Source organism: Rhamphochromis longiceps, linkage group LG10 (assembly GCF_057381845.1).
Source record: "Rhamphochromis longiceps isolate RC_006_pf linkage group LG10, R_longiceps_female_GT1.1, whole genome shotgun sequence".
Taxonomy (NCBI): domain Eukaryota; kingdom Metazoa; phylum Chordata; class Actinopteri; order Cichliformes; family Cichlidae; genus Rhamphochromis; species Rhamphochromis longiceps.
The window spans coordinates 36,328,984-36,395,168 of record NC_140566.1 but is presented as its reverse complement, the minus strand read 5'-3'; the positions used below and the strand labels follow the sequence as shown (position 1 = coordinate 36,395,168).

General features: G+C 44.0%; 2 protein-coding genes and 1 long non-coding RNA gene across 4 annotated transcripts; 1 reads left to right on the top strand and 2 right to left on the bottom strand.

The window, feature by feature from the left end:
- Positions 1–12,416: 12,416 nt before the first annotated feature.
- LOC146661423 (platelet-derived growth factor receptor beta-like) lies at positions 12,417–59,872 on the top strand. 2 transcript variants are annotated; one of them, XM_085421471.1, is made up of 28 exons: positions 12,524–12,556; positions 15,212–15,314; positions 15,776–15,841; positions 15,915–16,009; positions 16,102–16,297; positions 26,218–26,478; positions 26,614–26,744; positions 26,837–26,918; positions 27,003–27,077; positions 27,188–27,371; positions 27,786–27,901; positions 28,121–28,232; positions 28,390–28,492; positions 28,595–28,703; positions 31,686–31,780; positions 31,926–32,058; positions 32,761–32,862; positions 39,727–39,831; positions 40,839–40,941; positions 41,013–41,134; positions 41,283–41,398; positions 56,079–56,201; positions 56,290–56,401; positions 56,987–57,086; positions 57,169–57,274; positions 57,350–57,455; positions 59,273–59,405; positions 59,495–59,872. In XM_085421471.1, exons 3-28 carry the CDS (start codon positions 15,787–15,789, stop codon positions 59,595–59,597), a joined length of 3,078 nt encoding a protein of 1,025 aa, XP_085277597.1. In that variant the 5' UTR covers positions 12,524–12,556; positions 15,212–15,314; positions 15,776–15,786; the 3' UTR covers positions 59,598–59,872. The 2 variants fall into 2 exon arrangements, with proteins under 2 accessions (XP_085277596.1, XP_085277597.1); XM_085421470.1 differs by lacking the exon at positions 15,212–15,314 and having other exon boundaries at positions 12,417–12,556.
- Positions 23,413–24,799, bottom strand: LOC146661425 (nesprin-2-like). The gene is made up of 3 exons (XM_085421584.1): positions 24,531–24,799; positions 23,658–23,840; positions 23,413–23,580 (listed from the first exon to the last, which is right to left on the bottom strand). Exons 1-3 carry the CDS (start codon positions 24,585–24,587, stop codon positions 23,413–23,415), a joined length of 408 nt encoding a protein of 135 aa, XP_085277710.1. The 5' UTR covers positions 24,588–24,799.
- Positions 46,884–50,050, bottom strand: LOC146661424 (uncharacterized). Its single transcript, XR_014913611.1, has 3 exons — positions 49,544–50,050; positions 49,344–49,454; positions 46,884–48,617 (listed from the first exon to the last, which is right to left on the bottom strand). It is a non-coding gene; the product is annotated as an uncharacterized LOC146661424 (long non-coding RNA).
- Positions 59,873–66,185: the final 6,313 nt, after the last annotated feature.

The following is a 66,185-nucleotide window of genomic DNA, read 5'->3' as shown; positions in this document are numbered from 1 at the left end:
GTCTCCCGTCAGTGTTATGTTCACCCCGCCCTTTCTCGTTATGGTTATCTGTGTCAGCTGTGTTCCCCGTGTGTTCCCACTTTCCTCGTTAACCCTCTGTGTATTTCTGTCTGCGTCTCCCTCTGTTCGGCGTCGCGTTCTCCCTCATGCTGTGTGTGGTTCTCCCCGTGTCTTCTGGTATATGTTACAATTAGCTTTTCCCAGTGTAGTTTAGTTTTGTATTGCTTTGGTATCACTGCTTTTGTTTGTCACCTGTCAGCAATAAAGCTGCATTTTGAGTTTATCCCCTGAGTCCGTGAGTTTGCATTTTGGGTCCTCATCCTGCCTGCCACACAGCGACCATGACACATGGGAATTTACATCATAAAGTCAAGAGATGCCAATGGCAGCCCTGAGGACATCGGGATAGTCCTTGAAGGCCAGAGAGTCTGGCAGGATTTGGATAACTATACCCTAGCAGCTGCAATGCTGTTTGGACTAATGTACACTTTGAACCTCACTTACCCACTGGAAAAGTATACCTTCGAGGTATTATAGAAACTGGTTATGGAGCTCAAAAGGAACAGCCTTTCAAAGAAGGCCCAGGTTTTCAGGACCAGACTGTACGATTGAACAGTTTTCCAGTTATGATGTGGGAACAACATGTTTACCTCTTCGAATATGTACCATCCTTTCTTTTAAGCCAGCACTGGTAAAGTTGCAGTACATAGTGAAACTTATTTTTCTGGCACTTTTCAACTTGGGTCCTTTATTACTGCAGTTTTCACTTTTCAAGCCATGGCTCTTTAAAAAAAAAAAATCAAACTTTGAATGTCCATTTTTCTCAATGGAAATGGTGCCTTGCACCAATTTCACCAGTTTGCAATTTTTTTCCCAAGGTGCACCACTACAAACAGATTGCATCATCTAGTATTAGTGATTGTGATGTTTAGTAATAGAAGCAAGCCAATACTAATCAGTTTAGGTCTCTTGGTTGTGCGCCTGTGGGTTATAATGTTATTTTAAGTCTCTTCTTTGTGTCATTTTAATAATTACACCCCTGTTGCCATATTACCTTATGGCTCTTACATTTAAAAAACTATTTTTTACATAAGCGCAATGTCATAAGGCCCCACAATGTTGAATTCAGGTTACAGCAGATAACTTTGAGGAATGTTGTGGAATGTTTTTCAAGAGATGCATTGTACAAATATGACTCATGTATATTTTGGAAGCCTGAATTGAAAGTCCATTGTTACAAATGTGTAGTATTTTCAAAAATACAGGTCATTGTTCAAAATGTTTTGCTTATTTCTTTGATTGAAGAGAAAGTGTACAGTACATACAGTAAGATCCGCCTTAATTTAGTTTTATTTATTAGCTGCAGAACTGCATTTGTGGCTGGTCAAAACTAATTACTGACATGGTCCTTAAAATCCACCAAGGCAGGAAGAAGTGCCTCAGCGAGCTGAGAAAGGGGCCTCACATTGACACATTGTCAGAGATTTACAGTTAACAAACAGTCAGGTGAATAAACAACAATGAGACACTTGTGTAGGTTAACTTGCTGCACGGGTGAAAAGCTCAGAGCAAATCACACCGAACTGCAGTATTCGTTTATTTTTATAGGTTACATCGTCAATATGCAAATATAATCACATTTCCTGTCACACAGGTCCTGATGTCTGTCTGCATGCAATCTGTGTGTGTGTGTGTCACAGAGTATGTGTGTTGCAGGTCAATTTCTAAGAATAATATAATGCAAGTCAACTTCTGCGGATATGTATTTCTGTACTGATCTCTTGTCAGCGTCACAGGGTCAGCTTCCTGTTTCAACAGGAAGCTGTGTCTGGTGAAATATGTATAACATAACATTTGAAGCATAATCAAATAAAACAATAAAAATTCCTTAACACATACTTTTTAAGAAGTCAAATCAGTCGATTGAAGTCCAGAGGCAGGAGAATCCCCACAGTCCTCAGGATATCAGCACCCTTTTCGAAGTTCATTGTCATACAGAGTCCCCCATAGTCTCCAGATCGGAACTCAGTCAAATCCAACCAGTAGCAGTTCCCAGTCTAGAGCTTAGCCAGCCACACTCAATATTAGATTCTAGCTCAGGGCCCGGCCATTTAATATTAGCCCCTAGTTTGGAGTTTAGCCACCAACAGCTAGGAACACATTTGTGTATAGATGTTAGCCAGCCACAATCAACACTGCGTTCCAGTCCAGAGCTCATCCAGAAAAGGCCAACAGAATCTTCCAACACTGAGTCTAGCCAAACCACTACCAGCAAGGGAAAGGAAGATGGAAAGTAGGAAAGATCAGATTCAGCGGGAAGTTGATACATTAGTGAAAGACAGAAGACAACTGAGGAAACAATGGAGGGGGGCCTATGAGACAGAAAGGGAGGGACTCATTGCCCTGCAGGAGGAAATAAAGCAACAACTTACAAAGCTCCAAAGAGCAGAACACCTCAGACGACAACGTAAGAAGAAAGAACGGACAAGGACCCTTTTCTACAGCAACCCATACAACTTTTGTTAAGAGTCTATTTGCTGAAGAGAAGAGTGGGTGCCTCAAAATGCCCATAAAAGACATGGAAGATCAACTGAGGAAAACTTACTCTGATGATTAGAGGCATGAGCCAGTCACCATTCCGAGTGATATGCTGCCTATCCAGGCACCTGAACACCAAATGGACATAAGACCACATACATGGAGTGAAGTGGAGAAGGTAGTGAAGCAGGCAAGAGCAGCATCGGCCCAAGGACCTAATGGCATCTCATATAGGCTCTATAAAAACACCCCACAAGTTCTCAAATACCCGTGGAAGCTGATTCAATTCAATTCAATTTTATTTATATAGCGCCAAATCACAACATAAGTCGCCTCAAGGCGCTTCATAGATACAGAGAAAAACCCAACAATCATATGACCCCCTATGAGCAAGCACTTTGGCAACAGTGGGAAGGAAAAACTCCCTTTTAACAGGAAGAAACCTCCGGCAGAACCAGGCTAAGGGAGGGGCGGCCATCTGCTGCGATTGGTTGGGGTGAGAGAAGGAAGACAGGATAAAAGACATGCTGTGGAAGAGAGACAGAGATTAATAACAGATATGATTCAATGCAGAGAAGTGTGTTAATACATAGTGAGTGAGAAAGGTGACTGGAAAGGAAAAACTCAATGCATCATGGGAATCCCTCGGCAGCCTACGTCTATTGCAGCATAACTAAGGGAGGATTCAGGGTCACCTGGTCCAGCCCTAACTATATGCTTTAGCAAAAAGGAAAGTTTTAAGTCTAATCTTGAAAGTAGAGATAGTGTCTGTTAGGGAAAATATTCTAAAACACTTCTTCAGTAAAGACTCAGAGAAGAGAAACACACAGAACTTCTTGCTAGCAAGGGCAGCCTCCAGACTGAGACTCGCGCTAAGAAACTGCCCCGGTCTTTATTTATACTTCTGTGTGTGTGTGTGTGTGTGTGTGTGTGTGTGTTCTGCTGATCAAAGGGTCATATAACATGAAAGCACAAAAGGTACATCCTTGGTCAGGAAGAGGGTAATCTCCCCCTCACCCTAGATGGTTCACCCTAGATAACACAGTGAAGAAGTCCAGCAGTTCATCTAGACAAAAAGGCACTTAGACTAAAACAGACATAGCTATGTTAAAACAATAAAACAATAAAACAAGGTGCGACCTCTCTCATGCTCCCAGGACGTGGGGTTAACATCCTAGAATGTTACAGACCTCCTAGGATGACACATTCTTTCAATATGTCACCAACTATATACTTCTACACACAAATGTTTACATGCAGCATTCTACCATATGCAAACTTATATCACTAAAAGATTATACTGACTACTAAATACAATTTTCCATTGACAGTGTCTGTCTCCCGAATCCAAACTGGAAGCTGGTTCCACAGAAGAGGGGCCTGAAAACTGAAGGCTCTCCCTCCCATTCTACTTTTAAATACTCTAGGAACAACAAGTAGGCCTGCAGAGCAAGAGCGAAGTGCTCTAATAGGGTGATATGGTACTACAAGGTCATTAAGATAAGATGGGGCCTGATTATTTAAGACCATGTATGTGAAGGTAGCGTGGCAGAAAGGAGCGATTCCAAAGGCTTGGCGGAGAGCAGGAGGTATTCTGATCCCTAAGGACAAGAACTCCTCATCCATCAGCCAGTTTCGTCAGATCAGTCTGCTGAACGTAGAAGGAAAGAGCTTCTTCAGTGTCTTGGCCCAAAGGCTATCTACCTTCCTGCAAAGAAACAACTATGTTGACATTTCCAAAAGTTGATTCTGTTCATCTGGACGTAGCTTTATGTGTCACAAACAAGGATGCAGTGGACTCAAGAGCAGACTCAATTGCTCGAACGATGTACAATTTATTGAAAGGAAAAGGAACTTAAACAAGACTGGGTCTAACAGAAATCATTCGCAGGAACTGAGGGAGGCCTGAGGGCGGAGAAACGGACGTAGAACACAGGGAGAACACGGGCGGGAACTTCTGCAAACACAGGAGAAGGGTTTTACTGAATGGGAAACAATTAAAGGGCAGAGGTTAGTGGTACTAGTGGAGAGTCTTGGGCTTACTTGAAAACACCGGCTATTAGGCGGGGAAGGGGTTGCCGTGGGAGCATTCCAGGGATGGTTGAGAGTGTGGGGAGGCTGGTCCAGGTTCCAAGGTGTCCAGGGAGGTTGAAGTACGGGCTGGAGGGCAGGCTGAGGAGAAGATGAGTGTGTGGTCCTCGGGTTCTGGGCAGACGGGAGAACGGGACGGAAACAGAACCAGCACTGCTGGTGTGTACGACGGGTGATGAATCTGGAGAATACAGGAGACGAAGGACACATTAACCCACGATCCAGGCACACAGAGTCTGAGCACAGAGGAGGCCAAGTTTACCACGGGTGGTAGCAGGACGAACTGGCAAGGAGTAGCAGGCAGTGCTGGCTTAAAAACCCTCTAGGTGGAGCCCCGGAAATTGGAAGCAGGTGATGAGCTGGCCAACTCCACCCCAGGGGACGGACAACAGGAACCTGGACCACACCCAACCAGACACTCCCACAGCATATGACACCACCCCCACCTCAAGGGTCACCACCCGGCAACCGCCCGGACTGGGCCCTGCGAAGGGAGGAGCGAAAGTCAGAGATCAGGGATGGGTCCAGGATGAGCGACCAGGGAACCCAAGAACGCTCCTCGGGGCCATAACCCTCCCAGTCCACTAGTTACTGGGCACCACGACCGCAGTGGCGCACGTCAACGTTCCGCCGGACCGAGTAGGCCGGGTGACCGTCCACGAGCCCGGCGGGGGGTGGGGGAACGGATGGCTGGCACAGAGGATTGCTACGGACCGGCTTGACCCGAGAGACGTGAAACGTTGGGTGGACGCGCCAGGAAGCTGGGAGCCTGAGTCGGACTGCCGAGGGACTGACGACAGCAGCGATCTCGTAGGGGCCAATGTAACGGGGAGCCAACTTCCAAGAAAGTGACCGTAAGGGAATGTCCTTAGCACAGAGCCAAACCCGTTGTCCAGGGTGATAAGTTGGGGCAACAGAGCGGCGGCGATCCGCATAGTCCCGTTGACGGTCGACAGTCGTGAGGAGTGCCCGTCGAACCCTCTGCCACACCCGCCGGCAGCGTCGAAGGTGGTGCTGGACAGAAGGAACGGCCAGTTCCGTCTCATTCTCCGGGAACAACGGTGGCTGATAACCTAGTGAGGCTTCAAAGGGTGACAAGCCTGTCGCCGAGGACGTGAGAGAATTATGGGCGTATTCCACCCAAGGCAACTGAGACGACCAGGTAGCCGGGTTCTGTGACGTTACACAGCGAAGAGCGGATTCCAATTCCTGGTTCAGACGTTCAGTCTGACCATTGGATTGTGGATGAAAACCGGAACTCAAGTTAGCCTTGGCACCCAGGGCCGAACAAAAGGCTCTCCACACTTGGGAGACAAACTGGGGCCCCCTGTCAGAAACAATTTCTAAGGGTATGCCATGAAGTCGGAACACATGGTCTGTAAGGATCTGGGTGGTCTCGGTAGCCGTTGGTAGCTTTTCTAGGGCTATGAAATGGGCCGCTTTGGAGAACCGGTCGACTATGGACAGGATCACCGTCTTCCCTGAGGAAGCTGGGAGGCCGGTAACAAAATCCAATGCAATATGAGACCAAGGCCTATGTGGGTACTCAGTGGTTGGAGTAAGCCAGACGGGTGCCTATTGGAGGTCTTATTACGGGCACAAATGGAACAGGCTGCCACATAAGCCTTTACATCCTTGTCCATGGAATGCCACCAGAAATACCTCTTCAATAGCGCTGTGGTTCTACTCACTCCCAGGTGGCAAGTAAACCTTGCTGTGTGGATCCAGTGGATCACAGCCGACCGGGCGGCAGAGGGCACAAAACGCTGACCGGGTGGGCCAGTTCCCGGATCGGTTTCACCTCGTAGACCCTGGCGTATGGCCTCCTCCACATCCCAGGTGAGGGAGCCAATTCTGCAGGTGGAAGGGAGAATGAGCTCAGGGCCCCGGGGCTCTGAGTCCGAGGAGTACTGGCGGGACAGAGCATCAGGTTTGAGATTCCTGGAACCTGGGCGATAGGAAATGTCAAAGTTAAATCGGGTAAAGAAGAGAGACCACCGAGCCTGGGGGGAGTTCAGTCTTTTTGCTGATTTGAGATAAGTTCGATTCTTGTGATCTGTCCAAATAATAAACGGGTGTTCCGTTCCCTCCAGCCAGTGGCACCACTCCTCCAAAGCTAATTTAATGGCTAGGAGCTCCCTATCCCCTACGTCATAATTTTGTTCGGCAGGAGAAAGGCGTCGAGAAAAATAGGCGCAGGGTTGGAGCTTGCCATGTGGACCAGACCATTGTGACAGCACAGCCCCCACCCCCACACTTGAAGCGTCAACCTCCACTATGAACTGCTTACTCGTGTCAGGATGGATCAGAATGGGAGCTGATGTAAAGAGCTGTTTGAGCATGGTGAAGGCTGAGTGAGCCTCGGGGGACCAAACGAAGGGGACCTTTGAGGAAGTGAGGCGAGAGAGGGGTGCAGCCACCCGGCTGTAGTTCCTAACAAAGCGCCTGTAAAAATTTGCGAAACCAAGGAACTGTTGTAGCTGTCTGCGTGAATCAGGGACGGACCACTCCACCACTGCCTTGATCTTTACAGGGTCCGTCTTCACCTGCCCTCCCGCCAGTAGGTAGCCCAGAAATGAGACAGACGAGGCATGGAAGTCACACTTCTCGGCCTTTACATAGAGACGGTTCTCCAATAGTCGCTGCAGCACGCTCCGGACATGCACCTGATGTTCTTCGAGAGATCGTGAAAAAATCTAAATGTCATCCAGGTAAACAAACACGAAAACATTCAGGAAATCCCTGAGCACGTCATTCACAAGTGCTTGGAAGACTGCAGGGGCATTGGTGAGGCCAAATGGCATCACCAGGTATTCAAAATGCCCCAGAGGAGTGTTGAAAGCAGTCTTCCATTCGTCGCCCTCCCTTATGCGGACGAGGTGGTATGCATTTCTCAAGTCCAGCTTGGAGAAGATAGTAGCACCGTGGAGGGGTTCGAAAGCTGAATTGATCAAAGGCAGGGGGTACTTGTTCTTAATCGTGATCGCATTAAGTCCTCTGTAATCGATGCATGGCCGGAGTGACTTATCCTTCTTAGAAACAAAAAAGAAACCGGCGGCCACTGGCGAGGAGGAAGGACGAATGAGACTGGCTGCTAACGAGTCCTGGATGTACTTCTCCATAGCCCCCCTTTCGGGACGGGACAGGTTATAAAGACGGCTGGAGGGCATAGGAGCACCAGGAAGGAGATCAATGGCACAATCATAAGGTCGATGAGGGGGCAGCGACTGAGCTCTGTCTTTACTAAACACCTCTTGTAGATCATGATATTCAGGAGGGACAGCGGTAAGGTCGGGGGGGGAAACAACCGATGGAGGAGAAACAGAAGCCTCCGAGGGCAAGGCTAATTTAAGGCAGTTGGCGAGACAAAATAGACTCCAACTGGCTACTCTTTTCCCTGTCCAGTCAATGTGTGGATTGTGCTTCTGCAACCACGGAAAACTGAGGATTACTGGCGCGTCAAGGGAAGAAGTGGTAAAGAGTGTTATGTTTTCCTGATGATTGCCTGACGTGACTAATTTGACAGGTGCGGTCTGGTGAGTGATCATAGCGAATACCTCATTATTTAAAGCAGAGGCTGGGATCGGAGGCTCGAGCTGAGTGAGGGGCAAGTTCAAAGATTTAGCAACCGCAGTGTCTATTAAATTTTGCTCTGACCCTGAGTCAACGAGAGCGTGAAAAGAATGAGCCTTAGTACCAGTTATTAAAGAAACTAACAGCAGAAAACGGGGTTTATCTCCTTTGAAAACACTGCCCACCCGTAACCCCGGACTTACCGGCGGGCCACGCCTTTTGGCCGGACTGGGCAGACAGCGATGCGATGGCCGCTTCCTCCGCAGTAGAAGCACTCTCCGGCTCGGAAACGCCGTTCCCGCTCCTCAGGAGTGAGCCGAGAGTGGCCGATTTGCATAGGCTCTGGGGAAGGAGAGCGGGGACGGGCGGATGTTGTTACCGGAAGTGGTGGGGGTAACGCGGAAGTGTTCGCGGGCCGAAACAGAGACGGAGAGGGCTTGGAACGCCTCTCAGCGTCTCTTTCCCTCAGTCGATTATCAATCCTGAGAGCGAGAGAGGCAAGCGCTTCGAACGTGGCCGGCTCGTCGTGTACAGCTAGCTGATCTTTCATCTGTTCGGTAAGGAATGGTAGGAAAATACCCCGCAGCGTGGCGTCTGGCCAACCCGCTTCTACAGCAGCGGTGCGGAACTCGATCGAATATTCCGCAACGCTGCATTTTCCCTGACGGAGTCCCAACAGCCTCTTAGCTGCAGTACCCTCAGAAATCGGGTGAGCGAATGTAGACTTGAATTCCTTGAGAAATTCCTCATAGGAGCATGAGGCAATCGGGTGAGAAGACAGAAACGCCTCATCCCACGCGAGCGCCTTACCCCTAAGCAACCCTACAAAATGGGAAATCTTGGCAGCATCATTTGGGAAAGCGTGTGGCGTGCGACTGATGAACAACGACCACTGAAAAAGGAAACCCCCACACTGCCCCAACTCTCCGTGGAAAGGCTCCGGTGGAGGGGAGGAAATGCCCCGATAAGCCGATTCTATCGCGGGGTGCGCAACGGTGGGTGCAGGCGACGGTCCCGGCTGACTGGGGAAAACGGGCGGATTCGGCTCCCTGATTTCTGAAAACCTGGTGAGTAACTCCTCCTGCTTCTCACTAATAGCGTTACACTGGTACATTAGGGACGTCAATGTCTGTTCATGCCGTCCTAACACCGCGCCCGGTTTATTTATGGCGGCGCGAATTGGGTCCGCTGAGTCCATTATTGGACAGTTCGTTCTGTCACAAACAAGGATGCAGTGGACTCAAGAGCAGATTCAATTGCTCGAACCATGTACAATTTATTGAAAGGAAAAGGAACTTAAACAAGACTGGGTCTAACAGAAATCATTCGCAGGAACTGAGGGAGGCCCGAGGGCGGAGAAACGGACGTAGAACACAGGGAGATCATGGGCGGGAACTTCTGCAAACACAGGAGAAGGGTTTTACTGAATAGGAAACAATTAAAGGGCAGAGGTTAGTGGTACTAGTGGAGAGTCTTGGGCTTACTCTAAAACACCGGCTATTAGGGGGGGAAGGGGTTGCCGTGGGAGCATTCCAGGGATGGTTGAGAGTGTGGGGAGGCTGGTCCAGGTTCCAAGGTGTCCAGGGAGGTTGAAGTACGGGCTGGAGGGCAGGCTGAGGAGAAGATGAGTGTGTGGTCCTCGGGTTCTGGGCAGACGGGAGAACGGGACGGAAACAGAACCAGCACTGCTGGTGTGTACGACGGGTGATGAATCTGGAGAATACAGGAGACGGAGGACACATTAACCCACGATCCAGGCACACAGAGTCTGAGCACAGAGGAGGCTAAGTTTACCACGGGTGGTAGCAGGACGAACTGGCAAGGAGTAGCAGGCAGTGCTGGCTTAAAAACCCTCTAGATGGAGCCCCGGAAATTGGAAGCAGGTGATGAGCTGGCCAACTCCACCCCAGGGGATGGACAACAGGAACCTGGACCACACCCGACCAGACACTCCCACAGCATATGACATTATGTGGGAGAAACGTTTCATCACTCATCGAAGTGACTTCTTCAGTCTCAGCTGACTGCAGGTTTCCCTAAATCTTATAAACAGTACATTTGCATAATGACTGAAACCAGCCCACTGAGGGAACAATGGGCTGGGAGGTCAGTTCCTTAATCATAATTATGCAAATTCTCATGACCATTGATCAACAACCATGAGTACCATTCACAGAGAGGTGGGGAACGGCTGCAATCACAGCATTGTAAGATGGCGAAAGATGTACCCTTAGGCCCCCTTATCGATTCAGAGATGGTCTTTCCCTTTTTCACGTAAATGGCCTCCTTGACTCCACGCTCAAACCAGCGTTCCTCCCTGTCCAGGATGTGAACATCCTCATCATTGAAAGAGTGTCCACTGGCCTGTAGGTGTAAATAGACCGCAGAGTCGTGGCCTGATGAGGTGGCTCTTCTGTGTTGTGCCATCCGCTTCACCAGAGGTTGTTTGGTTTCCCCGATGTATAAATCCTGGCAATCCTCCTGGCACTTAACAGCGTAAACTATGTTACTCTGTTTGTGTCAGGGGACCCGATCCTTGGGGTGGACCAATTTTTGGGGCAGCGTGTTTTTGGGGTTTAAAAGCAACAGAGACCCGGTGTTTAGAAAAAATGCCTCTCAACTGCTCTGATACTCCTGACACATATGGGATCACTACAGGTTTTCGCTTGGGCAGCGGTTGTCTTTCTCTCCTGGATCGGCTGGAGCTTTCTTTAGGAGCCTTTCCCGCTTTACCAAAAGTCCAGCTGGGATAACCACGTTTACTCAGGGCCTTCTTGATGTGCTGTTCTTCTGCCTCCCTGTCCGCTGTGTCAGTGGGGATCGTGTTCGCTCTGTGTTGTAGTGTCCTGACATCTAAAAGCTGACGGTACACGTCCCCCATTACTGATGGAAATCTCACAGTCTAAGAAGGCTAACCTGCCACTTTTCATATCCTCCCTGGTGAAGTTGATGTGTCGGTCCACCGAGTTAATGTGATCCGTGAAATGTGGAACGTCCTGAGATTTGATTTTCACCCAGGTGTCATCCACATATCTGAACCAATGGCTTGGCGGTGTTCTAGGGTAGGATAGCAAAGCCCTCTTTCCCACTTCTTCCATGTACAAATTGGCCACGATGGGTGAAACTGGGGAGCCCATGGCACACCCATGTTTCTGCCTGTAGAACTGACCCTTGTATGTGAAGTAGGTGGAATTAAGACACAGTTTAAACACACTTGGTCGATGCTGAGAGCAGTCCTGTTGCTGAGGTTGGTGTCATCCTGTAATCTCTTACGGACTACCTCCAACGCCTCTGTGACTGGGATGCAAGTGAAGAGAGATGTAACGTCGTACGAGACCATGGTTTCATCTGCCTCCATAATTACAACTCTCACCTTCTCAACAAAATCCAGGGTGTTCTGGATGTGGTGTTCAGAGCTGCCCACCAGCGCACCCTGTGCGTGCTGCCCTTCCTCTTCACGTTCCTCCTGTAGGAAAACAATAGAGGCAGCCATTAAACACTGACCCCCGTGGGCACACACACGATCTGCACTTCCTAAACACACACACTGACTTGGGAGTCTAACGTAATGATCCCGCGCCGGTGGGAGCTCCAACACTCCTAAATAGCTCCCCCGACGAGCCCTGATCAACAACAGGGGGTGTTGCAGGAGCTTCGGATGTGGCCAGTCCGCCAGCAGAGCCACACTCACCAGGCCTGAAGTAGCCTGCAGAAACACATACACACACCCGCAAACAGGGAGAAGAGGGACAGCAATACCAAATATACATACAATACAAGACAAGTCCAAAACTGCTCAGGGACCCTGGGTCACTCAGACCCAGGACCCTGACAATTATTACTGATCAGTCAGTAAGCTGACTCTCTCACATAGCACTCTGTTTAATAAAGTCTACTACAAAACAACACACACACACACACACACACACACACACACACACACACACACACACACACACACACACACAAGCAGTAAGTCTGACTGTAAAACAGAAAACTGACTTTTTTGTATGTGTGTTTCAGTATGTGTGTGTGTGAGTGTGTGTGTGTGTGTGTTGCACTCGGTTCATTTCCTGTCAAAGAAGGGGGGAGGGCAGAGAGACAGATTGAAAACAGATGCTCTTTCTCTCTCTCGCTCTCTCTCTATGTGCGTCTGTGTCTCTCACCCGTTTTCTTCCCTCAGTACTGCAGACTCTCTCTCTCTCCACTCTGGCCCTATGTCTCCCTCTCTCACTGTGAATCAGTCTGTTGGTTTCCATTCGTCGTTCGTCTGGAATGAACTGAAGAGAAGAAGAGGAGACACAAACAGTGAAAAGAAGAAGAAGAAGAGAAGGAAAAGGAGCAGCTTCAGAAGGTTTGAACCAACTCTACTCTCTTTTCTTTCTCTGAATCCTGATTAGATTCCACACAGTATTGCTATGTACAAGTACTACATGTACTAGAAATACTGAAATGCTGCTGTGAGTAAATACTGCAAGTAAATACTTTAACTACTCTAAGTAGTGCTCCGAGTAAAAGCTGTGAGTACATAGTGTGAGTACTGCGAATAAGTACTCTGAGTACTGAGAGTAAAGACTGTGAGCACTGGGAGTACGTACTGCGAGTAAGTCCTGTGTGCAATACCTTCACTGCATTGGTGCACATAGCAGTGGGTCAGGTGAATCTCAGCTGAGTATCGGCACCTGAATGTGGTATTCCTCCTGCAGTTTGTTGCTGAACAGATCAGTGATGGAGGGAAGCTTGTGCAGCAATCATGAGGCTGAAGGCCAGTGAGGGGGCGGAACTTCCAGCGTGTCTTGTCCTTGGACAAGACACTTCACCCGTTGCCTACTGGTGGTGGTCAGAGGGCCCGGTGGTGCCAGTGTCCGGCAGCCTCGCCTCTGTCAGTGCGCCCCAGGGCACCTGTGGCTACAATGTACCTTGCCATCACCAGTGTGTGAATGGGTGGATGACTGAATGTATAAAGTGCTTTGGGGTCCTTAGGGACTATGTAAAGTGCTATACAAATACAGGCCATTTACCATTCTATAAAGGTATTTTACTGCCAGTGAAACTGGGGTTAAACTGACAGATTAAAATCAGATAAATAAAACTGGGCTCAGTAAGAGACGTTCCTCCTGAACTCTGACATCTCCTCACAGTGGGAGCTCTGATTGGGCAGCAGGTTCCTCTTCATGTCTCAGCTTCAGAACATCTTCAAAAATTGAGCAACCACAGAACCACAGCTGATCCTCCCTCTAATTAAACCTCACATCTTCAAACCTGTGTCTCAGGCAGCTGACAATGACATACAAGCGTCATTTTATATGATGGATTATGCAGAAAAAAATAGAATTGAGCAGAAAGGCCTATTGCTTTATTACATATTCAGGTTGTGTACCATGTTTTTAACAAGTAATTAAGTAATAAAGTAACTAATTACTTTTGAAAATAAGTAATCAGTAAAGTAACTGGATTAATTTCTTGGAGAAGTAATCACTAATAGTAACTAATTATTATTTTCAAGTAACGTAACCAACACCATTGGCGATAGTGGAAAGGAAAAACTCCCTTTTAACAGTGAGAAACCTCTGACAGAACCAGGCTCAGGGAGAGCCTGCTGTGTGTCACCACAGAGTCAGAATATTCATATGTTCTCTTCTTCATCATGAAGAATTGAAGTGAATAAGACGCTGAAGAGAGGCATATATGAGTGTAAACATATTTTGAACCTTCTCGTAGGATGTTTCCATTTGTAGGTTTGGTGTATTTGCTCAGTTTGCGTGTTTTTAACTGGTTTGGTGAACTAATTCTCATTTTCATTAGATTTACTGTTTTTATGAGTTTGAACTTGTTTCAAAACATTTTAAAAGCACAGACTGAAGAATTATTGATGAAAGTCTAATCTATGAAAATCAACTTTTCAGATCCAACAGCCCTACCTGATCATCCAGTTTGGTTCCTTACATGTTTGGTGTTTGTAATACTTTAAGTGTCAGAAATATTCTGATCAAACTTATTGTGTGGTAATAACATCATACACGAGCATATATCCGGTTATTTTTTCTGTGCATTATCTGAACTGTGGTTGGTTGCTGTTGGGCCTCACCTGCTTCTCGTTAGATTTCTGTTTTTATGTTTGCCATGCTGATCATTCAAATGCATCGACTTGACCAACAATAAATCTTGTGGTTTGCAGTTTGATCAGTTTAATTGTGTTACAGTGTGTGTGTGCTGTGTGCTACAGGTCTGAGGTGACCGATCACAGCGTTAGTATGGAGCAGTGACAGGCAGGTGGCACACCTGTAGAGTAGGTGAGTGTGACAGGATATGAAATGATTACATGTAGAATATTCAGTGTTGATGAACAGGTGTATGATTACCTATCTGGAATACTACTTAAATAGATCACCATAGTCAGATTCGCTGTCTCCTACTTTGCCGATCGATGTCTTGTAGCTGCTCATATTTCTGATCAGAGCTGCTTAAAGGTGATTTTTACTGAGCACGAACTAGACAAAAATCCAAAAACACAGTTGGAAGAACGTCGGCCGATGAACATGTTGGTGATTCGATCTGAGATCAGCTTTGTGCTGCACAGTCAGTTTGAACCAAACACACACAGCAGTCACAACACACACACGGCAGGCTGGAAAAACAATGGTGTGATCTTTTAACTTAGCAGCTGTAAAAGAGTGTCTTCTGTTGGTCAGTAACCTGATCACAAGATCAGTACTTCAAAGCAAATTTTACTCAAGCACACATTTGAGGCATTCCTCTCTCTTCAGCCTTAAGAGAGTTAATAAAAAGCCCTTTAAAACTTCCATTGGTGACATCACAAGAGAGACTGAAGCCACCAATCTGGACGCTCAAATTTGACACTCTGTGACAGTGGAGGTAGGGATGAAGAGGAAGACTCGGCAGCTGACTGGTGACATCACCTGCTGAGCATTAGTCAGGGCACAGAGCTTCAGAGCTGTGATTGGCTAAACCCTGAGATGAGGCTTGCTCTCCTCTCTGCTGCCCACAGGAAATACCTCGCTGTTTATTTTCTTCTTCGGTGGTCAGCTGGCATTCCTCATTCTCTCTCCATCAACCAGGGCTCTGTTTGGCTGAAGTCCCTAGGGATGACTGTGAGTGGCTGCTTTGTGTGAAAACACATGCACACACACACAGGAATGTGTTCACGTCTGTTTGAAGCATCAGTCACCTCGACAGATTTAACAGACGCCGACTGAATGCAGGGAATGAAAAAAGTCCAGACTGCTACGGTTTAAATAAACTTGTTAAACTTTAATGAAGCTTCTTAGACGCCTCCCTTCAAAGTAACTTCGTTGAGTTTATTATTTCTGCAGTCTCCAGCTGCCACTGACATGCAGTAAACACATCTCTCTGGAATATAGAGCAGTAATAGCAGACAATCATTACTACAGTATTTGTACACAGCCTGCAGCATCCAACACTTATTGCATTCAACTATTTGCATTTTTTTAAAGCTTCCACCAAATATCAGAGCTTCACAGGAAGTCCATTTTGTGTTTTAATGATGTTAGACTTTTATTTTGAAACCTCTCCTCCACCTGTCACTGCTCAGGGTTGGCAGCCATGATGGCATCCATCAGGGGAACAGGAAATATCAGCCTGTTGGGGTTTCTCTTGGGTGAGTAATAACGTAAAAGCATCAGTAGGATTTTAGAGGTGACACCTGAATGTCTACCTGTCTCTGTGTGTAGGTGTATTCCTGGTTCATCCTGAAGGGGCGGTTTCTCTGGAGCTGCTGCCATCCGCCTCTGAAGTTCTGGTCCCCTCTAACTCCAATTACACAGTGGTCAGTAACACTTGTCTGTCTCTACACCTACCTGTCTCTGTCTTCAGATGTCTTCCAGTACCTCTCTCTCAGGTATCTTTTCTTCTCCTCAGGAGTGTTTGGGGTGGAGTGAGGTGAAGTGGCATTTTCCTCAGGACCCGCCAGTAGAAGGGGTCCTCTTGGACAATCGAGGCTCCATGAGCATCCTGCATCTCTTTAACATCACATGGAGGAATTCTGGGAGATACACCTGTGAGGAGCCATCATCTGATCAGAGCAGAAATGTTGATGTCTTTATACCTGGACAAGGTAACCATCTTCCAACGTGTGTTCCTCCTGTTGTTTGTGTCAGAAAAATAAAGGTGCCAACTGGAACCAAAAGTGGTTCTTTAGCCTGATGCCATAGAAGAACCTTTTTTGGTGCCACAAAGAACCGCTCAAACAATGGTTCTTTGAAGAACCATTTCTTTCAGTGGTTCATTGAAGAACCTTTAAAGGTGCCCCAAAGAACCATCAAGAAATGGTTCTTTAGGGCACCTTTAATGGTTTTTCAAAGGACCATTTTAAAAAAGGTCCTTCAAATGGCCCTTGGTAGTACCTACGGCCATTTATCATCCACAGCGTTTTTTAATATTAGGCCATTTTCACTGTGTTGAATAGAATATAGCCAAACCTCCCAACCCTTTTTTTTTTCTTTAGAATTGCCGTCTCCGTTTATTCGATTAGCTTAAGGTGGCTAAGCTAAAAACCAACATCCACATGAGTACCAAAAGCCATAAATCGCCCCATTGAAACCCATTATAAACGCTATTTTTCACTGCACAATTATTACCATTAACGTAGTGGCGATGGCTTAAGTTTCATTTTTGTTCTGTAGTCAGGACCTTAGAATTGTAATTTTTTTATTTGGCCACCGGGTGGCGCCCTTGCTTCACATTTGACCCCTGCTGGAAAACAGCGGGCTTCTTGGACAGACCTGCGGGAAATGAAGCCTCATTTCCGGCGTGCAGCAGCGGCTTCGCCCGCTGATCGGGCGGGACCATTTTCGGCCCCTAGGACCGTATGAGGGTGCTTTTTTTTTTTTAGTCAACAGGAAATGACGTATTTGTTGTCACGTGGTATCGGATGTGTGTGCTGCAAAAATGAGTCCCCGGTGATCGTGCCCCGGTAATCGTCGCGACTTACCCCGGCAAGAATGCACTTATTTCGGCCTAGAGGAGGAGCATTTGCCGCCTGGAGACCATTTTCTGGTCCTGAAAAAAAAAAAAAAGGCGATCGAAATGACTGTTGGTGCCAATCTTTAGTCCATCTAAAGGCCTAATTATAATAACAATTGAATATTACCTCAAATGTTTTTTTTGGAAAATATTCAAGTTTTATGTTTTTTGGGGCAAAAAAAGCAGTGCGCTCATGTGACGAAACCGGGATATAAAGGGTTAAAATCCGCGAAATGTAATTAAAACTTGACATGAATATTTCAAGGAGAAGTAGGTCTAAAAGATTGGCTAATTTAAAGTGGAATAAAATATTATTTTATAAATTTTTTATAGCACTTTTTTGGGCGTGGTCGATTGGGACCGATAGTGTGCGCATTTTATGAAATGCGCTCCTGCAAAAAAAATAAAAGGCGATCGAAATGACTGTTGGTGCCAATCTTTGGTCCATCCAAAGGCCTAATTAAAAGTACAATAAAATATAACTTTCAAATGTATTTTATGGAAAATATTTAATTTTTTCATTTTTTTCGCCAAAAACGGCTGTGCGCTCATATGACAAAACCGGGATATAAAGGGTTAAAATCCGCGAAATGTAATTAAAACTTGACATGAATATTTCAAGGAGAAGTAGGTCTAAAAGATTGGCTAATTTAAAGTGGAATAAAATATTAATGTATAATCTTTTTATAGCACTTTTTATGGCGTGGTCAATTTTTGGCTCTAGGACCTCATAAGGGGTACGTTTTTTAGGTACTACCAAGGGTTAAAAAAGCATTTTAAAGAACCTTTTTAAATCTTTAAAAATAAAATGTATCATAAATTGAATTTGAGTAGGGTAAAATAAATACGACCTTCCTTTGATATCAAACATCCTTGAAAGAGTAGTTGTCAAACAGCTAACAGATCATCTGCAGAGGTTTATTTGAAGAGTTTCAGTCAGGTTTCAGAGCTCATCACAGCACAGAAACAGCTTTAGTGAAGGTTACAAATGATCTTCTTATGGCCTCTGACAGTGGACTCATCTCTGTGCTTGTCCTGCTAGACCTCAGTGCAGCGTTCGATACTGTCGACCATAATATCCTATTAGAGCGATTAGAACAGGGGTCACCAACACGGTGCCCGCGGGCACCAGGTCGCCCACAAGGACCACATGAGTCGCCCGCGGGCCTGTTCTAAAAATAGCTCACCATAACAACTTACCAGTAAGCTGCATCTATTTTTATTTTTTCTTGCTATTTTTTTTAAATCACAATTGCATTGGTGTTAATTTGTTAGAGATAATATATAAAAAAAATGTTTATTATTAAATATTAGATCATGATCTAATATTTAGTGCTAGCTGGTCTCCACGGAAACAGTTGCCGTGAAGACCAGCAAAGGCAAAGGTGAGGAGATGAGGAAAACATGGCGGAAAAAAGGAAGAAAACATATCATTTTCACAGTGAATGGGAGGAAGAGTTCTTTTTTACCACTGTGAAAGATTCATGCGTGTGTCTCATTTGCGGGGCAACTGTGGCAACGGCAAAGCGGCACAACGTGGAGAGACATTTCCGAATGTGTCACACAAGCTACCATGCTAACTACCCAAAGGGCAGAACACTGCGAGCGGAAAAGGCCCGCGAATTAAAGGCAGGTTTGAGCAAACAGCAGTCTTTTTTCACGAGACCGGTGAAAAACTCTCAAAAAGCAACCGAAGCCTCATTTAGAGCTACACATTTCATGATTAAGAAAAAGAAGGCATTTTTAGACGGGGAGTATTTCAAAGAAGCAATGATGATAATTGCAAAAACTGTGCTTAAAGACGAGAAATATGGAAACGATGTAATCTCCACTCTCTCTGATGTCCAGCTGGGGGCAACTACAATTGTTAGAAGAGTGTCGGCTATGTCCGGGAACTTGGCCGATCAGTTGGATCAGGATCTGGCAAAGTGCAGTTGGTTTAGCATCCAGTGTGACGAGTCCGTCGACAGCAGCAGTACAGCACAGCTGATGGTCTTTATCCGGATGGTATTTGATGGTTTCTCCACAAAAGAAGAACTTCTGACACTACTGCCGCTAAAGACAACTACGAAGGGAGTTGACATCTATAACGCGGTGAAGGAGTTTTTCGCGAAGAAAAAGGTACCGTTGGAAAAGCTGGTATCAGTGACTACCGACGGGGCTCCTGCTATGATCGGCCGACATACGGGATTCATCGCTCACTGTAAAGGTGACACAGAGTTCCCAAACTTCATGCATTACCACTGCATCATTCACCAGCAGGCGTTATGCGCAAAGGTGATCGGCTTCGAGCACGTCATGACTCCCGTCGTGAAGATCATAAACAGCATCCGCTCCAGAGCTAAACAGCACAGAACATTCAAGGTGCTATTGGAGGAGCTGTCAGCTGAATATGGTGACCTGCTACTACATACGAAAATCCGATGGCTCAGCAGGGGACGGATTTTGCTTCGTTTTTTGTCACTTTTGGGTGAAATCAAGGAGTTCATGCAATCCAAAGGGGAAGACACATCTCTGCTGGAGGACACTGAGTGGACACTTGACCTTGCGTTTTTAACAGACATTACTGGGAAACTGAACCATTTGAACTGTGAGCTGCAAGGCAAAGTTAAGACTGTTGCTGACATGATAAGTGCTTTAAATGGAAATAAAGCCCAGATGAACATTTTCTCTGTGCATTTACAGAGAAAAAAGGTGCTGCACTTTCCCTCTGTGCAGATGGTGCTGAAAGACAATGCTTCTGCATCTGAGACTTTTGACAAAGTTGCAGAAAAGTACACTCAAGTCATAAACCGACTTGGTCAAGAGTTTGAGAACAGGTTTTGTGACCTTGATCAGCTTGAGCCATGTGTCTCATTTGTTTCCAATCCTTTCATGAATGTGGACACAACATGCATTGCTGAGCAACTAAGTTCACTGTTCAGCTTGGATGCTGGACAGGTGGAAATCGAAATGGTAAAACTGCAAAATGACGTCCACCTCAAAGCCTATCTGGGTGCACCAAACTTTTGGTGCCTTGTTGACACAGAAAAGTACAGTGGTGTGTGCACAGCAGCTATGAAGGTTGCCAGCCTGTTTGGTTCAACCTATCTTTGTGAATCAGCCTTTTCTGACATGAACTTCATCAAGAACAAACACAGAACACGCCTCTCCGATGCACATCTGCAAGACTCACTCAGAGTTGCAGTGTCAAGTTATACCCCAGATTACAACACACTGGTGAACAGCATGCAATGCCAGGTTTCCCACTAACAGACAAAGAAAGCCATATTAGATGTTCTCAGTGGCAACATTACAGTGTCATGTCAAAGTTGAATTTAATTATTGAAAAACAAATGTGTTTGTTAAGTGTAACATGTGACAATTTGCTTTAAAATGCTGCCAATTTGGTGAAAAGTTCTGTAAAATTTGAAAGTTGATTTTTTGTATGTTACATACATACAAAAATAATGTATGTAACAGTGCATGATTTGTTAAAATTTGTTAGTGGTAAGTGAAAATGTTGTAGAAGTGATCACTTCAAAATGTAAATACTTGCAGAGATATATAGAAATAAAGCGTTGCATATTGATATTTATGTTTCCTACTTGCATTCTTTATAATTATGGTGAAAAATAATTAACATAATTAGTGTCCGTACATAGATGAATATCATTAATTATTAATGATAACACATAATTAAGTTAAACTGAGGAAATTTGTTATTTGAGAAGTGTGTGTCAAACTGGTAGCCCTTCACATTAATCGGTACCCAAGAAGTAGCTCTCACTTTCAAAAAGGTTGGTGACCCCTGGATTAGAACATGCTGTAGGTATTACAGGTACTGTGCTGCAGTGGTTTGTATCATATCTATCTAATAGACTCCAATTTGTGCATGTAAATGGAGAGTCCTCTTCACACACTGAGGTTAATTATGGAGTTCCACAGGGTTCAGTGCTAGGACCAATTCTGTTTACATTATACATGCTTCCCTTAGGCAGCATCATTAGAAGACATAGCATACATTTACACTGCTATGCAGATGACACCCAGCTCTATCTGTCCATGAAGCCAGATAACACACACCAATGAGTTAAACTGCAGGAATGTCTTAAAGACATAAAGACCTGGATGGCCGCTAACTTTCTGCTTCTTAATTCAGATCAAACTGAGGTTATTGTACTCGGCCCTGAAAAGCTTAGAAATATGGTATCACTCTGGATGGCATTACCTTGGCCTCCAGTAATGCTGTGAGGAACCTTGGAGTCATTTTTGACCAGGACATGTCCTTCAACGCACATATTAAACAAATATGTAAGACTGCTTTCTTCCATTTGTGCAACATCTCTAAAGTTAGAAATATCCTGTCTCAGAGTGACGCTGAAAAACTAGTTCATGCATTTATTACTTCCAGGCTGGACGACTGCAATTCATTATTATCAGGATGTCAAAAAAACTAGCTGAAAAGACTTCAGCTAATCCAAAATGCTACAGCAAGAGAAGAGACAGGGACTAGAAAGACGGAGCATTTTTCTCCTTTTTTGGCTTCCCTTCATTGGCTTCCTGTTAAATCCAGAATTGAATTCAAAATCCTGCTCATCACATACAAGGTCTTGAATAATCAGGCCCCATCTTATCTTAATGACCTTGTAGTACCATATCATTATGAGTATTTAAAAGTAGAATGGGAGGCAGAGCCTTCAGTTTTCAGGCCCCTCTTCTGTGGAACCAGCTTCCAGTTTGGATTCAGGAGACAGATACTATCTGTCACGGGTTGCTCTGAGGATCCACTCGCAGGACTCCGGAGTGCGTTGTAACAGAGACAGTTTATTCACAAAAATCTTCACCAAGTGTATTTACAGGCAGTGCGAGGACAGTGCTATATACAAGATGTGCGAGGACGGGTTCCAGGGCTCCAGGGAAAACAAGGGGATCACACACACGCTCACGCCAACCTCTCTCCGCTAGTGACCAGCCACCTCTTACACGCTCCACACGGGGAAACACGGGGACGGGTCCGGGGAATCTAGAACAGAGAGACAAGTGTTACTTTCTGAGGCGGAAGTGTGGGAAACTAGGGCTCGACGTGTACTGACAGGAGTCTTCACAACAATCCAGCGTTGAACAGCTGATCTCCTCCTTCTGATATACCAGCTGGTCTGATGAGGCCCAGGTGTGCATGATCCGGGAGGGCGTGGGCCGAGGGCGTGAACCCGCCATGAGTTCCGCCCCGGCAAAACAGGGGAGGGGGAGAGAGATTGCTGATCAGTGCCTTGCCGACCCCGCAGGTCGTGACACTATCTCTACTTTCAAGATTAGGCTTCAAACTTTCCTTTTTGCTAAAGCATATAGTTAGGGCTGGACCAGGTGACCCTGAATCCTCCCTTAGTTATGCTGCAATAGACGTAGGCTGCCGGGGATTCCCATGATGCATTGAGTTTTTCCTTTCCAGTCACCTTTCTCACTCACTATGTGTTAACAGACCTCTCTGCATTGAATCATATCTGTTATTAACCTCTGTCTCTCTTCCACAGCATGTCTTTATCCTGTCTTCCTTCTCTCACCCCAACCAATCACAGCAGATGGCCCCGCCCCTCCCTGAGCCTGGTTCTGCAGGAGGTTTCTTCCTGTTAAAAGGGAGTTTTTCCTTCCCACTGTCGCCAAAGTGCTTGCTCATAGGGGGTCATATGATTGTTGGGTTTTTCTCTGTATCTATGAAGCGCCTTGAGGTGACTGTTGTTGTGATTTGGCGCTATATAAATAAAATTGAATTGAATTGAGCATAGACATATATTAATGGTTTATTGCCATTTCGCAGCATACCAAAAGACAAAAAGACATTTTAACCCTCAGCACAACATCACTACTAATAGATGTCACATATTAGTTATTTAAACAGTAATAATTAAATATATTTGCCATACTATAAATAAATATATATAAATACTACATCTATAGATAACAACAACAATTAATACATTTATTGTTTAATTAATAAAACATCAGAAAGTGATAAAAACACATTAGAAATAGCAATAGCTTCATAACAGACCAATAAATCAACACATTTTCATCAGCAGATGTTTGCATGTTCAGTAAAAATATTTCAACAACAAGTTTTTGATTAAAATTATCAATGAACTTACTTTCTGTAAGGTAAGTTTTATGTTGGACTCATGGTTCTTTGTTAGTCCAGTTTAGGACAATGTCTCTGACGTATGTATCATATCAAATATATGTCATATCAAAACAACCCCACACCTGCAGTTGTTTCAGTTTTTCACAGGTGTTTCCTGTCAGCTGGTCAACCTCACTCAGGGGGACATCCATATTAGCCAACCAAATGACAAGCTCCTCCCTTTGTGCTTCAAATCCCTCCCACTCTGAGACAAGGAGCTGAGAGAGAGAGAAAAGAGTCAATTATAAAGAAGAGAGAAAAGTGAAACCCTCCTCAGTAGGTCTGACTCGCATACCTGCAGTCGACCTGCGATGGACTCCAGTTTGGCGTTCACTTCATTCCAGCGGCGGCCACACTCCCTCGCCAATGCCAGTAGCCGAGTCTGCAGCGTGCCCTGGAAGAGCCGAGTTAATGTTTGACTCCTCCTGGTCAGGCTCTCCAGCTGGATGAGCCGAGGTCTCCCCTCTCGCCGCTGCCTCTGAACACAGAAACACAAATTGCATTTTTGCTATTCTTTTCCAGGCTTGATCATGTGGAGGTATTTGGAAAACTGTTTTGGCTAGAGGACGACTGTTGTCTTGCAGAAAGTTAAATCAAATGTATGCGATACACAATCAATTCACAAGAACGCATTGTAAAAGAAAGTCCCATTCTTGCCTGATTTCAACTGAATTCTTCATCAAAACGGAGACAGAATTAAAACGAGTGTTTGCAGCAAATGTGAGCACAAAGCCTCACTTTGTACAAGCCTGCTATTACAGTTCTCCTCTATGCAGACAACGTTCCTGTTTTCAAGGCACAACTTGGATCTGCTGTACAAATCTTATGGATACACACTAAATGAAACAGTAGTGTGCACGACTCCAGATTCTGATCCCTCATCCTAATAGGGTTCCAAATGGCTCACAAAAACCCACATAGCAAATGCTGAGGCTTCAAAATACAAAGTCCATAAACCAATGACTGACATGGGTTTTATCATAAGGGTGATAAATATACAGATTTCAGTCTGTCTTAGAGATTTGATGTTCATTTACCTGCAGATGCACTATACGTGTGTGCTCTGTGGTTTTCCACAACGTTTTGCACATCACTATTTAATACAGGAAGTAGGTGAACTAAAACAAGTCATCTTTCTTTGTGAGAGGACCATATTAATGAAACAAACCTCAATGACATCATAGGGATCCCTAAAGATGCTCCTGCTGCTTCTCTTCCTCCTCATCCTAAGCTTCCTTCTCCTTGTCCTCGACTTCCATCCAATTGTAATTCAATCTAATTGTTTTTCTCTCCCTCCTCTTCCTCATTTTGTTGGAGCTGTGAACAGAATTAGTGTGAATCTGGATTAATTTGTGCAAACAAGAAAAATCTACAGCTTTTTGGTCAGAGGTGCTCTTGTGATTTAAGCTGGGAAGATTTATGTGTTGATGCTACCTGCTTCATCTCTACGACTGGCTGCTGAGTGATATTTACACCCTGGCTGGATTACAAACTTTAACCCCGTGCTCAACTTTGGCCCAGCATTGATACCTCTTGTTAGTATAATGACCTCTTCTTGGCTTAATGTATGATGGTGGATAAATGAAATATGCAAAGAAAATTTAACTATATTACAAAAGGACATCTATCTTGGAAACATCAAATGACTGGAGCATAACTTGTCAACTAGTCCGAAAATAAGTTATACAGGAACAGTCAAAGACGCACCTTCATGCTCTTCCAGAATTCAAAGTACAGGTTCATGTGAGTATTTAATGTACGGCTCAGCTCTACTGAATTTCAGAGTTTCTAGAGCAGACACAGAGCTCATGTCAAAACAGGCTTCAGGCGCCATTTTAGTGACTTTAACAATATTATAAATTTTAATATCGGTCTAGCTGACATTACGTTATGTACGCAGCACGCAATTGAACCACATATTTTAGAAGCCAAAGTGTTCTAACGTCACTCTCTCGACCTGTCATTTGGCTCGAAACACATATTCACAAATTGCTCAGTGATAAACATATAGTCAGATCATTTACCTAAGCAGTGTGCTTTGTCAAAACTAAGTAACTGTGTTGGTAATGAACACATAAGTATGTTCATTACATTGACATTCTGTTGTGCAATTGTTATTTACTTGTATTTTATAATTTGACTTACACACTTACATACTGTTGGGTGGTTTGGAAAGTTTACAATAACTAGTATTATCATTATGCTATATTTTCTAATATATATAATAATCTCAAAAGTAATGCCTTAAAGCCAAAAATAGTAATACTTTATTAAAATGTAAAACTAAAGTACAGTATTTGAATGTGTGTATTGTGCCTACTGTTTGTTAACTCACCACATTCATAAATGTCTTAATAATAAATTCCATATTCTATTACCACATTATTTGTGATCAGTGGGTTTGCGGGGTTAGGGGTGTTGGGGGTAGGGTCTTTAGGCTTTGGCCCCCACCCCTGCCACCAGTATATTTTTAAGTATTTCTAACTTTTATTTGAATATTCAGTTTCCTACCATCTGCTCTTAAAGGGTAATCACCAGGTAACCCGCCCTCCCCCTTCGCACACACATGCACACAAACAAAACACACAGTATAATTCACAGCCTCATTATAGTAAATAAATATTTATGCCATTTTACACCATCAAACTTAGATAGCTAAGGATGAAGAACCTTTTGTTCTTTAAAGAACCATTTGTAATAGCTGAAGAACCATCTACAAAATAATAAGGTTCTTTGACGTATGATGGTTCTTTAAAGAACCATGAAGACATCTGAAGAACCATTTAAGAACCATAATTTTTCTAAGAGTACCTGCATTCCTCGTGATGTTCCGTGTTTACCTGTTCCCCCCTCAGGTCCTGATGAATGGTTTGTCCCATTGGATCTGGGTGTGGTGATGAAGGAGGGAGAGGAAGGCACAATTCCCTGCATGGTGTCCAACCCGAACCTCAATGTCTCGCTGTACGAGCGCCCCAGCAGGAGGCTGGTAAGCGGGATGACATATGAGCCGGGGCGTGGCTTCACGGGTCACCTCAATGACACATCATACATGTGCATCGCCACAAACGGAGCTGAGGAGAAGGAGTCGCAGACGTACTACGTCTTCAGCATTATAGGTTTGTGTCTGTCTACCTTCTGATAATGTTTAGTTCACATTTATGCTGAAAGGTTGCCATTCATTCATAAACAAGTCATATTCCTACCTGTCTCCCCTGCTACCTGTATCATTTTTGTGCACCTGCGTATTTCAGTCCCAAAGGTAATGGAAGTGGACCTGACGGTGTCCAGCAGTGTGCTGAAGCAGGGCGAGGTCCTCACAGTAAACTGCACAGTTAGAGACACAGAGATGGTGTTCTTCTCCTGGGGCTTCCCCCGCAGACAGGTACCTGTCTGCCTTCCTGTCTGCTTACCCACCTGTACCTGTCTGTACCTGTCTGTCTGGTGTCACCTAACTATGATGATTTTTCTTTGCAGGAAATTGAGCCGCTGACGGACTTCTTGCCCAATCAGATCCGCTCCTTTGTTAACATCACTGCAGCAACAGTGGCAGATTCAGGTAGGGCGCTCGGTGGCTCAGGTAAAGGTGTGCAGCTTGCTGAGAAACTGTGCTGAGGGAAATAATGCCGTACTGTTCCTGCAGGTGTTTATAGCTGCACGGTGCAGGAGACAACACAGGGACAAACTGTGGTGAAAAATATCACAATAACAGTGCTGGGTCAGCAAACACACACACTCACACACACACACACACACACACACACACTCACACACACACACATAGAACAGACACACACATGTAAAGTGTGTTTCTCCATGTCTCTGCAGACCGAGGTTATGTTTACCTGTGGCCCTTAGGTGAGACCAATGTGTCATCTCTCCTCCATCACACGCTGGAATTAAGTGTAGATATTGACGCCCACCCCGCCCCCACCATCATCTGGACGAGACAGAACCAATCTGTTGCCACAGAAACCACTACTATCAACACCACACACCTGTCAGACAGCCGGTAGGTCAGAGGTCAGACCTCAGATGAGGAGAATCAGAATCTTTATTGTCATTGTGTTTGCAAACAACAAAAATTGTAAGCAAACCCATTCAGCACAAGTGAAAAAAGGGCACTTTAAAAGGAAAGAAGTTTATGTGTGCAATACATTTTAAACAAATAAACAAATAAATAAATAAATATAGTATGTACAAGACTTTATATAAGAATGAACAAGTGAGAATACGGTTGCCGCACAGTGCTTCAGACCTTAGAATATTGCACAGTTAAAAAGAAAAAAGAAAAGAAAATATTGCATAGTTGAGGGTTGTGTTTTCGCAGTGATTTATCCCCCGAGTGTATTTATTAATGCAACAGCCCTGGCATATGTGCTAATGGTTGCTAAAATGAGGAGGAGCTAAATGTTTGATTGATTAGGTATGTGAGCACACTGACGCTGGTGCGCGTGCAGATGGATCAGACAGGAAGTTACACCGCAACTATTTCCAATGATGACGACATCAGAGAGGCTACATTCAACCTGGAGGTACAAGGTGAGCCACATGGCCACCAGGTGTGTATGCCACATCATGTGACATCATGCTGTCATTTACAGACCTTTTGTGTGCATGCTCAGTAACGAGTGTATTGTGTGAGCTGAGGAGTAACATTATCACATGACCTCAGGCTCCGCCTCCTAGCAGACATCTGTGTATGCATTTAAACAGAGGGCACATTTTACTTTTTAATAACACGTGTGTGTGTGTGTGTAGCTCCACCCAGGATCACATCCCTGTCAGAGGTCAGGAGTAACGCTGTGCTGTGTGTGAGTGAGGGAGCTCCACCCCCCTCTGTTACCTGGTACACCTGTTCCAGCTCACACAGGTAAACACGCACGCACACACACACACACACACACACACGCGCACGCGCACACACACACACACACACACACACACACACACACACACACACACACACACACACATAGTGTAACAGTATTGGTGTTACCATGGTGATCCTGTCCTTTAACCTACTGCAGATGCAATCATTTGAATGGCGAGTGGAGGAGCCAATCAAAAGACTCAGAGGGCATGACGCTACAGGAGAACATTACTATGGTGGCAGAGAGAGGTGTCACCCAGGTAACCACTGACATCAAGAGAGTGATGTCATCAGAAGGGAGGGGAAACAGTAACATATTAAGTTGACCGGTGGCTCTGTGTGTGTTTGTTCTACCTGTGCAGGTACACAGCATGCTGACCCTCCAGACTCTCAGCTCTCTGTCGGCCTTTCGCTGTGAAGCCACAAACTCGGTGGGCAGACAAGCGAAGGACCTGCGAGTCATCTCCAGCTGTACGTATCCATGCTGCAGGCGTTTGAGCTCAGGCGGGTTCTCTGAGGAACTGAGGCAGAACGTTCATTCAAACACTGTCTTCAGATGTCTGCTTTAAAACATCGTCCACATCCTGAGCACACAAACAGCTGCTGACAGAGGAGAAAGAGCTCCTCAGAGCTCCTGTCCATCACAGAGGTCACAGGAGTGGCTGAATGCATGAAGGAAGAGATGAAAAGTGAAATGTGACTAGAGAAGTGGAGACAAGCTCATGCTGTGACTTAGACTAACACACCATAACTCATCTGGTCAGCATGTGAACATCGGGATCTCCTGCCAGATGTTCAGTACTTTGAATAAAGGTGCTGCAGATACATGGAGGAGATGATCAGAAGCTGAAGTTTCACTGAGTTTGGTACAAAGACTCAAACATCTCAGGAGGAGCTCAGAGAGACAAAGAAGAATTTATTTCTAAAGAAAATCTACTGAAGAAGAACTGAGGCCTCAACAAAGAGAGCAGCACTGGTTAGGAAAACCCTCAGAGGACGATGATCAGTGCTGGATGTGACAGAGTCAAATCTTCTGCTAAAAAGAGGAACCTGAAATATTACTTGGCTTGGCTCTCTTACTTGGCTCTCGGTGAAGGCGGTCGCACTTTTCTCCTCTCCTCCTTCCCCTTATCTTCCCTGCTTAGCCTCTTGTGTCCTGTCTTGTCTCGCGTGCACTACTTTTCCCTTGAACAGTCTCTCACTGTCGTTCTCTAAAACCTAACAGAGAATTATGGATTTGATCAACTGGTCTCTGAACGCTATTGACACCCTCTTCTCAACGAGAAGTCTGGGCTCGGGAGAGCCCGAGTGCCCTGGAGGGACTTTCCCTGCCGGATACACGATGGATGGGTGGCAAACCTGGAGGATCTTGTGCCTGGCGGGACTGTCTATCGAGGACGCTGAGGATATTTACCTATTCGGAACCATGATAACAGGGTTCTTGCTGATCGGAGCTGGCTTGGCCCTGACTTATCGGAGAAATAAGAGAGCGGAACCAGCTGTTCAAACCCCCCCTAAGCTGACCGCTGGAATTGAAGCGATGGGACGAGGCGCGGCCTCCCACGCCGAACGCAGCATGGTTAACACCTTGGAGACGCTTACAGCTGCCGTGAAGACTCAAACTAACACCATTGAGCGTATGATGGGATACATCAGAGAGGGGCCTGCTCACAATAACACCCTTGAGCGAAAGTTGGATAACATCGCAGAACGGCTCACTGCAGCTGTGGGGTCTCAGAACCAAAAGAATGACAACACCATGGAACAGAAGCTTGATACCATCATGGGGAGGCTCGCAGCGCTCCAACGGGAAATCGAGGCCCCAGTGTCAGAGTGCTAAATTCGCTGCTCGCATAAAGGAGAAATCAACAATATTCTACATTTGGACACCACGGCGCCAGCTGCTCAGGCCCAAGGCTGGAGCCCACCAAAACAACTCCCTGATAACGACTGTGTGATGACTATTCTTCCCATCCCATGAAGGACACCTGGATCGGCTGGAGGACTGTTTACTTAGCCTGATACAGCAAAGGACACTGTCTCAGCTGAACTATGGACACGCACACACATACACTTACACTGATAAGCACGCACTCATCCCCCTCCCTTCCAAACGCCTTCGATGCTTGTTCCTGCGGGGGAAGGCAGCGGGTCTGCGTGCCGCGCTGAAATGGTAGCATGGTGCAGGACGACTGCTGTGTTCCTTCGAATCACCCCCCACCCCCCTATCCATCCCCTGTGGCTTGTCATGTGCTCTGATGTTGTGATGTGGACATTAATGTGCTCTCTGTGCAGAGGAGTTTTTTTTTTTTTGTTTCCTGTTCTCATGCTGTCCTCCCATAGGTTGCCCAGCGTGTGAAGAGGTCTCTTTTTTTTCCTCTTGTACTTTTCCCAATGTTGTGTAATTTTTTCAGTGTTATTCTCCCAACGCTGCCGATCTCCGACTGTATTCCCTTGTGTTGTCTTGTTGTTGTGTGTGTAAGTCGGGGGGGGTCCTATTCCTCTGTGGGGCAACCTGCATATGGCCAATAAAGCATTCATTCATTCATTCATTCATTCATTAAAGAGCCAGGAGAACCTGTCACTGTCTGAGCTGGCAGACCGTGGCGGGGTTAGAGGGTGGACCCAATTGCAGACACATGGAGTGGAGGTGAATGTTTAACAAAAAGCAAGCCGTAATTGTTGGCGGGAAAAAATCAAAAAAACAAACAAACCCAGAGGCAAACAGGGAACTGACAAATACAAAGAAAAGCCTGAAACTTGGAAATGCAGGTGGAGATACACAGGGGACGATGAACAGACGATCTGACTGGTAGCAACGGAGAATACACACATGAGGAAACAGGGAACAGGAAGGGAACACAGCTGTAACTAATCGAAGAAGATGAGACATGGAGAAAGCAAAACAGAAACCGGCACCCGACACAGACTGTCAAAGTAAAACAGGAGGCACACGAAAGTAGAAACAGGGATGACAAGAGGGAACAAAAGTGAGGTACAGGAACATCTAAGCACTAGAAATCATTAATAACCAGAAACAATATCAATAATCGCAAACATAAACACGGAGTCACTAGACTCCGCATCATGACAGAACCGGCACCCTCCCCTCACCCCCACCGGTCCTTGAGCCTTGTTCTGCTGGAGGTTTCTGTCTCTTCTTTAGCTTCTTTACCTTACAATATAAAACGCCTTGAGGCAGTTGTGGTGATTTGGCGCTATATAAATAAAATTGCTTTCAATAAGAGAAGCTCTATTTAGGATAAACCCACAAGAAAAGATGATCAGTACTGGGTGAGAGGGATAAAGTCAAGCCTCCTGCTAAAAAAAGTTAATATTAAAACAAAATAATAATTAATCCTACAGTTTTTGGCAGGTTTTGTTTGTTTTTTTTGTTGTTTAGGGTAAATTATTGTGTTTATTTCTAACATTTCTTATGTTATCTGTGTTCAGCTCTCCTGTCTCAGGTGGTGGTCTTAGCAGTAGTCCTGGTGTTGGTCATCATTGCTGTCATCTTCCTCATCATCCTCATCATCTTATGGAGGAAAGTTAGTATTCAGATGAAATAAACGTCTAGCTGAACAGTAGTACTAGCTCCATTACTGTTGCATGGACCGTCAAATATTTGCTGCATGTTCATGTAACTTCATGAATCCACCAAAGTATTTGGTTCCGTTTTATTTCTGTGTGTAGAAACCTCATTATGAAGTTCGTTGGAAGGTGATCGAGTCTGTGAGTCCTGATGGACAGCAGTACACCTACCTCGACCCCACCCAGCTGCCCTACAGCCCAACCTGGGAAATAGACAGAGACCATGTAGTTCTTGGTAAGACTGCAAAACCATATTTTATGTAACAATGAGATTAATTCATCAATGTCTCTCCCTCATTGTGCCTTACACGGCACGAGTCTTTGTGTCCTGGGTTTTGTCTTTGGCTCCAAACAGGTATAAACCTGTTTTTGCCTTCAAACACTTCTGGATTGTTTTCACATAATTTTCAGTGTGATTATTGATCTGCTATCTATGGAGCTCTGTCTCAGCAATTTGACTCTCAGTGACCCTCATCCTACCTCCACTAGGTGTGAAGATTGATGATTGTGCAGCTGAGGATTCTGGGCCATTCATGAAGGCGTTTCCTGATTGTAAACAGAAATTTCCCCTGGGAGATTGTGTTTCAGATGTTTTTCAGATCTTCCTCATGCTGCAGAATATATTCAATGTTCCAATGAGCACTTGGAACAAACTGCAAATCTTTGATTTCATCAAGAAAGTCATCAAGAAACTCAACCAACCACGATACTGTCCAATCACACCTGAGCCTGAGAAAAAATGGGACAACTGTGTATAAAAACTCAATTCCTTATCAGATTCTTTTATATCAAAGCTGAAATTCACATTTGGACTGAATCGTTCCACATCTAAAGACTATGTTACTGACCTTTAAGCTTTGGAGTAAGTTGCAGTTTGAAGTAAGATGAGAAAGTCATTCTATCATCGCAGAAACCCCATCTGCCTCTCTGTCTTCAGGACAGGTGCTGGGTTCAGGGGCTTTCGGACGTGTTGTTGAGGCAACCATCTCTGGTCTGATTAATTCTCATTCTACAAAGGCGGCCGTGAAGATGGTCAAACGTACGTAGCTGTCTGTCTGTCTTTCAGTCTCTCTGACTGTCTGTCTGTCAGTGGTTTGTATCATGTCTATCTAACAGACTCCAATTTGTGCATGTAAATGGAGAGTCTTCTTCACACACTTCACACAAGTTTAATTATGGAGTTGCACAGGGTTCAGTGCTAGGACCAATTCTGTTTACATTATACATGCTTCCCTTAGGCAGCATCATTAGAAGACATAGCATACATTTTCACTGCTATGCAGATGACACCCAGCTCTATCTGTCCATGAAGCCAGATGACACACACCAATGAGTTAAACTGCAGGAATGTCTTAAAGACATAAAGACCTGGATGGCCGCTAACTTTCTGCTTCTTAATTCAGATCAAACTGAACTTATTGTACTCGGCCCTGAAGATCTTAGAAATATGGTATCTAACCAGATTCTTACTCTGGATAGTAATGGATTGCATTTATAAAGCGCTTTTCTAGACACTCAAAGTGCTTTACAATTCCACTAGTCAGTCACTCTCACATTCACACACTGGTGGAGGCAAACCACAGTTATAGCCACAGCTGCCCTGGGGCAGACTGACAGAAGCGAGGCTGTCATCGGCCCCACCAGCCAACACCAGTAGGGTGAAGTGTCTTGCCCAAGGACACAATGACCAGGACAGACAAAGCTGGGGATCCAACTGGCAACCTTCCGGTTACAAGATGCGCTTCCCAACCCCCTGAACCACGGTTACCCCGTGGATGGCATTACCTTGGCCTCCAGTAAACTGTGAGGAACCTTGGAGTCATTTTTGACCAGGACATGTCCTTCAATGCACATATTAAACAAATATGTAAGACTGCTTTCTTCCATTTGTGCAACATCTCTAAAGTTAGAAATATCCTGTCTCAGAGTGACGCTGAAAAACTAGGCTGGACTACTGAAATTCATTATTATCAGGATGGCCTAAAAACTCCCTGAAAAGCCTTCAGTTAATCCAAAATGTTGCAGCAAGAGTCCTGACAGGGACTAGAAAGAGAGAGCAGATTTCTCCTGTTTTGGCTTCCTGTTAAATCCAGAATTCAAAATCCTGCTCCTCACATACAAGGTCTTAAATAATCAGGCCCCATCTTATCTTAATGACCTTGTAGTACCATATCACCCTATTAGAGCACTTCACTCTCGCTCTGCAGGCCTACTTGTTGTTCCTAGAGTATTTAAAAGTAGAATGGGAGGCAGAGCCTTCAGTTTTCAGGCCCCTCTTCTGTGGAACCAGCTTCCAGTTTGGATTCAAGAAACAGACACTATCTCTACTTTTAAGATTAGGCTTCAAACTTTCCTTTTTGCTAAAGCATATAGTTAGGGCTGGACCAGGTGACCCTGAATCCTCCCTTAGTTATGCTGCAATAGACATAGGCTGCTGGGGGATTCCCATGATGCACTGGGTGTTTCTTCTTCACTCACTAATAGACCTCTCTGCATTGAATCATATCTGTTATTAACCTCTGTCTCTCTTCCACAGCATGTCTTTTATCCTGTCTTCCTTCTCTCACCCCAACCAATCACAGCCCTCCCTGAGCCTGGTTCTGCAGGAGGTTTCTTCCTGTTAAAAGGGAGTTTTTCCTCCCCACTGTTGCCAAAGTGCTTGCTCATAGGGGGTCATATGATTGTTGGGGTTTTCTCTGTATGTATTATTGTAGGGTGTAAATTACAATATAAAGTGCCTTGAGACAACTGTTGTTGTGATTGGTGCTGTATAAATACAACTGAATTGAACTAAATTGATTGAAACATTAATTAAAGGCAGGACTTCTTTGACCAGTTTTATAGGAATGGGGTCTAAAAGACACATTGATGGTTTGGAAGAAATATTTACAAAGTTAACTCAGAAAGATCAATTGGAGAAAAGACTCTAAATGAGTATCAATGGTACTGAAAGTAGCTGTAGATAATGTTACATCTGTGAGATGATTATGAGTCATTTTTTCTCTAATGGTTAAAATCGTATTTGCGAAGAAGTTCATGAAGTCATTACTAGTTAACGTTAAAGGGAGGGTTGGCTCAACGGTGCTCTGACTTTTTGTCAGCCTGGCTACAGAGCTGAAGAGAAACCTGGGGTTGTTCTTATTTTCTTCAATCAGTGATGAATAGTAAGATGTTCTGGCTTTGCGGAGGGCTTTCTTATAAAGCAGCAAACTATTTCTCCAGGCTAAATGATGAGCTTCTAAATTTGTGACATGCCATTTTCTCTCCAGCTTACGAGTCATCTGCTTTAGGCTACGTGTTTGAGAATTATACCACGGAGTCAGGTACTTCTGATTTAAGGCCTTAGTTTTCACAGGAGCTACAGTATCCAGAGTCGTACGTAGTGAGGAGGTAAAATTATCCTCCTAAGACCCGAACTCTTCCACAGCATGCATTTTTAATTTCTCTTTGATATTTGGGCTGATTGGGACCCGATGAATGTAAAAACAAAGAATCACCAGATTTTTTTTTTACCTAATTTTTGTTTCTAAGAAAAATCAGAGCCACATATGAGGATATTTGTTTAAAATTTCGATAGAACAGTAGCAGTATAATGTCCTCGTAAGTGGATATCAGGCAGTTTTAGAGCAAAATTGAGTATTTTGGTCTAAATAACCCAAAATGTGATGTCCACATATGTGGAAGCCAGGTCCTAGGAGGTTAATAGCAAGATGATCGACCTCTGTTGGAGTAGCGTTCAGGTAGCTGCTCTGCTCTGTGTTGGTACAGGGCATTGAAGATGATAACAGTGGGTGTGTGGAGGTAAACACAGACGACACGAGAGCTCTCGATTAACACTGCTGGTTTATTACTCATCACCACACAACTGAATACTTTTCCCTCCAAAACACAGCAACAACACTTCCTGAGAACTGGGTGTGAGTGGAGCCCTCCAGTGGTCCGCCACAGGTGGATTATATTCTTAAACTTAGTTACAGCACTTTCAGAAAGTCATCTACTGTGATGAAGTCAACTCTCCGCTGCTGTGTAATCAATTATTGTAAATGTAAATGTTATCAGGAAATGTTTAGGGTAAGGAAATGATAAGGACACACTGATGGAAAGTCTCTGGACCCTGCTGTTCAAAGATGGACCAGTCTGTGAGATCAAGACAGTCCTATAGTTGGAGAAGAACATCATCTGCTTCATGTCACCATACACATGGTTGACTGTCCTATCCCCCTGGTAGAATCCTGAACAAGTTGGTGGAATTTCAATCCAAAGTAAAGTCGAGGCTTAGGCCGAGGCTGATGTCTGTTAGTTCCTGATGACTGAAAGTGATCAGTGAGTTGCAGGAAGGAGCAAAGAAAAGGCATGAAAAACCCAAAAAGGTGCACAGTAGTTGGGAGCGCTGTGCTGCTGCATACCTATGTGCTACCGTATGTGCTGCCACCTTGAGGGGGTTTAATACTTTGGCCAGATTTCTAGAAATGAGAGCTGCTCCATCCAAAGTATCCCCTAAGAAGACCAGGTTTCCGCCAGAAACTTTCCCAATTATCTATGAAGCCCGCATCGTTTTTTTGACACCACTCAGACAGCCAGCAATTTAAGGAGAACATGCGGCTAAACATGTCACTCCTGGTCTGATTGGGGAGGGGACCAGAGAAAAATACAGAGTCCCACATTGTTTTGGCAAAGTTACACACCGATTCAATATTGATTTTAGTGACCTCCGATTGACATAACCTGGGTGTCATTACAGCCAGTGTGAAAATATAGTTAGGGCTGGACCAGGTGACCCTGAATCCTCCCTTAGTTATGCTGTAATAGACGTAGGCTGCTGGGGGATTCCCATGATGCATTGAGTTTTTCCTTTCCAGTCACCTTTCTCACTCACTATGTGTTAACAGACCTCTCTGCATTGAATCATATCTGTTATTAACCTCTGTCTCTCTTCCACAGCATGTCTTTATCCTGTCTTCCTTCTCTCACCCCAACCGGTCGCAGCAGATGGCCCCGCCCCTCCCTGAGCCTGGTTCTGCCGGAGGTTTCTTCCTGTTAAAAGGGAGTTTTTCCTTCCCACTGTCGCCAAAGTGCTGCTCATAGGGGGTCATATGATTGTTGGGTTTTTCTCTGTATCTATGAAGCACCTTGAGGCAACTTTTGTTGTGATTTGGCGCTATATAAATAAAATTAAATTGAATTGAATTGAATTGAAAAGCAGTTTCACCAACAGGTTCCTTCAACAGAATTCAGCATTAATGAATCAATGGTAAAGAAGTGGAAGAAGAGCAGTTTTTGGCTTGCACCACATTCCAAACGTGCTTCGTCTCTTTGCCATTACTGTCACCCGGCAGAATTTGCAGATGATATTGCTTGCAGCCGCTGCAATGCTTTCCACCAAAACAGGCGCAGCTTGATGACACACATGTGCTATTGCGGTAGAGCGGTATAGTTAAAATTCCTACTGTTGGCCAGATTTATATAGTTTCTACCGTATACCATTTAAACCGCCCACCCCTATTTATACCTATATGTAGCACTTATGTGGGTTTATATACAGTACCAATGGATAATAACCAAGGTGATTAGTAATATCGGCTAGTATCAGAAGAGTAAGAATGACTCTTAGAGCTCTGGTACAGAGAAATGAATGACAGAGAAACCAGACAAAGCACAGTTGTGTGGCTTAAAGGAAATTTTAGTGATTTAAGCCTTTTTTTAAAAAGATGTTTTTTTAAACAACACAGAATTACAACACATTTTAACAAAGATTTGAAGTATATAAAATTTCCCCCAAAGTAGCAAAAAAATAAATTAAATTAAATTAAATTGTGCACAAGTAAAGAATGAGTCTTTTAGGTCCAAATGGTACCAGTGGGGCCCATGACAAATGGATGTATTGCAACAAAGTTCTGTCCAATGAGAAGTGTGTGCGTGTGTTTGTCTGTCCTACCGCATTACTTGTACAGTGCAGGATTGCAGTCCATCAATGTGCAAAAGAGTGTGCGCACATATGTGTATTGTCCACTAGAATCTCAGGTTGGCTCCAATGAACACTGGAATACTCCGGGATTTGGAATCGCTGAACTGGTCCTTGGATTCGTCCCAAATAAATAAGTATATCACTCCTTTTAAGAAATGGAATAATATGCAAAAAATTATCAGAAACTGAACAAAGTGCATATAATCAATTTCAATAACATGTAAACAGGTGACTTCAGTCTACGAATAGGAATATTAACATAGATGTGCTTCACGTACCATAGGCCTAATAGTACAAGTGGAAATACACTAAAAATTATCTCCACATATCCATTACTGAGCATAGTAAAATAACCGATTGACATCAAAACAGTATAAGGAAGGTGTCGCTCTGTCCTCTATGACAGCAAACACAAAACTGTACTTCATGAACAATATCAGTTTAAATGGTTTTTAACTTGTTAGAGCTTACCGATAAAAATGTTTTAGCCCACCTGCTCTGATCGGCTGTAGAAGCAAGACACTAAAACTTGGGAGCTGGTACTAAAGAGGGACAAGAGCTACCTAGAGCTTTACCGATTGGCTTACACGAGAGGAGTGGAATAAAACAATAGGCTCTCATCAGAGCTCATCAACACTTGGAAAAAAAAAACCTCTTGTTTAACCAAAACACATATATAAATCTGCGTCCCTTTTAGGTTTACATAAATATATTGATTTTGTTTCACTGTCATTAAAGAAGGACTATAAGAGCAGAAATAATGAACATGAAATTAGATGATTTTAGAAACTGGGTTACACCTATTTCTATATTTATCTATCAATATCTCTGTTTCTACACTAATTTTATATGAGTGCTTGTTGGTTATTGTATATTTGCTACTATGACAACTCAGTTTACCTCTGGGATTAATAGTTTTTCAGATTCTGATTCTGAGTTATAATTTTACTGAATTTACATTTACCCTTAGCCAGCAGTTTTACATTTCCCTCAATGTCGCCTGCTCTTGCCCCTGGAAGACAATTGACTATGATTGCCGGTGTCTGTAGCTTCACATGTCTGAGAACAGAATCATCAATTACCAGAGTTTGACCCCCAGCGGGTGTGTCGCCGAGTGGGGAAAAATGGTTAGACACATGAACAGGTTGGTGGTGTACCTGGACCTTTTGTTTAAGACAATGCTTCCTCCTCACCGTCACCCAGCCGCCCTCTTTCCCCAGCTGCTTGGGGTCTGCCGGGGAATAGCTAGCGGGGCCTATGCTATCTTTGGCTGCCCCAGCTACAGGGGCCTGGCTAGCTGCGGGTGAATGAAGGGTGCGAAGCTGAGTCTCCAATTCAGTAATCCTGGCCTCCAGAGCTGCAAATATGCTGCATTTGTTACAAGTATCATTACTGCTAAAGGACGCAGAAGAGTAACTAAACATCTGACACAATGAGCAGGAAAGTGCAGGAGGGACACGTGAAGAGGCCATGCTGCTAGCGAGTGCGTTATAAGCTAAGCTAAGCTAGCAAAACAGTAAAGACACAGTGAGTGAATACTTTGGCTATAAATTAGGTAGTGAGTACACAGAGACTGTGCTTTGGATGAAGTAAGTGAAGATTATGCTGTGAAATAAAATGTTATCTGTAAGTGTTTAATTAAATTGGCTGCACAGGTGAGCTACACAAATGGAACAGGAAATGATACTCTACCACAGAGAGAACCAACACCAAATGACAGCACCACATACTGTCTAGCTGTGTGTCTGTGACACTCTTACTGTCTGTCTGTCTCTTGTCTGTTTGTATGTCTGACAAACTCTTCCTGACTGTTTTTTTTTTTGTCTGTCTGTCTGAATGTATCTGTTTGTCTGTAGGTCTGTCTCTCTGTCTTTCTGTTGGTTGGGCTATCTACCCGTCTGTCTGACTGTCTGACTGACTGACTCTGTCTTTCTGCAGCGAGAAGTGATGCAGTTCAGTCTCTGATGTCAGAGTTGAAGGTTTTGGTTCATCTCGGTCCTCACCTGAATGTTGTCAACCTGCTGGGAGCCTGCACGAGAGGAGGTCTCAGTTTACTCCTGATATAATCTTTGTTTAATCCCAAAGTGTTCTTCATATAACCCTAATATCATTCTTAAACAAATCCAGACATATCTCCAAAGGTTGATTTTGTTCATCTGGACGCAGCGTTTTCAGTGGGAGAAACAATTCGTCACTCATCCAAGTGACTTCTTCAGTCTCAGCTGACTGCAGGTTTCCCCAATCTTATAAACAGTACATTTGCATAATGACTGAAACCAGCCCACTGAAGAACCTGGCCTCCCAGCCCATTGTTCCTTCAGTGGTTTCACTGGTTTCAGTCATTTTGCAAATGTACTGTTTATAAGATTTGGGAAACCTGCAGTCAGCTGAGACTGAAGAAGTCACTTGGATGAGTGACGAAACGTTTCTGAAACTGAAAATGCTACACCTCTGTCAGTGCGCCCCAGGGCAGCTCTGGCTACGATGTAGCTTGCCATCACCAGTGTGTGAATGGGTGAATGGCTGAATGTAGTGTAAAGTTCTTTGGGGTCCCTAGGGACCAAATAAAGCGCTATACAAATACAGGCCATTTACCATTTACCATTTTATGTCCAGATGAACAGAATCAACTTTTGGAGATTTACTTACCTGGATGATTGAGCATGCATTAAGACATAATCCAGACATAATTCCAAGCAAATACAGAATTAATCCTCTTCTAATCCTCATTTATTTCTAGACTATTCTTTTCCCGAGTATTCACAAACTAATGTCTATCCTACAGTAAGTAATTTTATTTTTATTTATTTACAAGTTTCCAACTTAACCATGACTGATTATGACCAACACTAATGAGTGAACAGGTGAGGCACACCGACTGTACATAGCGGAGATTAAACAGAGCTGTTCTTGTTATCTGCAGTATCCTGGGATTATAATTTATGGAGATACTTGACTTAGTTCTAACCCAAGTCTTAGTCCTAAACCATCTCCAATGCTGTCCATACTCAAACTGATGCTAACTTAATCCTGACATGTCACCTGTGCAGGTCCCGTCTATCTGATCACTGAGTTCTGTTGTCATGGAGACCTGGTGAACTACCTGCAGAGGAACAAACATACCTTTCTACATGGAGACACACAGACCAAGAGGTCTGTCACACACCCACAGCCACACACACATGTAGATTCTGTCCAGTGCTGACTCACCGGCTCATTCACAGTGACAATGATGGAGGTTACATAGACATGAACAAAGAGGAGAGCGCTCAGTACGTTGCCATGAAGGAGCTCAGCTACGCCGACATCGAACCCGCCGTATACGAGACACCGTACACGCCTGCAGGTGATGGCTGCACACAGTTATGGCCATAAATATGTGGACACACCACACTCCTACCTGCAGAGTCAAGTCACTGAACATCCATATTAAGAAGCTGTTCCATGGACAAGTATGGGATATCTCTGGTTTAACTGGTGTTGTTCTACTTCAGACCAGCAGGAGGCATCATCGCTGCTCCTCAGTGACAGTCCTCTCCTCAGCCTCAATGATCTCATCAGCTTCTCTTACCAGATTGTTCAGGCTATGGACTTCCTATCATCTAGAAAGGTACTAACACTCATAAACGCAAATTGTTCAGTATGTACCTGTCACATGACCATAGGTGATGGGGCCTGATGATTTAAGATGTTGAATGTGAGGAGCAGGATTTTGAATTCTGAATATAACAGGGAGCCATTGCAGCGGAGTGAAGAGTTCGTGGCATGCTCCACAATGCTGGTGGCTTTGTGGATGCAGTGAGTACAATTAGTGTCTGATTACTAGCTAAGTCAGTCAGAGGTCAATAAAGTCAATATTGAATCAGTGTGTAACTTTGCCAAAACAATTGTGGGACTCTGTAGATTTCTCTGGTCCCCTCCCCAATTGGACAAGGAGTGGCATGTTTAGCCGCATCTTCTCCTTAAATTGCTGGCTGTCTGAGTGGTGTCAAAAACAATGTGGGCTTCACCCAGGAGTGCAGAGGTAGGTTGAGTATCCAAAATTGTGCTCAAGTAAGAGTAGCATTACTTTAAAATATTGTTACTCAAGTAAAAGTGAAAAGTAGTCATTCAAAAAATTACTCAAGTAAGAGTAAAGAGGCTACACTGACGCTAGGTAGTGTGACGATCCAGCGAGGAAGCAGCATCTCCTGCCGTCTTAAGTAGTCTGCCAGGAATAATGCTTGTGATGAGAAGCTAGAGCAGAATCAGTGTGAATGAGCCAATCGTGTGCATTAAGGGTGGGTTCAGAGGTGGGGAAGCAAAGTCCAGTTCCGCCCTGGTGGGAGACAAAAACACACCACACTCTCTCCAGATGCTGAGAACTATGACAATAAATACACAAATTTTAGTATTTTCCAAAAGAATATATTTAAAAACATTAACAAATTAAAGCTGCAAGCAGCGTTAAGACGGCCCTCGTACCCCGGCGTGTCGAGCCACGCCCATCACCTACGCCCAGCAGGTCCTATCTAATGTCACACTGATGGATTTAACGCGTAGAAGAACAAGATAAAATTTCATTTTGTTCAATGATGATTATACTCTACTTTGCATTTCCTCTTTCCACTAGGTGGCGCTCTAAACATTACTGAGAAATGGCATATCAAACATTTTTGAGCTTGGCTCTCATCATGCCTGTGAAGTTTGGGAGAGACTGGGCATTGTGTCTTTGAATGACAGCAGTTTCGTGCTTTTTGGCGGGTGCTTAAAACTCCGCGTGACGCCATGGCCATGCCATTTCACCAAACGTAAAATGCTTCGCAATATAACATCACAAACATCTTTAGATTCCATTCACTGACAATCACATCAGTCTGATGAGATCCTTAGGAGGAGGTTGTTAAAGTACGAGGCCTGAAAAGAGGAAAAAATGTCACCAAAATTACACCTTCAATTGACAATGGCTGACTTCCTGTTGGATTTGAGGTATTGCTCCAAGACACCTTTTTGTACATCTTGATATCTTACATTAACTTCCCAAGTTTCAGAGTCAAAAATCAAACATAGGGCAAGGGTATTTTGAAGTTTTGTAGGGGGTGCTGTGGAGCCATTTTGCAATATTTAATGAAAATGATCAGACAAAAAGAAAGCCTTCCTCACATTGGAGGTGTGTGCCAGATTTCAAGATTTTTTGAGGTTTCCAAGCCCCTCAAAAGCTACATCATGTTCCATGGTAAAAATGGTAAATGGCCTGTATTTGTGTAGTGCTTTACTTAGTCCCTAGGGACCCCAAAGCGCTTTACACGTTCAGTCATCCACCCATTCACACACACATTCACACACTGGTGATGGCAAGCTACATTGTAGCCAGAGCTGCCCTGGGGTGCACTGACAGAGGTGAATCATGGTGAATCGCCTTGCCACACGGGTGCGCCATTCAATTTAAATTCACAATTAGAATAGAATAGGAGTAATCCTTTAATTGTCCCACAAGGGGAAATTCAGTTGTAACAGCAGCAAGAAAAATACATACACAAACAAACAGTACACAGGGCACAGAGCAGTAACATACAATTTTTTTACATATTTACATCAAGGACAATAGTTACCAAAATCAGAGTACTGTACAGTTATTAAAATTAAATATAATTATGACACTGAAACATCATTGGGGACTGATGTTTATTCTCACCACTTTTCAGATGAATCTGATCATCATGTGAGGAGCAGTACATCCAAGTGTAAGACATGACATTTCCTGTTCCCACTAGGTGGCGCTCTGAGTATTTCTGACAATGTGCATATCAGTCTGTTCAGGGTGGGAGTGTTATCCTGCTTGTGAAGTTTGGGGGCAATCAGACTGGATTCCTTTAAGTTATAGCAATTTTGGTCTTCATGGCGACACATCAATGTTCGCCCTGCTGCTGGGGTCACGCCCTTTGCTGAAAACTCACAGTTTCCAATATGGTAAATGGCCTGTATTTATATAGCGCTTCACTAGTCCCTAAGGACCCCAAAGCGCTTTACACATCCAGTCATCCACCCATTCACACACACATTCACACACTGGTGATGGCAGCTACATTCTAGCCACAGCCACCCTGGGGCGCACTGACAGAGGCGAGGCTGCCGGACACTGGCGCCACCGGGCCCTCTGACCACCACCAGTAGGCAACGGGTGAAGTGTCTTGGCCAAGGACACAACAATCGAGACTGTCGAAGCCGGGGCTCGAACCGGCAAACTTCCGATTACAAGGCGAACTCCCAACTCTTGAGCCACGATCGCCCCAATACAGCCCAAGACCAACTCCTTAAGGCTTTCCTAGAGAAATTTAAGGCTGCTGAGGGCACTAATTTCTATACTGCACACCAAAGTTTAAAACATGACATTTCCTGTTCCCACTAAGTGGCGCTCTCCCCAATGTCAAATGCGTTGCATTGATGGGCTCATGACTTTTTTGTTTGTCAAAATTTGGGCAAAATTTTATTCATGTAGCTCAAAGTTTGTGTTCTTGGGACTTCATTTAACAATGTATAGGTGGCGCTCCAGACCATTTTGCAATGCTCATATGTGAAACCATTAAAACACGTAATTTTTCACCAGACCTGACATGTGTGCAAAATTTCATGAGTTTTTGAGCATGGTAAACTTGTGCTTTTGTTTTCACTAAATATTATTAATAGTAATATTATTATTATTAATAAACGAAACAGATACAAAAGGGCCTTCGCGGTCTCAGGGCTCGGGCCCCAATTAAGGCACAACAATTCTAATTTCCAGATTTCGGTTTTTCACAACATAAAACTTTTTAACCAATACATACAATAAATAATATAAATATATAAACGGAGCAAACCATATCCAGTGATAAGAATGTGCTGTAGACTTTAAAGTCACTTTTAATCCAAATGGTACAGTAGCCTCAGAGAAAACATTAGAACATGTACATAGAAGCCAGTTTACTTTACCATAAACTATATGGGTGTGCATCTATTTCTGCATATTTAGCAAAAATGTGCCATTTCTTCGCTCAGTGAAATGATGGTTAAGCTTCAGCAGCAGTTTGCTCTCAAGGTTCTTGCTGTGGAGATGTAACTGTTTAACAGTGAACAGGAGTCCTGCCTTACTAAGAAGTCCTTCACAGGCTCCAGATGCAGGAAGAGCTGTATTGATTTTAAATGACAGGTTCTTGATGTGGGGAAAGACATGCAATAGATTCACACCTCCAGTAAACAGACATGAAAGGTACCTCTCCTGCTACTCGGCTCCTGGCTTTCCTGACCCCATGGATCCAAAGAAGTCATCTTCATCAGACAGGCTGCTGTTTGTGCTGGCCTCATCCAGCTCTGTGTCTAGGTGATGTCTGATGAAGTTCAGACCTGTGGAAAGATGTATGGTTTTCAAAAGAATGAGGTCTGGGCATTACAGTGCTGTATAGCCTGCCAAGCTGCGCATGTTTGGCATAAAAATGTTGTCACACTGGAGATGTTTTTTACTAACTCTTGTTGAAAAACAAAATGTTGTCATTCATATCCCGCACAAACAGTTTGCAATGAATTCCAGATTAAGTTTAAAATAGGAACGTATGCAAGGCTAAGCAGTGCTAGCTAATAGATCCTCCTTGCACGTTTTGGCTGTTACTCCAGGGAAAGACGAGAAAGACGGTGATGAAAGCCGTGACTGGATGCAAAAAGATGAAACCCCGTCCCTTCCAACCAAAGGGAAGGGAGACGGATGAAGCTAGCCTCCTAACACAGGCTGTTTAAACTAAAGCTGCTGTTTCACATAATAAACCCTGTCAACCGCAGCATTGCCTTCTGATTTAAATGGTAAATGGCCTGTATTTGTATAGTGCTTTACTTAGTCCCTAAGGACCCCAAAGCACTTTACACTACATTCAGTCATTCACCCATTCACACACACATTCACACACTTTAACAGTTAAAGCAGTAGAGACAAGCTGTGTTTACATTTGCGTGGAACTCTAACTTCATTAACCAGGCTAGCTGTTAGCTTATAGCTCACACAGTTTGTGGGTGATAGGTTATCTCAAACTTATCTCACCACAACGTGGCGCCGAAAATATGATGTGATTCTAGTTTGGTCAAACTCAGGAAGGAAGGAGGAAACCGCCTCCATATCCCGGCAGTCATGTGACGGACCTCTCCACAGGGAAGAAGTGAACAAGGCAAAGGAGGTCCAGTATCCTAAAACTATTAAACATGCCCTCACTGCAACACACCAGAATAAAATTATTAGGTCATTAGCGAGTACTTGACTGCATGCTGAGGTGGCAATTCAGCCATTTAATTCATGTGTGTTGGACTACAGACATATCAAAAAGTTGTTGACACAACATTAGACTGAAGTCCACCTAGTAGGGCTGGGCGATATGACCCAAAATTCATATCTCGATATTTTTTAGCTGGATGGCGACATAAGATATATATCTCGATATTTTTTTTTTAAAGCCATAAGTTAAGAACAAAAAGAGAGTTCTTAGTCACACTGTGTCCCAGATGTCACACGGGCACTTTTATTTACATACAGCGTAGATGTACATGAAGAAATTACTCAAAAATAAATTATCAGCATTTATTAAATAATCATGGTCCATAAATAAAATAAAACAATGTTGTTTTTGTGCATAACAAAAAGCTCACAATTGTGCAGTCAAAATGTAAACTAATAGACGCTGAGCATAATAACAAAGAGACAGATTTCACAGCTGCACCACGTCTCTGAACAGGTGCCATTTGTGGTCCTTATACACACACAGTACGGTAATATTACGTTGAAGCACAGTAGTATCACTCCGCGAGGCTCCTCCCCGGTAGCCGTAATTCTCCGACAATCCATCAAGCGGTGCAGCTCCGTAGCTTAGCAAAGTCATATTAAAACATTTTTTGACAGATTGCTGAGCGCTGTGTACCACATAAAATCGGTTCGCGGTCAGTGAGCACAACCAGAATTCATACATAGGGCGCACTGTCGAGTTTTGAGAAAATGAAAGGATTTTAGGCCGTGCAGCTCCTCCGGGCTGCATGTCGTTAGCGAGGTTAGCTCGCTAACACGTTGACACCGTCCGGCGATCCGCGGTAACTTGCTAACGGAGATTTTCCGCTTTCATCTTGTCATTGCCTGCAGGTGAAACTATGGGGGAGGGGGAGTTGTGTTCAGTGAAGGAGAGACAAAAGTGGATGAAAGAGAGGCAAACCTGCGGCTCCACAAGTATAATTATAACGTAACATAGACTATATCGATATAAACGATATTATCACATCTTATATCTCGTATGAAAATATATCGATATTTTTTAAAAAACTTGATATATCGCCCAGCCCTACCACCTAGCCACAGCTAAAAAGAAATTTAGAGTAAACTTACCTGGACACAGTTAGACAAGTTGAGTTTTTTCATGCTGAAATGTTGGTTTGTTGTGGCTCACACTGAAGTCACCGCATTATAAAGCTGTTCTTGTAAGCGAAACATTCTTTGTATTTGAGGCCAAGGGTGTTCATCCTCTTCAATTCTAGCGGAGATGGTTGCCTCTCCCATGTTATTATGTGTTTCTTCTTTCTTGGGCCACTCTGCCCGCCATAGTGAATAACTGGTCATGTGACTGCATGCCTACATCTGATTGGTGAAAGAGGTACAGGAAACTCCACTGGTGGCACAATCTGTTATTTCTAGTATTATCTAATGTTTGAAATTAATTACCATTTTTTTTAAGTAATGAGTCAAATATTGCCAAATATAGAAGAATAACAGTAGTTCCTTCTTCACAAATGTACTCCAGTATGAGTAAAAAGTATGGTGCAATAAAGGTACTGCTAGGAGTACTTCTTTTTTTCAAAAACGTACTCAAGTAAATGTAAAAGAGTAAATCAAACTCGTTACTATCCACCTCTGCAGGAGTGCCATGTTTAGCCAGATGTTCACTTAAATTGTTGGCTGTCTGAGTGGTGTCCAAAAAACGATATGGGCTTCATAGATAATTGGGAAACTTTCTGTAGGAAACCTGGTCTTGTTAGGAGAGATGGCATCCAACCTCCCAAAATATGACTATCCAGAGTTGAGACCAGAAAGCAGAGTTGCAGTCTTACACGCCTCTCTGCAGCTTCTCTCCTCCTGTTACCCCCCAAAACCCCATCTCCACAGAGACTGTGTCAGCTCCCAAACAGACAAAAAACAAACTAAAAACCAGCAATTTAAACACAAAATATATATATAGTACGCACAACAGCACAAAAGAGTAAAACAGGGAAATTTATTATATTATTATTATTATCATCTTCATGGTTATTATTATTTTTATTATTAAACATTAAGTCTCTCTCTTCCGAGTCTTTGTTAGTGTAGCCAAGTACAGGATAGGGTAGGGGAAATTAAAGTAAGATGGAGAGAATGCTCCAATAGCTAGATTCGTAGGGGGGATAAAGTGAGTTGCGTGGAGAAGAATGACTGGAGCCACAGGTAAAGTTGCTATGAATTGTATTAAACTATTTAGCAACAATTTAACAGCATTTCATGAACAGGAATGAAAACATAAAATATAATACAGTGACAGCAATAATAATAACAATCAGAATCCTATCTGAGCACAGATATGTCAGTCTTGCCGGCTTAATAGTCAGTGTTCAGTCAAGTCAAACCCAACAGGTCAAAAGTTTGTGATTGGTGCGATTTCATCCTACCGCACTGTTGCAATTGTTCATGAGAGAAGAGCAACCTGCCCTTCTGGGCCAACTCGGAATGGCTGTGGTTCAGTTCAAAGGGAAAGGCTCGCCATCTTCCTCGTCAGGAAGAGATCCAGGTCTCACGATCCCAAAAAAAAAAACCTAGCCTGTAAAAAACAGGACTATTACTAATTCAGTTCACACTCTAATGATATACATGGCCATATGTGTAAATAATGCAAGTGCTATAACAAAACAAGCACAAAACATTAATTCTAATTTCTAACTATAGTATATACAGTGCATCTTAATCATGAATGCAATCTTTAAATCACAATCAGCTTATTCTATCATCAATGTGCACATTTCTATCAGAGATCAGAAATAAACCATAAACTATGGTAGATTTTTTTTTTATTTTTTTTTACAGCATTGCCCTTTAACTGAATTACAGGAGCATTGCTTTACACTGCATAGCAATGAAGCAATATATTATTTACACTCAATGTACAAAATAGAATTACCAAAAGAATATACAAAAACTCACAGGCTGTAGTTTTACAGTATGTGGTAACCTATCAGCACAGTAAGAATACACATGGACATCTATCCAGTGCCGCTCGAGCATCAAATGTAACAAAATAAAGTAGATGTTGATAAGTTAAGATCAACATTAACTTATTCCATCATCTAATTTTAGTGCATTTAATATTCAACAAGTAATACTAGAACATCATCAGCACACAAGCTGAGTGCTCAAAATGGCTGAACTCCGTGAGAAACCCTGTGTGTTCTCCCACAGTGAAAACGTGGTCAGCTACAGCTGCAGCTATGAGCATTAGGCTAGTTAGCTTTTCAATTAGCCTGATTCGCCCAGTCCCAGTTTAACTCACCAGCACACTTCTAATGTTCAACTCTCAGAGAGGATCTTGTTCAACTCTCAGAGAGGATCTTGTTCAACTCTCAGAGAGGATCTTGTCCACTTCATCCGCTCCCGCGCAGATCTACAACATTGAAATTGGGCCATTATATTCCCTGTTAACTTCTTGTTAGCTTTTTAGCTTCAAGGTTAGCTTAACAGCTTCTAACTCACCGCGATGGTTTCAAGGTCCAAAATGTTCACAATAAATCAGGTCCGTTTCTCCAAGGTCCATGCAGATCTCCGGTATGGATATTTGCTCAATTTATCAAGTTAATAGTTATTTTCCAGCGAAAAGCTTGGCGGTGAAAACCAGCGATGGTCTCGTGCTCCTCCGTCTCTCTCTGTGTCTGAGCATGTGACGGTACAGAGCAGGGGAAGGCGGGGCTTGTTCCTTCCTAACCAGTAGGGGTGTTAAATATACTCTTTGGGTTTTATTTAGAGCTGGGCGATATAAGATTTTTTCATATCACGATATGTTTTTTTCATTTCAGGCGATAACGATATCTATCACGATATAAGCCAAATAACTATATTTGTAAGATTTAAATGTGCCGTTGCTCACAAGTAAAATGTGAAATAATCAGCAGCTTGTTTTTATTTAAATATTTATTTCCCATAATAAGTTCATCCATTAAGTGGACGCGAATGGATGGATGAAGTTCAACAGGGTAGATGTACTTAGGGAACATGAGACTTTTTCAGATAAATAAAGGCAAATATTGCAAACTACACAAAAGGCAGCCGCTAAAGCGTTTAAGTTTCAAAATAGAACAAACGAAACAGACTAAATTGTCAATTCCACTTAGAAACAAAATATTAATTCTAAAAATAAATCTTAGTTTGTTTTACAGAAGAACAGACAAAACTGACTAACTTTTGTCAATATCAAATAAACTGAGAACTAAAAGGAAATTCTCAATCTCTCCTTGTTGTATAGCTGAGCTTTTCAAACAGTTTTAACAGTTACTTTAGTCTGACAAAAGCCGAATGACGAATTAGCGCTTCCAGTCAGAGACGTGTCCACACGTACACGGGTATTTTTGAAAACGGAGACTTTCCGTTTCCGTTTTAAAAAATAATCCCGTCCACACATAAAGGCAGAAATGAAGAAAAACGCTGCTATGAACATGCCAAAGCAGCAGGTGGCGCTAGATTCCTAACCGTGCAGAAATGTTGGCCAATCAGAAGTCTAGAAGCCTCGGTGGGAAAAAGTAAACAAAGCTGGGGCACAGAAGCAGAACCGAGTCGTATGTGTGGACGGACAGTAACTGTGTGTATATGTAAGCATTTAAACACTGCAGAGAGTAGAATTAACAGTAACAGTATTGTAGAAGTTCATTTCACCGAAACAATAACGTGGCGCACAGTGTGACGCATGCACCAGTTTATTGTATTTCCAGACTTGCTTTCGGCACAATTTACAGTGCACGCTACTCTGTTTTTTGTCAAACTTGAAATAGCCGAAATACCTTCACACTACGGAACTTCTGTGGCTCTTCCGTTCGACAATCTCTCCGGCATTGGAACCATCATCTGTTTTCTCTTCGGTAACCTTCGGTCACGCTCGGTTGATTTTTCTAGTCGGTGCACTCATTTCCTCCATTACCCGGGCGGTACGGTGGCTGGCTGCTTCCCAAACAAATACACATGTGCGGCTTGGCACTTGTGCTGTACGTAACAAGTCACGTGACGCTGCGGCTGTGATTGGTTCGGCTCTGCGCTACTTAATTTGGATTGGCTGACCTTTTTTCTTTTTTTTTAAGAGGACAAAAGCGGCGAGGTCTATCGCGATAGTTTAATTTCTCTAACGAGTAAAAGTTATATCGCGATACATATCGTTATCGTTCTATCGCCCAGCTCTAGTTTTATTCTTATATTTATAGTATTTATCTTTTATTATTGATTTATTTTTGATCAACTCAGTGATTAACAGAGTAATGATAAATCCCAATTAACAATAACATGTTGTAGTGCATTACTGAGTCGTGTAAACTCACTGGGTTACATTAGTATACTCTGCCTTACACACTGTACAACCTCATTAGTTCCCAGAATTTAACAAAATTATGCAAACTCTGCATCAAAAAAACTAAGTGAAGCTTACTTAAGATGACTGTTAGGACAACTTATTCATTGCAAGTACACTGCAATACAATACAAATTTATTAATATAGCACATTTAAAACCAGGGGTACACAAAGTGCTTCACGAAGCAATAGACAATAAATCATTATACTGAGCAATGAAAAATTAAAAACACAGTAAAATGAAGGACAAGCAAAATCATTAGTGAGTAGAGATAGGGAGAATACATAATAATCTAGGGAAAGATGCAGCGATTAAGAAATGAGAATTAACAAGGGGGTGGGGGGAGCTGGCAGGGGAGCTGGCCTTCCCTCCCCATCCTCCTCAGTTGCCTCCCTCTTCCCGCTCCACCACGCTCCACCACGCTCACCCACACATGCACGGCCTTGGGGTGCAGGTGTGTCACCAGGGTGCAGGGGAGGCACTCCCCCTCTGTCCCCTTCTGGCCACCTGTGCCTCAATTTTATTCTGCAAACTAGACATCCACATTACTCATACTCTCATAACACATACATATAGGTCCTTGGGGGTGGGCACGTTTTACAGGCTCCAGAGGATGGTCTGTGTATTCAAACCCATCTTTGGTGCTGGTGCCCTACCCTCAATTTTAAATGCATATAGACACTGAGGGTTTTTGGGAGGAGCCGTGCTGCTCTCTGGCAGCAGCACCATGCCCTCCTGTGTTTGAATTGCACTTTAGAACAGCACGCAGCAACACTACATAAGAGCGGGTGGAGGGCGGTTTGGGGTCCTCTCCCACACCCGTTCTGTTAACTGTCAGGGCTGGGGTGCTGGGAGGAGGTGCTGGCCGTCAGATTGGGGTTTGGGATGCGGGGGTACCTGGACCTGGGATATAGAATATGTTTGGGGAGTGTGAATGTGTGTAGAGTGTCTATTTGTGGCTGCTTGGTGACCTCTCGTTTGGGGCTCTCCTCAGCTCTTCCCAGGAGGGTGGCACAGTTGCCCCTTTGGTGGTCCTCCTTGGGTCCTCGTACTCTGGGGCCTCTGGATGTCTGGGGCCTGGATCTCCTCCATACCTGCTTCATGCCCTGGGGGGGCGGTGCTATGGCTCCCCACACTCCCTAGCAGATCGTTACATGGAGAAACCTTTTGAATACAAGCGTGCTGATCCACACAGGTGTGCACACAGGTGTACACCCGTGTGCACACAGGTGTACACACGGGTGTTCACAGACACAAACTTCACCTTTTTTGGCTGCTACCCCAAAGCACATTGTGCACTGTCGATCTTGTGTGCTGCACAATAACATTTAATATTTAGTATCTACTGTTATCTACTGCTAGCTAGTTTGTTGTGATAGTGTTGTATTTATTATGTTGCTCTTTCTTGCTTGTTTTCTCTTCTGTTTTTTTTCTCCATACAGGTGATCCAGGTGTTTTGTTTTCCCCCCTTTCTCACCATCTCTTCTCCCCTCTATTTTTCTTTCTCTCCATCTTTTTCTTTCTTTCTTTCTCCCTGTCCTATCCCCCAGTCATGTCTGTCCCGTCTGTAACAACCGAAAATCTAATAAAATAAATACACAATTATAATTAAGGTCAATTAAATGGACCAATATGGCAAGGCCATGATGATCCACTTGGTAAAGTAAATCTGCTTGGCATCTTTCTTGGCCTTCAAAAAACATGTCACGGCTGCGCAGCAGTCATGTGGTGAATTGAGAAAAGGATCCAAAATGCTGGCACTGGCTAGGGTGCGAGTGAAAGTTTATTTACAGAGGTGATAAGGTGACAAAAACAGGATGAGCAGAGCTGGGAGTAAACAAACCTAAACTGGGGAAAACTAAAGAACTCGGAGAGACGCAGACTGAACACCAGGTTAAAAATTGAGCCTCAAAGCTAGAGAAGGTGGGAGAAGGTGGGAGAAGGCAGTCGCCGAAATGTAAGTTTGTTTTTAAAGACCATGGTTCCACCATTCCCTGTGAGTCTTGGTAATCTGAAAAAAAAACACAGTCAGGGGGAAGACGTTTGGAGAAGCCTCCAAAAATTTGATTCTGTTCATCTGGAAAGGAGCTCACTGGAGCGAATCCAAGTTTCGGTCAGGAACAACACATCCAGATGTAGAGTAAGGAAAAGATTATTTATAATGAATGCTTACTACGCTTCCTGATGGACCTCTTAAACAGGGTGGGTGGAGGCAAGCAGATTGTTTAGGCAGACAGGTACACAGCAGTGTAGCGTCTCCAAAATCCCGATGTGGATCCGACTCATGAAAAAGCGGTCGCTGGAAATTTAACCAAGTTAGCCGATCATATGTGATTAATGTGTTATTCTCAGAGAGGCACAAAGCTAAAACAAGAATAAAAAGCACACAACAGTCAAAATAAAAAGTACGAAAACAGAAACGGGGGTAACAAGAGGTAGGAGGACACCTCTTGTTACACAGTACAGAGTACTAAGAATGAATTGATGTTCTTGACTATGCAATACTAATTGTTTACTCACTGGCAAACATTTCAAGTGCTACTAAATTAAAAAAAACAATTTGTGGTAGCATACTATTTTAAATTTTGCTTACACACAAATTAAATGCAAGTCAGTCCAACTTTTATTTTCAATAGCAAAAATCCAGAGGGAGAAAAACCAGAAAATTATTTAGAAGCTGATTTGATCCTTAATGGCTGTGCAGCCATTATAACTTACAACACAGAAGGTCAATGTTGACCTCATACAACCAAATTAGACTAGCACATTCCTACAAGCAGGGCTCTAGACAAATTTTTTGCCACGGTTGCACTTGTGTGCCTAACTTTTTTTAGGCACACCAGCACAAAAGTTAGGTGCATCCAAATTGTTCAACTGCATTGCTTAAAACCGCAGTTTTACATGTGCACTTTTTCGGGGGGGAAATTGCTGTCCATACAGACAATATTGATTTGTAAATAATTAACTAACAGTCTTGTCAATACAAAGTTCTTTATTTGGAGCACAGTTCTACAAGAAAGATAAGTTACTGAAAAAGTGCTTGTGCTTAAAGTGCTTTGGCTCTCTTTGGTGATATTGTAGACAATGTCAGAGCTGGCTATGAATTTCAGATGGATCAGGCCTTAACTTAACAAAAAAGTTATCAATCGTTCTTTTCATTTTTTCTCATTACCCATAGCTACATCCACTTCTGTCAGGCCAAGGCTGCTCACTGGGGCTGGGTACCATCACTGATTTCTACAATCCATTCGATTCCGATTCACAAAGTCCTGATTCTATTCAATTTTGTCTCAGACATTCAGAAATATTATAATTCTGATCCTTTATCAGTACTGACAATTGTGAGACTTCATCAGAGGTGTGAGCATCACAGCAGATGTCTTTGTGTCAAAGAAACTGAGAATAAAACACAGAAAAACATGAAGGAGATTTTCCTGGTTTTTAGCGGCCGGCAGCGCTGTAAGCAACGGTAGACTGGTGGGTAATAAGCGAATGAATAATGCAGAAAACAGAGATTTGAGATGGGAAACTGTTCTTGAAGTACACAGAGAGAGAGAGAACTGTGCATGAAGTGTGATTTTATCGTGGTGGAAGCAAAACAGCAAAAGTAAGAGTTAATAAATGACGACATTTATCAAATGTGAATCATAGTTTGGATCTTCTTTTGCTGCTAGTCAGTGAATTTTGGTTGGAGACAGACAAAACCTGCAGCTCAGAATCAGCGCAAAAACACGTAAACTCAATGGCCGTCGGGTGAGAAAGCCGAGAAAGACAAAGCTGATTCTGATGCGTCAGGTCTGCTCTGTGTTTACTTCTTTGTGCAGAATCCGTGTACCTGCTCTCATTTGCTGTTTGGTGGTTGTTGAAATAGTTCTGAGAGCTTTAACCTGAAATTCTGGCAAAATACAGTAATATTTAAAAGTCGATTCAGGATTTAATGAATCGATATCGCTTTATTCAAGCTATTCAGAGAGGTCCCGCCCCTGACTATCTCTGATTGGTTTAGACCATGATAGGGGCATAATGTGTTGCAGGGAATTTTTTTATTTTATTTTTTTACTCGAAAAGTTGGTCGCACTGGTGCAACCTAGGATTTTTTTTTAGTCGCACCATTGAAAAATTTGGTCGCATTTGGACCAAATTGGTTGCACTCCAGAGGCCTGTACAAGTCTGCTCAAAGAAGTCCTGCCATTAATTAATGCTTCAGTCTTAAATATGATCAACCTATCTCTAATAATCAGCTATGCACCACAGGCCTTCAAGCTGGCTGTAGTTAAACCTTTACTCAAAAAGCATCTCTAGGCCCAGCAGTCTTAGCTAATTATAGGCCAATCTCCAACCTTCCTTTATATCAAACATCCTTGACAATTCTTTCAGTGGTGCAAGTTTCAGTCACTGTTAAAATGTCCTGTTTATATGGTTGAAACCTGCAGTCAGCTGAGACTGAATAAGTCACCTGATGCTGATGAAACATTTCTCCCACTGAAAATGTCCAGATGAACGCAGTCAACTTTAGGGATTTCCTTACTTGGAGCATGAGCGTGCATCAAGACACCACTGTGCGATGTAACAGGAACAGGAAGTGATACTGAGATACGAGGGTTTTGTTGACCAGTTGATGTACTCACATGTTACCTTGTTTACCTATTTATCTGTATTCGTGTTGTGTGTCCCTCAGTGTGTGCACAGAGATCTGGCGGCGAGGAACATTCTAGTGTGCGAGGGGAAGCTGGTGAAGGTCTGTGACTTTGGTTTGGCCAGAGACCTGCTGAAGGACCAGGATTACATCGCCAGGGGAAACGTTAGTTAACCAGTTCAGTCAACTATACTGAGGGCTCCTGACATCATCAGGTCAGGTGTTCACCTGTGCACCCACCTGTGTGTTTCAGAGCTTCCTGCCGCTGAAGTGGATGTCTCCAGAGAGCATCTTCCAGAACATTTACAGCTCGCAGAGCGATGTTTGGTCCTATGGAGTTCTGCTGTGGGAGATATTCTCTCTGGGTAACCCAGTCTGTCACACCAGTGTCCGGCAGCCTCGCCTCTGTCAGTGCGCCCCAGGGTGGCTGTGGCTACAATGTAGCTGCCATCACCAGTGTGTGAATGTGTGTGTGAATGGGTGGATGACTGGTTGTGTAAAGCGCTTTGGGGTCCTTAGGGACTAGAAAAGCGCTATATAAATACAGGCCATTTACCCATTTACCATTAACAGGGGGTGGACTGGTTGAAGTTTATTGATTCTTCTTGCTGACCTTTACCCTTTAAAGTTATACACACAGTTTTAATTTGAAGTTGTAAATTGGTCATTAACTGGAAACCAGTTCAAAACCAGGAAACAGATCCAGCAGCTGGAACAAACCATTACCAGCAACCTCACAGCCCAGAAGAACAGACTTAACTTTAATCAAAGAGAAAAAAGGGAATTTATTGTACATTTCAATCAAAAACAAGAACAAAGGTCCAGACGTCGCTGTGAGATCTCCTTCAGCCTCACACTTCCCTCTGGTCGACTGTGACAGGTGTGTCTGCTCACTACTGTCAGCCTCGTCTCCGCCCCCTCACCACAGGGTTTCTGTGTTTTGGTCCCAGGCTGCAGCCCGTACCCCGACCTCCCCATGACCCAGGAATTCTACTCTGCTCTGAAGAGAGGATACAGGATGAGTCGACCCGACCACGCTCCTGAGGACATGTATGACACAACGCATGCAGGCGCACACATCAGCTTCCTGTGACAACGCTCAGCATGACCCTCTGCACTTTTCGGTCTGCAGGTACGACGTGATGAAATGCTGCTGGGAAGAGAAACCTCAGTCCAGACCTTCATTCTCTTTACTGCTCATCGCAATGGGCAACATGCTGACTGACGACTATAAACAGGTACCAACACCTGCCTCAGGTAAGCATCACACACCACCTGACCCAGGAGACGCTGATCATGTTGTTGTGTGTCAGCGTTACCTGCAGATTGCCGAAGACTTCCTGAAGGGAGGAAATCCAGCTGTGCACCGATACAAGCAGAGTTTATCCAGAGGTGCAGAGGAGCAGGAGGACACGCACGGTAACACACACAGTAACACAGACACAAACACAGTAACACACGCTAACACACTCTCGCACAGTAACACACACGGTAGCACACGCGGTAACACTCACTCGCACATACAAAAACAAAATCACACAGAGACACACACGCACACACACAGTAATACATACACAGACACACACACACTGAATTACACACAGACCCACACACCGACAGACACACACGGACACACAGATTTACACACACCCACAGACACACACACACACACACACACACACAGACACACATACAAAAACAAAATCACACATACAGACACACACATACACACACACACACACACACATACAGACACACACACACACATAGACAGACACACATACAGACACACACAGACACAGACAGACACACACACACACACACACACACACACAGACACACATACAAAAACAAAATCACACATACAGACACACACACACATAGACAGACACACATACAGACACACACACACACAGACACAGACACACACACCCACACACAGACACACATACAAAAACAAAATCACACATACAGACACACACACACACACAGACAGACACACATACACACAGACACAGACACACATACAGACACACACACACCCACAGACAGACACACACACACACACAGACAGACACACACACACCCACAGACAGACACACATACAGACACACACACACACACATACAGACACACATACACCCACAGACAGACAGACACACATAATAATAATAATAATAATGGATTGGATTTATATAGCGCTTTTCAAGGCACCCAAAGCGCTTTACAATACCACTATTCATTCACTCTTACATTCATACGCTGGTGGAAGCAAGCTACCGTTTGTAGCCACAGCTGCCCTGGGGCAGACTGACAGCCATATCGCGCCATTGGCCCCTCTGGCCAACACCAGTAGGCAAGTAGGGTAAAGTGTCTTGCCCAAGGACACAACGACTAGGACAGAGAGCCCAGGGATCGAACCGGCGACCTTCTGGTTACAGATGCAATTCCCAACCCCCTGAGCCACGGTCGCCCCGACATACACACACACACACACCCACACACAGACAGACACACATACAGACACACACACAGACACATACACACACACACACACAGACAGACACACACACACACACACACACACACACACAGACACACATACAGACAGACACACACGCACAGACAGACACACATACAGACACACACACACACACACGCACAGACAGACACATACAGACACACACAGACAGACACATACAGACACACACACACGCACAGACAGACACATACAGACACACACAGACAGACACATACAGACACACACACACCCACAGACAGACACACATACAGACACACACACACACACACGCACAGACAGACACATACAGACACACACAGACAGACACATACAGACACACACACACGCACAGACAGACACATACAGACACACACAGACAGACACATACAGACACACACACACCCACAGACAGACACACATACAGACACACACACACACACAGACACACATACACACACAGACAGACACATACAGACACACACACACCCACAGACAGACACACATACAGACACCCACAGACACAGACAGACACACATACAGACACACACACACCCACAGACAGACACACATACAGACACCCACAGACACAGACAGACACACATACAGACACACACACACCCACAGACAGACACACATACAGACACCCTCAGACACAGACAGGTCACTTTTGAAAGTTAAAGAAGTTTAAAACAAATCCCGCCCCCTTTCTTCACAGCAAGTGCCACCTCTCAGGTAAACAGGCCAGAGGCGGAGCCAGTAGAGGCAGGTTCCTCGCATGTCGCTTACATTCTGCCCGTTACCGAAGTCACAATTGAAAGCAGCGGTGGCGCTGCGCTGGACGCAGTCAGGTACGAAACCATGTGATGCTGTCAGGTACGATCCTGCAGGCTACGATGCCTTTGAGGATGATTGAGATGATGCTGTGTTTTCTCTGCAGCCCTTCGATGTCAGACTCTCCCGCCATCTCATACTCTCCCGAAGTGACATCATCAGAGAACAGACAGGAAGCTGTGGGGCCTGAGGAGGAGAGTCGTCTGTGAAGGTTTCACCTGCCTGAAAGTCTGGGGCAGGGTTTAAATAACCCATGCATCTCTGCAGAGGGGGGCTCCTGTGCCCTGAGTATGGACTGTAGGAGGTTGTGTAACCTTTTTACCTGCAAAGCTTGTTTAGGTCACAGAGTCAGAGTGTGCTGAGTGTGCAGCAGGTCCTGATTCACATTTATAAACTTTAGTATCCTCATGTACTCTGACTTTTCTATCTGTATATCCAAACTGCTGGCCCGTGTCAGGACTGAAGCTCCCATTAAAATGTACTCGTGGATCAGACTGTTCTGATGCTTCCTCATGAGAAACACAACACACACACATATCAGGGTCAACAACAGTCAGCTCACCTCCAATGTTCAGGTGGAGGTTCAGGTGAAGCTAGCAGCTACAGCCACCTGTTTCACCATCCACATCAGTCACAGAGGCCACACCCCTAATAATGCCAAGTTCAATACAATTTCTGAACATGAAGCTGCTTTGGTATCTATATAGACCAGTTTGTGTATCAGGCTGTGAGCATGTTTATTTTAACATTGGAGTCTATGACTCACTGCTGCCTCTGCTGGACACCAGAGGCACTGCAGTTTTCAGGATTTCTTATTTTTGGTTAGGTGCTGGTGGTGGAGAAGAATATTTGAGTTTTTAAGTTTAAACCAGATTCAATTCAATTTTATTTATACAGAGCCAAATCACAACAGTCATCTCTTATAAGGTAGACCCTACAATAATACATGCAGAGGGAAGGTGACAAAGAGAAAAAAACTCTTAGTGTCAGCACGTGAGGACAAGAAACCTGCAGCAGGTGGAGGAGGAGGTTCCCCCTGCAGGTGAGAGCTCAGTATAAAGGGACCTCAGAGCCCTGGAAGCCACGTCCTCTGTGCCAGCTGCATTTCTTCTGCTTCCTGTTGGAGAGCTGGAGGGCAGAAATGTGCTGAATGTCTGAAAATGTTTCCTGTGAAAAGAAGAATCGCTGTGACTCAGCTTCTTCCTCATTTATCCCGCAAAGTTAAAATATTGTGTTAGAAGGCAGCAGGCAAGGGGTTAAAGGACCTCCACGTTACCGCTGTTTACTCCCTGAACTGTGAGAAAGCTCATTAAACCCAAGAAAACCTACTAAGATCTTGATTGTCGTCACACCATGGATCCCCGAGCAGCTTCCAGGGTTTTTGCTCATTTTAGCAACCGCAGGTTTGAGGCTGACCACAGGAAGTCCCAGAATAATGACATTATTTCACAGACAGTAACACAGACTCTGCCTTAATGAAACTAGACCTCAGGCCCTACAATGAGTCCACCTGTGGTCATGGAAACCAGCTGACAGGTACAGGTGTGCCGCTCCCAGCAGGGTGCTGGTCCCCCAAACATGCCAAAAACCACATTAATATCAGATAGAGGTCAGCTGACCGCCTGACCGCCTGACCTCACCACAGAGCCCGAGTCAACCACACCACCATACACACAGAGAGGGGAACCCATGGAAACAATAACCCCAAAGCAGATGGTTTGGTCCACCTGTTGGACCTTTACTCCAACCACCTCACACCACTCTTTGGTTCAAGCAGGAATTGCAGCATGCGACCTCTCAGTGACGTGGGCGCCATCATTAATCTGCTGAAGGAGCGAACCACCACTGACCAACGAGCAGGGAGGAGCACACGGGTGTACTGAGGCAGGTAAGAAATCATGTTAACCACAGAGGTGTGTGTTCAGCTAGACGTCGACCTCATCGTCTCCAAACATCATCATCATCATCGTTTATTTATATAGCACTTTAAAAACATACAAGGCTGACCAAAGTGCTGAACAATAGAAACATAATAGATACCATAAGAATTAATAAATACGATAAAATAATAAACATAGCGAAAACAATAAAATATAAGTAAAGTCAGTCAAACACTGAGTCAAAAGCCAGTGAATAAAAATGCGGTTTCAATCTGGATTTAAAAACCATCACTGATGTCGATCGCCTAATGTGAAGAGGAAGATTATTCCAATGCTTAGGAGCCACGATAGAGAACGCTCGGTCTCCTCTCAGTTTCAGCCGTGATTTGGGGACTGAGAGCCACAGCTGACCGGAGCGAACGAGTGGGGACATAGGGCTTCAGCAAATCAGACAAATCTTTCTTTCTTTCTTTCTTTCTTTCTTTCTTTCTTTCTTTCTTTCTTTCTTTCTAAATATGCAGGTGCCAGACCATTTAAAGATTTAAAAACCAATAAAAGAACTTTAAAATGAATCCTAAATTCAATTGGAAGCCAGTGCAGGTAGGCCAGAACCGGAGTAATGTGCTCAAATTTCCTTTTACCAGATAAAAACCGTGCCGCAGCATTCTGGACTAGTTGCAGGCGTGTCAGAGTGGCCAGCCCAACCCCTATTAAAATGGAGCTGCAATAATCCAAGCGTGAGGTTATAAAAGCGTGGATAACAGTCTACAAATCATGCCTTGAAAGAAAAGGTTTAACCTTCGACAGACGCCTGAGGTGATAGAATGATGATTTCACCACCCCATTCACGTGACCATCAAAGGTAAGTGCAGAGTCGATTTTTAACCCAAGATTGGTAATCGAGCTCTTCAGGTGAAGGGTCAGAGCAGCAAGTTCAACATCAGGGATATCAGAGGAACGATTCGGGCCAAACAGAATTGCTTCCGTTTTACGTTCATTAAAATTTAAGAAGTTTTGAGCCATCCATGACTTAACATCACTAAGGAAATCAAGCAGGAGTCTAATTGGAGAGCTATCAGAATGACTGAAAGGAAAATGAAGCTGGCAATCATCAGCATATAAATGAAATTGAAGACTTCCGGCTTGAGTGAACGCTTGCGCGCCTGGCTGGCGCGCCTGGCTGGCGCGCCTAACCCTAACCCGTTTTATCCTATTTTAAAGTGTCCTTGGGTGACTTGAAAGGCGCTCATAAATAAAATTTATTATTAGCATTATTATTGTTATTAAATAACACTTTGTGTTTACGAAAGATCGCACCCAGTGGCAGGAGATACAATCTAAACAGTAATGGCCCAAGAATAGATCCCTGTGGTACACCCCACGGCAGAGGGGCCACAGAGGACGATGACGAGCCCAACTTAACACAGAAGCTCCTGTTGGAGAGATATGATTTTATCCACAGGAGTGCCAAGCCAGAAATGCCCACACAAAGCTGTAATCGAGAGATCAGCAGGTCGTGATCCACTGTGTCAGATGCAGCAGTCAGCTGTCTCTGTGCTATGAAACGGCTTAAAGCCGGACCGAAAAACTTCAAACATTTGAGAGTTGTTTAGATAATCCATCAGCTGAGTGTGAACAACCTTTTCCAAGATCTTACTCAGAAAATGAAATTTAGAGATGGGTCTAAAGTTTGACTGAACTGAAATATCTGAGCCTGGCTTTTTAAGTAAGGGATGAATAACTGCAAGCTTAAACTCGCTTGGTACTTGACCTGACAAGAGGCTGGTATTAATTAGGTTCAGAATACGTGGTCCAACAGCAGGAAACACTTTTTTTAGAAAACGGGGATGAGCGACATCATTCGGAGAACCACACGGGTTAGCAGTTAACACAAGCTTCTCTAGTTCAGGTAGAACAATTAATTTAAACGGGGAACATGCACAGCCAGGCCAACAGAAGATAAAGTGGAGGATCTCAAACTGGCAACCTTATCCACAAAGAAATTAAGAAACTTATTACACATAACCTCAGGAGATTGCAGATCATCAGTCTGAGTGAACGCCACCATTCACACTGGGCGCCGAGCATGAACCCATGAATCAGCTCACTGTGACTCAGGTCGGGTCCTGCTGTGGACAGTTTTTGCTGTGGCTGTTTTTTCTGTGGACGGTTCTTCTGTGGGTGGGGTCTGTCTGCTCGGCTTGTTTCAGAAGCTTTTGTGTTTCATTTCCAGGCCGCTCGTTTTTGCAGCCCAAACCATTTGTCCCACACTGGGTGAGGATGCCGAGTCTCGCTGTTACCTGAGGGGTCACACTCCCTCCACCCGCTCGGTTTATTGTCAGTCCTCACGTCTGATTGGTTATTTAAGCTGTGATAGAGAAAACTGATGTCTACCTGAAACTTTATTGTTTTATGAACTCAGTCAGCTGCTTCAGGTGGAGCAGGAGGGGAGGAGTCAGAGGGATCACCTGGCAGAGTCTGTTAAACAACTTCATCTAATCTCCGGATGAACAAAGTCAGAGTTTATTCTGAACTTGCGTCCTGGATCAGGAACCAGGTGGAAAGCTCTGTTTGTAGCCCAGAGGCAGAACTTGACCCTTGTATCTGTACTCAAAGGTGCATCACCATAGTAATTTATACTGCAAACATTACCTACTCCACACCTGGGGCCCGTTCTTCGTGCGTCGCTTACTACATCCAAGATCAAATGACACACCCAAGACCAAATCATCGCGCTAACTGTGAGCTCGCTAATCCGGTTCTCCGAACACACCTGCTGTTGACGATTAGTGCAGCTGGATGAAGTAATGTGAGATCACTGGGTGTCGTAAAAGGGGCTACGCATCAATAGTAGAAACATTGATCGGCAACCCTCTGATTGGTCGGCGAAAATGTCGAAGGAGAGCGCTCGGTATTTTTCGGCAGCAGAGCAAGAACTCTTGATTGAGGGATTTCAGGAGTTTCAGAGTTTAATCAGAACGCAAGGGAACACTGCAAAGGCTGCGAAAGCAAGGAGAGAGGGCTGGCAGAAAGTTGCTGACAAATTAAACTCGTAAGTGATTTAATAATAACAATAATAATGGAGTGGATTGATATAGCGCTTTTCAAGGCACCCAAAGCGCTTTACAATACCACTATTCAGTCACTCTCACATTCACACACTGGTGGAGGCAGCTACAGTTGTAGCCACAGCTGCCCTGGGGCAGACTGACAGAAGCCAAAATCAAATCAAATCAAATCACTTTTATTGTCACATCACATGTGCAGGTACATTGGTACAGCACATGTGAGTGAAATTCTTGTGTGCGAGCTTCACAAGCAACAGAGTTGTGCAAAATACAAGAATGGCTACATCTGAAACTAATAAATATATGTACAATATATAATAGTATATGCATTTCTGGATGTGTATACTAAATATTTTTCTACGTGTGTGTGTGTGTGTGTGTGTGTGTGTGTGTGTGTGTGTGTGTGTGTGTGTGTGTGTGTGTGTGTACACATATTTTACAAATTAAATAGAGTAAACAATAAATAAAATATATAAAAATATACAGAGTTGAATATGTGCAAAACAAGTGGCATTTATATACAGTGTGGAGTGCATAATGTTGAAGTTCCAGTAGTGAAGCTGAGGTGTCTATGACGTGTTCAGCAGTCTGATGGCCTGGTGGAAGAAGCTGTCTCTCAGTCTGCTGGTACGGGACCGGATGCTGCAGAACCTCCTTCCTGATGGAAGCAGTCTGAACAGTTTATGGCTGGGGTGACTGGAGTCCTTGATGATCCTCCCCGCTTTCCTCAGGCACCGCTTCCTGTAGATGTCTTGGAGGGAGGGAAGCTCACCTCCAATTATCCGTTCAGAGCACCGCACTACTCGCTGGAGAGCTTTGCAGTTGTAGGCGGTGCTGTTGCCATACCAGGTGGTGATGCATCCAGTGAGGATGCTCTCAATGGCACAGTGATAGAAGGTCCTGAGGATGCGGGGGCTCATGCCGAATCTTTTCAGTCTCCTGAGAAAGAAGAGGCGCTGCTGTGCCTTCTTCACTGTTTTGTTTGTGTGTACTGACCACGTAAGATCCTCAGCCAGATGTACCCCAAGGAACCGGAAGCTGCTCACTGGCAGCCAGGCTGCCATATCGTGCCATCGGCCCCTCTGGCCAACACCAGTAGGCGGTAGGGTAGATTTATTATATTACACTATATTATATTACATTATATTATATTATGTTATATTATATCCCCTTACACATTAGAGCCACAACAGGACCCACTAGAACATGGGAACAGGTAAAAGTGAAATATAAGAATATTCTACAGAATGGTAATATTTATCACTTATATTGCTTTTCGTCTCTTGAAAAGAGACCCTGAAATAATCTGTTTGTTTGTTCATAACAGCAACCAAGAAAAGGGCAGAGCAAAAAAAAGACAGGTGGTGGTCCTGCACCCCCTCGTCAACAAGTTGGTTAAGTAAATAATACCCTCACGGGAATATCGATATCTCTCAATGAGCACACTGTCGCGCTGAGCTAAAGGATCCTGTCTGTCCCGCAATATACGCTGAGTTCTGAGGACTCTCCTTATCAATCTTGCACCTTCCGCAATGGGTGGCTCGCGTATACGGACAGGACATGGCTGCGACGGGCTTCCCAAATCCACCTTCGCTTTTATAGCCGTGGTCTCTCATCTTGATTACACAAAGTAATTTGCAATTACTACTGTGAAATATGACTTACATCTGTAATAATCACATACATGTAATAGAATGTTAATAGTACATTTCCCTTTTTTAGGAAGTGACCTGTATGTATCTGTGTGAAATCAATAAAAGGATCAAGTGCTGCATTATCTTTAGTTACATTGATGTTATTTATTTATGGTGAAACAGTGGTGGAATATCGCTGTTGCTTTCGTATAAAT

Coding starts and splice junctions, on each gene's coding strand:
- LOC146661423 (XM_085421470.1), top strand. CDS start 15,787: ATGATGGCATCCATCAGGGGAACAGGAAATATCAGCCTGTTGGGGTTT. Junction 26,479..26,613: donor CTACGTCTTCAGCATTATAG/GTTTGTGTCTGT, acceptor TGCGTATTTCAG/TCCCAAAGGTAATGGAAGTG. Junction 27,078..27,187: donor TATCACAATAACAGTGCTGG/GTCAGCAAACAC, acceptor ATGTCTCTGCAG/ACCGAGGTTATGTTTACCTG.
- LOC146661425 (XM_085421584.1), bottom strand. CDS start 24,587: ATGAGGAGGAAGAGAAGCAGCAGGAGCATCTTTAGGGATCCCTATGAT. Junction 23,841..24,530: donor ATCCCTATGATGTCATTGAG/GTTTGTTTCATT, acceptor TTCTGTGTTCAG/AGGCAGCGGCGAGAGGGGAG. Junction 23,581..23,657: donor CCATCGCAGGTCGACTGCAG/GTATGCGAGTCA, acceptor TCTCTCTCTCAG/CTCCTTGTCTCAGAGTGGGA.